The following is a 70,569-nucleotide window of genomic DNA, read 5'->3' on the forward strand; positions in this document are numbered from 1 at the left end:
CCACCCAGACAGCCCTCAGACTTTGCCCAGAACGTCCTGGAATTATGTGTGCGTGCGTGCGTGTGTGTGTGTGTGTGTGTGCACGTGCTTGCACACAAGGATGCTAAGTTATGAGAAATTTGGAAGAGAGGACTCCTGAAGTTGGATTAAGTTTAACTTTTGCTCTGCACGATAGCCTGGTGGGAACATTGAGGGATGGATTATGATTGCCCCCTTGTGGAGAGAATGCTGCATGGCACCTGAGTGCCTCCGACTACAGATTCTTCCTTAAGGGGATGAAATTTGTCACATTTCTTTAAAGTCACACCTTTAAAACTGGACTAAGCCTTTTAGACACTGTACCAGGATACAAGGTCACAGGCCTGTTGATATTGAGATGTAAACCCAGAATATTCTCGCATTACACAGAAACACCATTGCAACACCAGCTACACTCCACATCCTACAGAAAAGCATTACCCATTTTGTGGCCAAGTTCCCGATGAGAGGCTGGACCTCTTCATCACATTGACTTACACCGTTGCCTTTCCAGACTGGGCAGAGGGGCTGACTCCGCAGTGTGTGCCAAACAGCCAGTGTCTGATGATCCCATTTTCCTGCTTATCACCTGAGCCGTGTCAGTATCACTTTCGGGTTTGTTGGTTGGTTAGTTGTTTCAATATGCCCTGTTTTCTACTTCTGTTGGGAAATATTTGGAGTTGAAATAAACCAGTGGGAGCTTGGGAGCCAGTTTGGTGGTTGACAAACTAACAGTGATAGAAAACAAATGACAGGTTTTCTGTGAGCATATGTCACAGCAGCTCGGGCCCACAAGGAGATAGAGGGGTACGTTTCAGGACATCATTCCAAGGGTTTCTGTTCAAGTGTGTTTAACGAGGAAGGGGAGGTTGTTCTCCCATAATGCCAGTGGCATTTCTGGTGCAACCCGGGTGTTTTTCTACGCCTCTTCCTATGCTGCCTCCCCACCCCCCCACTGTGCTCCGCCCCTTCCAAATGCCATGTCACAACAGCACTTGGATGTGTTTTTCTCAACTGTCATCAGCTCCAGCTGGCAGGACCAACTTCTTGAAACACAGGAAGCATCCAGCGGAAAATATTTTAATAAAACAGACTCCTCATAAAATATTGTTCGGGGGAGGGGGGAAGAAACCGACTCCACCAATCTGTCGGCATTGTATTGGGAGATGTGAGAAGCCAGGCCGGCAGCAGGGGCCCGGTCCTAATGGGCCTTTGTTGGGTGGTGGTTCCGTGTTGGGCACACAGACTCGGTGCCTGGCCCTTTAATCTGGCCTGGGTTTTCTTGAATCACAGATCTTCATCTCCACTGGGAATATCAAAGTGCTTGGGAAACTTAGAGGACCAGGGCCGCAGAAGGGGATGCAGGATCTTTGAAGTGGAGGGAAGAGATCCATTCCTCCTGACTTATTGCCCCAACTCTCACTTCCAATTGCACATTAAATAATCCCAGCACTTTGGGAGGCCAAAACGGGCGGATCACCTGAGGTCAGGGGTTCGAGACCAGCCTGGGCAACATGGTGAAACCCCGTCTCTACTAAAAGTACAAAAATTAGCCGAGTGTGGTGGTGCACCCCTGTAATTCCAGCTACTCGGGAGGCTGAGGCACAAGAATCACTTGAACTGAGGAGGCGGAGGCTGCTGTGAACTGAGATCACACCACAGCACTCCAGCCTGTGCAACAGAGACTCTGTCTCAAAAATAAAAGAACCAGCTCTATGGACAGCAAGATGGCGCTGATTGAGAGCAAGATTGTCTCCTGGAATAGCTGACTCTCTGGCCAGTCCATCCGTGAAGTTCATTTCTTCCTTCTCAGCGGATGTCCATCCCTCCGTCGTTCCATCTGTCCATTCATGCATTCATTCATTCAGCAAGTAACTTTGAAAACCTACTAGGCACAAGCACGTAATTTTTTTTTTAAAGGAGGCCTTAAAAGGGAGTTCCCATGCTGACCCTTGGTTGACTTGCATTTTCCCAAAATGAAATTTTCCTGTGTCAAATTTTCTTTCTGAATCAACGGTAGGTTTCCTAGCCCCTTAAAACTGGCCGTTGACAATTGGAAGAAGACTTCAAAAAGATTTCCGGGGGAAACATTCCCTCTACTTTTCAGGTGACATTACTTGGTTAATATTCAGTTACTAAATCTCTTCAAGAAGTACTGGCTACTTCCATTACTATTCAGAGCACAGCTAGCTGATGGGATGCCCGGGGCTTCCCTGGGGCAGGGATCAGGGTAGGAGGGATCCTGCAGGAGAGGCTGTGGGTTAGACACCAGTCAGCAGGGGGTACAGTGGAGCACCCATTGATTTCTAGGCCCTCTTGGGCTAGCATCGTTTCTTCCAGAGTGGGAGCTCAGGCTCAGAACGTGGATTTGACCAGTCTTCCCAAGGTCACCCAGTTGAAAAGTGACCAGGCCAGCATTCACAGTTCTTGATTTCATTCTCTCCATGACACTCTTGATGCTGTCCTTAGAACGGGGCCCTTGAGGGTCCGTCTTTAGGCTGGCTTTGCCCAGAGAGAGCTCCACATCCTAAAATGAGATGGCCTGTCTAGCAGGCCACCCTTCCTCTCTGGTTCCCTGAAGGCTGGAGTTCAGTCTGAACTGGATCTGTTCAGTCTTCTTACCACCAAAGAAACCATGTGCGCTCGTGCCTGACTGTTTTCTTCTTGGGGAAGGAAAGAAATGACATTTACCAAACATCCCTTAAGATTGTCAAAGGTATTAGCTGGGCATGATGCCATGTGCCTGTGGTCCCAGCTAGTTGGGAGGCTGAGGCATGAGAGTCGCTTGACCCCTGGGGAGTTGAAGGTTGCAGGGAGCTGAGATCATGACACTGCAGTCCAGCCTGGGCCTCAGAGTGAGACCCTATCTCAAAAAATAAAATAAAAAAGATTGTCAGAGGTAGGTGGTAGCTTTCCCATTGAACAGACAGAAAAATTGAGGCTCAGAGAGACTTTCAGTAACTTGCCCAAGGTTTCTCGGGGCTAGAAAATGGTAGGATCGGATGTCTGATGACGGAGGCCTGGTCCATTCTTCTCTACTATCCAGGCTTTCTGTTAAGACCTAATTATTCTCATGTGCTTCTCTGACTAGTGGGGATGATGGCTGTGGCAGTGAGGTTCACAGCTTCCCTCCTATTAAAAGTGGGCCATGGCCAGGTGCGGTGGCTCACGCCTGTAATCCCAGCACCTTGGGAAGCTGAGGAGGGTGGATCACTTGAGGTCAGGAGTTCAAGACCAGCCTGGCCAATATGGTGAAACTCCATCTCTACTAAAAATACAAACAATTAGCTGGGTGTGGTGACACATGCTTGTAATCCCAGTTACTAGGGAGGCTGAGGCAGGAGAATCACTTGAACCCAGGAGGTGGAGCTTGCAGTGAGCCGAGATCACACCGCTGCACTCCAGCCTGAGTAACAGGACAAGACTCTGTCTCAAAAAAAAAAAAAAAAAAAAGAGAAATAAAACAGGCTGTGGTGGTTTCTGCGGGCTGTGCACGGCTGCCAGGCCCCAAGTTATTTTCCTTTTGGCCTGCCAGATATAGGGGAATTGCCCGTCCAACTAGGTGCTTGGAAAGAGCCAATGGCAGGCTCTGAAAGGCAGCGTTGTGGTCTGAGCTGCCGGGCCCCTCAGGGTGGCACACTGTATGCAGACTAAGGCCAAGGCAGGGAGTGACACATTGATCCTGGGAAGCATCTCTCTGCCGGGCAGCTTGTCATTTGTTCCCTGCTGGGAGGCGGCAGTACGGGCTGGGGCACTGGCCCTCACAGAGTTGCTGAGAGTATGGAGGGAGATAATTATAGGCGTCTGCCACCTGTTTAATCTTCACAGCCCAGATATAGGGCTGTCTTCTGAGTCTTAAGGGTTAAGGGGCTTGCAGCTGGTTGTGGATCCGACGTGCCCCTCCTGACCACCTGCAGGCAGAGCCAAGTTCTTTCCACTGCACACCTTGTCTCCTAGTGGGTGAGACACTGAACACCCTCCAGTCACGTGAGGGTCTTGACTGGCTACATCCTAGTTATTTGAAGTTCCACTGTACTAAGTAAGAAGGATCCAGACTCAGCCACCAGGGCCCAGGGCTGTTGCCCAGCTCACCTCTCTGGCCAAATCTATGCAAAATTTGCTCTTTTCAGGTAATTTCTGGTTTGTGAAAATTACCTGGTAGCCTAATAGACAATCTGGAATGTTAGGGGAAAGAGGCAAATTCATTCTGAATCCCATTACTTTCATTCCACTACTTATTAGCATTCCTGGAGATCCCTGCCCAGTCTTTATCCTGCATGTCTTTTACAGAGCTGCAACTTCCTTGCAATATGCCAGCATGTGGACTTGTTCGTTGTATCTCTGTGACCTCTGTTGTCTGTGACTGCAGAGGATCTCATTGTGTGTATGCTCGTGGTCTGCATAACTATTGCCCTCATACTGGATCTTTACATCCTTTCCAGGTTTTCATTAATATGAAAAAATGCGAGGGTAAATATCCTTATTCTAGGCTGGGCACGGTGCCTCATGCTTGTATCCCAGCACTTTGGGAGGCCGAGGTGGGTGGATCACTTGAGGTCAGGAGTTCGAGACCAGCCTGGCCAACATGGTGAAACTCCGTCTCTACTTAAAATACAAAAATTAGCCGGGCGTGGTTGCACACAGTTGTAATCTCAGCTACTCGGGAACCTGAGGCAGGGTAATCACTTGAACCCAGGAGGCAGAGGTTGCAGTGACAGAGATCATGCCACTGCCCTCCAGCCTGGGCAACAGAGTGAGACTCTTAAAAAAAAGAAAAAAGAAATGGAATTATTGACAACTCCCATTAACTGGGAATGTGCTAAGCACTTTATGTACACCATTTCATTTAATCCTCACAAGAAATATGTAGGGGGAGCTCTTATGAGATCTATTTTATAGAAATAGCTGAGACTTCAAGAGATCGTCACTGCCCTTGGTCACACAGCTAGTTAGTAGCAGACCTGAGCCTCAAACATGCCTCTTTAATACCAAAAGCCTTTACCCTTAACTAGTCATTAGAAGATTTCTGCTTCATATTGCCGGACAACTTTCTGAAGAATTGTACCCCCTTATACCCTCACCAGAGTGGGCTCCTGGACGTCTGGTTCTGATGGACCCAGAGAAACATGTGACTAGCATTCAAACATGTGTCCGAATCCTTCTGGACAAGGAAAACTCCTGCAGGCCATGCTAGCTAGGTAGACAGTCTGTACCCCAAATGCCCAGCCCCTCCTGCCTAGGAATTGGAGTGTCTGATCCTCTGAATTGCACCGCGTGACCCCAGCACCAAAGCCCCAGAAGATTAAAATAAGATCAGAAGAAGCTGCCAGAAGCATTTAGTGAGAAAACCCCGCCTGAAGTCCAGGTCTCAGAATGATTTGCAAGGGACTCTTTGGACACTCGCACACATGCTCTGGCAAAAGCTGGCGTGCTGCTTGTGCACGTTCAACAGCCTCGCCCTCCTCGGGCCTGGGCTCAGCTCAGCCTCGGCAGTTCAGGTGCTCCCAGCTGTGGATCACGAAAGGGTAGAGCAGTTTCCGCCCTGCACAGCCCCACAGCTGCCCTGGGGGCGTGGGCCCATCATTTGGATGGCGGCCTGGTGCATGGGCAGAATTCTGGCATCCAACAGGCCTGAGTCAGCCTTCTGGCCCACCAGGCACCAGCCTGGAGGCTCTGGGCATGTCTCCTGGCCCTCCTTTCTTAACATGGTGCCTATTAACATCTCCAGGAGTGTGGCTGGGGAAAAAGCCCACAGGAGGCACTGGCATCCTGAGTGAGCAGGGCGTGTGGCCTCCCTTCTGGCCTTACCTCTTGAGGTGGCCGCCACAGCCTCAGCACTCTGACACTCCCAACACCTCCCCCACGAACCGCCCACTCTCCTCCCTCCCATGCCCACAATCCCCTGCGCGTCTCCGGATCTGGCAGTGACCTGCCATGTTGTAGTTTTCTCTTTGTCTCTCACACACACACAGACACACCAGTAGTCTGTGAGCTCCTCCTCAGCTTTGACTCTCCAACTCCTGGACCACAGCCGAGCCCAGACCTTTGCTCGGAGATGTTTCCTGGGTGAATGAAGAAAGGAATCTGTGGGCCGGGCGCGGTGGCTCAAGCCTGTAATCCCAGCACTTTGGGAGGCCGAGACGGGCAGATCACGAGGTCAGGAGATCGAGACCATCCTGGCTAACACGGTGAAACCCCGTCTCTACTGAAAAAATACAAAAATTAGCCGGGCGCGGTGGCAGGCGCCTGTAGTCCCAGCTACTCAGGAGGCTGAGGCAGGAGAATGGCGTGAACCCGGGAGGCGGAGCTTGCAGTGAGCTGAGATCCGGCCACTGCACTCCAGCCTGGGGGACAGAGCGAGACTCCGTCTCAAAAAAAAAAAAAAAAAAGAAAGGAATCTGTGAAGGCAGAGTGTGGCTTGCTGTCAGGTGCCTGGGAGGCCAGGGAGGGGCGTCCAGTGACAACCACAGACAGGTGAAGAGCACCTACTGTGTGCCAGGTGTGATTAGGACGTGCGTATGAAGCTGCCAGTGCATCCCCGGCCCTCTAAGAGCCAAGAACTCTGCTCAGCCCCAGGAGCAAGTCTCCAAGATGCCAGCTGGGCCCTCAGCCCCAGGGGGTAGGGGCAGCTGTCTGGGCTCTACCCCCTGGCAGGGTGCCAGGGCCCACTCCCAGAGCAGCCAGCCGTTCAAACACATGAGCAGAAGGTCACAGACCCAATTAGCAGGGCTAGAGGCCTCTCACTCTCTCTCTCTCTCTCTCTCTCTCTCTCTCTCTCTCTGTCACACACACACACACACAGACAGACACACACACACACAGTGGATTCTGCGCTCTGGAGACAAAACCAAGCCTGAAGCCAGCCGTGGAGCCTGAACCTAGACTGGAAAAGCAGGAAGTGCCAAGGACGCCTCACCTCTGCCCGCCCAGCATCCCCACAAAGATCTGCAGCAGCCCAGGAAGACACGGGACCCGTTTGTCTGTCACCGCTTCTGCCTGGCAACTCGGAGGAAAGGACTTTTCTCAGGAACTGTCACCACGGAGAGTTAATTCCAGCTGGAAACCAAGCCTTGGGGATGCTTTAGGAACAGGGGCCTCATCCTCAAGACATGACTGATTTCAGTCACCCCTGAAAGGCTTTGCCATCCCACCCGAGCCCTCTGCCTCTTCCAGATGCCACATCGCCATTTCTCAAGTGCCTGTTTTGTGCCCAGCAATTTCACAAGTGTCGTCTTGGCTAAACTCCCTGCTCCCCAAAAAATCTTCAGAGCCGGGGCATTCAGCCATGAGGGAGCCACTGCTGTAGCCAGTGGAGTGACGTGCCCTCCATCCAGGATGTGCACCCGGGCAGCCAGGTCCCACGGCCACTGCTTTCTTGCCCCCACCCCATGTTCCCAGAACTCAGTCTCCAGATCTGGGCTCCAGGACGCAGAGGCTGTCCTCGGGGTGAGGGGCCGGTGCTCTGCACAGTGCCTCTTCCCTGCAGAGGAAAGTGCCCCCAAGGCATCCCCAGCTCCGTCTTGCCTCCACCACAGAGCCTGAAGCCCACGTCCCGTGCTCGGGCCACTGCCTATGTGAGTGTCCAGCCAGTGGCCGTGGAAGGGCTTCTCGGGGCATGGGTATGGACATGTGAAATTTGCATTCATGATTTTTGTTGCAAGAAGGAAGGAGTGAACCTACAGACTGAGAAGTAATTAAATAAATGCCTGAATAAAGGCTGGAGAAGCCAAGGGCATAACCCAAGAGAGGGGGATGGGCAGCCAGGCATGCTTCCTGCTTGACTGCTGCCACCCCAAGGCCTTGCCCCACCCCTAAACTTACACATAACCTCTCATCCTTGCACTGGCTCCAGGCCCTCCACGACCTGGTCCCTGCCAACCTCCAGCCTCTTCTCTTGAACTCCCCACCCTGATACCAAGTTCCCTGTGCCTGCCCCTTTCGGAGATGCGTCCAGGTCATCATGATACCTCTCCCATACTCAGGATTAAAAGTCCAGCTCCGGCCAGGCACTTTGGGAGGCTGAGGCGGATGGATTGCCTGAGTTCAGGAGTTCAAGACCAGCCTAGGCAACATGGTGAAACCCCATCTCTACTAAAATAAAATTAAAAAAATTAGCCAGGCATGGTAGCACATGCCTATAGTCCCAGCTACTCTGGAAGCTGAGGCAGGAGAATCGCTTGAACACGTGAGGCGGAAGTTGCAGTGAGCCAAGATTGTGCCACTGTCCTCCAGCCTGGGCGACAGAGTGAGACTCCATCTCAAAAAAAAAAAAAAAAAGGTCCGGCTCCCACATCACCTCCCAAATGGAGCCTTGTCCAAGACCCTTTGAGCCAGGCACACCGCCACCACTGTCCTCCAGCAAAACAAGTCCCCAGTGGGGCAGGAAGGACCTGGTGTCGCACACCCATCTCCCCTACCTCCCCTAAACCAGTTCACTAGACAGGCAGAACAGGGAGAGCACCCTAGTGATCGTGACTTGTTGCAACAACAATTCTTCTTATCGTTGTTGTTTTTAAGTAGATATTCACCTGCAACTGAATATACAGGTTCCTATGTACAGTAGCTTCCTCTGTCTCCAGCTCTTCCTCCCGAAGAACAGTCCTAGCCCTTATCCTGGGTCTCTCAGAGAACAGCTCCAGTCCAATTCCAGTTTCCTCTATGGGGCATGTGCCACTGTGTACCCCCAGAGACCCCGCAGTCTTGGTTCAGAGCCACCTTCTTTTTTTTTTTTTTTTTTTTTAAGATGAGGTCTAGCTGTGTTGCCCAGGCTGACCTGGAACTCCTGGGCTGAAGCGATCCTCCCACCTCAGACTCTTGAGTAGCTGGAACTTCAGAGATTCCTGTGCTGTGGAATCTCTGGCAGGAGACGGTGGTTCCCAAATGATTCTGGTATGCTGAGATACAGCCAGCTGAGGACCACTAACCTTGCCTGGAAAGTTCTGGGAAGGCAGGGACTGCCTTACTCATCCTGGAACACCTAGGAAAGACCCCGCACAGGATACAGATGCCCAGAATCTACTTGTTGGCAGGTGAACGTGGCATGTGGACAGTAGTGGATTATTCACTGTGTGCTCAGCACCATGCAAAGCCCTTTACAAATACAGTGGAGTATTCACTGTGCTCAGCGCCATGCAAAGCCCTTTACAAATACTTGCATTTAAGTTTTCCCATAAGACTCTGAGGAGGGCTACAGAATCTCCATTTTACAGATAAGAAAATAAGGTTGCATGGGCCGGGCGCGGTGGCTCAAGCCTGTAATCACAGCACTTTGGGAGGCCGAGACGGGCGGATCACGAGGTCAAGAGATCGAGACCATCCTGGCTAACATGGTGAAACCCCATCTCTACTAAAAAATACAAAAAACTAGCCAGGCAAGGTGGCAGGCGCCTGTAGTCCCAGCTACTCGGGAGGCTGAGGCAGGAGAATGGCGTGAACCCGGGAGGCGGAGCTTGCAGTGAGCTGAGATCCGGCCACTGCACTCCAGCCTGGGCGACAGAGCGAGACTCCGTCTCAAAAAAATAAAAAATAAAAAAAATAAGGTTGCCAAGATGTGGAACAAGCCCAAAGGTCCATCAATCAGCAAATGGATAAAGAAACTGTGGTATATCTATGATGGAATACTACTCAGTCATGAAAAGGAATGATTGAATGGCATTCACAGCAACCTGGATGGGATTGGAGACTCTTCTTCTCAGTGAAGTAACTCAGGAATGGAAAACCAAACATCATATGTTCTCATAAGTGGAAGCTAAGCTATGAGGATGCAAAGGCATAAAAATGATGCAGTGGACTCTGGGGCCTCGGTGGAGAAAGGCTGGGAAGGGGGTGAGGGATAAAAGATTACAAATTGGGTTCAGTGTATACTGCTCAGGTGATGGGTGCACCAAAATCTCATAAATCATAGCTAAAGAAATTACGCATGTATCCAAATACCACCTGTTCCCCAAAAACCTATGGAAATAGAAAATTAAACAACAAGAAAGTTAGCTTCAGGGAAGTGAAGTGACTTTTCCAAGGTAGCCTGGCTAGGAAGGGGAGGGTAGTGGACAGTTAGACTGGCACCCACCAGACAGGCAGGACCCGGCCTCACCCTGGGACCTGTCCCTGCTCGTCAGCATCTGCCCACTGGAGCCACGTGACAGAGGGACACAGCGTAGCCAAGACATTTACAAAATGAAGATCCTTTGTGCCTGAGTGAAGTGATCCTTTCAAAAATGATCGCCAGCTCCCCTTCACCACCTCCGGAGACCAAGTCCTGGCTGATTTTTCCCCGTCTTTATCTCAAGTACATTTAAATGTCAATTAAATTTGAAATATCTACATTTGTCAGCATTTCATTTTGGGCCAGCGTGACGTGCTGCTGATTTGTCCACGCGATGTGACACATGAAAAAAACTCCCGAGATGCAGATCTTCCTCATTAAAAAATAAGCCGGTGTGATCCCGGTGCGGCAGAGAGCATGGAGCACGTCCCCGCTTCCTGACGCCGTGTCTCTGACATGGTATTTAAAAAGGAACAGCCTCGCCTGTCACCACTGTCACACACGCGCGCTAACCAGCGACACGTTAAACCAAACATTAGAAGGGGTTCGGGAAGTCATCTGCATGGGAACTCCGCGCGGAGACGAGGTGGGCAGAGGCGGGAGCAGCCGTGGGGGACGATGGTGTCTGATCCGTGACGGATGGCCAGCCTTTCTTCCACGCCAAGACTCTGGCAGCCCTCGCTGGGCAGCCAAGTTTGCCGCAACCTGCCTTTTCACAGATAGCTCTTTGTGTGTAATAAAATCCAGGCAAGTGGTGGGTGGCAGACTGCAGGGGAGTAGCTGAATTGGGTTAATGAGGGAAAAGGTGCTTTTTTTTTTTTTTTTTCCATATTCTGCCTTAAGCTAATAAAAAATGTAAGCCTGGACGTTTTCGATGGTTCATCCTTTATCTCTGACAAATATATGACTGTATGTTTCATGGGAGAACATGGGCAGCTGAATTTAAGTAAGTTTATTTTGAAACCTCACCTTTCATTAAAAGTAGAAGAGGAAACACCCTATCTCTTATTTCGTTGTTTCCGACCCAGGAAACTGAAGAGGTGAGATCCCATAGTGGTTGAAAGTCGGCGAATCCACATTCAGTTCCCAGCTCTACCTTTAGCTGCTGTGTGACCCCGGGCAAGTGACTCCCCCTCTCTGAGCCTTGGCTACTTTGTCTGCAAAATGGGGTTGCAATAAAGAATTCATGAGAAATTGTATGGACAGCATTTTGCCCAAGGCTTGTAAGTATTGCTGGTGTTATCGCCATCCATGTGGCCTGGACTTTACAAAGCTCTGATCTGAGCACATCAGATGACAAATTTCTCACCTGGGTGTGCCCTGCCACTCTCAAGAGATGGGTGGTATATTCTGGAGGCAGCTGGGTCTCCTGTGGAAACCATTGCCCAACCAGCCTGGCCCGGTCAGTACATCCAACTGGAGAAGGAAGGTGGCCTGTGAACTGGAAACTGCGGTTCCTTCTCTTCCCCCGCCTGCCACAGTCACGCCAGTGTGGGAGCCCCCAGCCCCCTCCACCATCACAGCAGCGTGGGCGGCACTGGATTGTGACACTGGCCTGAACAGTGGCAGCCCGATCTACCGAAGCCAGGGCGCGGCCCAGCACGGAGGCTCCTCGCTCCTAGGTGAAGCCGGAAATTCCTCACAGGTTGAGTGGCGTTGCGCCAACATGTCAAGCTGTGATCTGTGCCCTCTTGTCAGAGCCAGAGGTGGGGGCCTGTGCTTAGATGGATGTCAGAAAGGCAACCAAGGTGGACACGAGGGCAAGTGGAGAGCCTCCCTCCATTTGGCCCGAGCGGGGGCTGGTGTCCCCTCGTGTGCGTCTAACCCGAGCCCCGCTCACGGGAGAGTGAGGACCCTGGGAGTGGACTGTCCGGGCTGCAGTCCCCGTTCTCCACTTCTTGGCCACATGGTCACCTCTTCACCAGTGATGCCCCAGTGCACAGCTAGCCTGGGTCTGCTCACAGGAAGCAGGCTGAGAGTGCCTGTTGCTTGGGTACACAGATGGACAGATGGATGGGTACACTCATGAAGGCCTCATCCTCTAGAAAATCAGTATGGTGACACCTTCTTGTTAGGCTCTTGTGAGGGGTGGAAATGGCCTCTATAAAGGACAGTGCCTGCTTGTTGATATCGTTTTAAACACTTTCTGCCTGCCCCTACCTCCCTGGCACCCTCACCTTCAAACATCGTCCCATTCTTCATGTCTTAGCATCTCAGAACAGTCTGGGGAAAGGGGACAGTATGGTGCAGCTCCAGGAAGATGGTAAAGTGGGGGTTCCCCCAGCAGGCTGGCTTTCATTCATTCACGAACTTCCACGGCATTCATGCTGTACCCCAGGTGGGGAGAAAGAGAACAAGCCAGGCCCTGCCCTTGAGGAGCTCGACTCAGAAACAGTGGCAAGAGGCTAAATGGTGTCTAAGAAGTGCTAAGACGCACAGCCAGAGAGCTCTCCTAGACTCCAGTGGGCTTCATAGCAGTCGCATTAAGCTGAGTCTTCAAGACCGAAGAGCAGTCAGTGCTCCAAGCAAAGGTGACAGGGACGGGGGATATCCAGGGCCGGTGTGGTCAGAGATGGTAAGCATGGCCGAAGTGCAGGGGAGGCCAGGAGAGGGCCGCAGAGGTAGGCAGATCTGACACACAGCGTGGAGACTGCCCTGCTTGGAGCTCAGGCCTGGCATGGCTGCTCAGCAGTGCATCCCACGAGCTCCCCAGAGTGCGGCGGAAGCCCACAGCCTGCCCTCCCGCCCCTCGCCTGCTCAGGAGAGCAGTCAGTGCTACAGAGCGAGAGTGGGCTCCCCCTAACTTTGAAACAACTTTGAAATAACATGTCTGAACATATTATTCCTAACCCTTTGCTCCACAGATTTATTTACTCACCATACCACCAACTGCAGCGAGATCACAGTTCAGAACGGCAGATTCGTAGGTTTTAGCAGGAGAGTGACAAGTGTGGGTTTGTGATTGAAAGAGACTCTGGTGGCTGTATGGAGGGTAGCCTTTCTGCTCTGTCTTCTTTGCTGTGGAAGTGGCAGGAGCCAGGCGCCCTGGCCCCAAGATTCCTGCAAGTCAGGTCTTCCTGGCCTCTCCACTGAGGCAGGAAAATGCCCCCTGGACCAGAGCCCTCTCTAGTCCAGGAAGGGCTGAGTTGTGTCTTGCCCCTGACAGCCAGCAAGGCAGCCTGGGAGCAGGGAAGAGCCCAGCGCTGCGACTCGCCGCCTCCTGTTGTGTAACCCTGGGCTACTGGCTTCCCCTCCTGAGCCTCAACCTCCACTGCAGTTCGAGGACAAAAGTCTGCCTGGCCAGCCTCTGGGAGGAAGTGAGGGTTCTGATGTGAAAGTGCTGGGATGGGCACCAGCCCTGGCGGATTGCAGCAAAGTGCAGGCACAGGCCACTCGCCCCGTCCCCCTGTGCAGCCACTGTCTCTGACTCACCCTCCAGCTGTGGTTCTCGTGCCCTTTTTTTGGACACATTGCCCTCTCCTGAAATAAAACCTCAAAAGAATTCCAGCATACAGAGCAGAGAAGGGAGATGGCTTTGGCTGAGGGGTTGAGGGGAGAGGAGGTGCCCATGTCAGCCTCCAGACCCCATATTCTCCCCAAACTTCACTTGCCTCAGAGCAAGCCAGCCCACAGAACGGGGCAGGGGTGCGGAACACCCCGGGGTCTGCTCACACCGGGCAGGCTCAAAATGCCTCTTGGTGGAACGCACAGAGACACCTACTCCCCAGCGCAAGGGCCGGGATTTGAACCCAGGTCTGCTAGTCCAGCTCGCCCCTGCTGAGCACACGGCCTCCGGTGGGCCCTGGTCAGTATATAATTCATGGGAGCGGGGCGTGGAGTTTCTCCAGGCTGTGTATGTGTTGGTGTTTATAGAGGTAGAGCTCACAGGTGGCTGACAAGGGAGATGCATTTTTTATAACAATGAATATTTAATTTCCACATCACAGATGAAAAAGACTCTCTGAAGAGGCATCTGACGGAAACTCCAGAGAGCAGCCGCTAATCAGAAAAGGGCCTTCTCGCGAGAGCTCTTCCGCACGGCTCACTTTTTTCTTTAACTTTTTTATTTTTTATTTCTTCCTGATTATTGGAGTAGATATGCTCATTGTAGAAAATGTATAAGACACAGAAAAATGGCCGGGCGCGGTGGCTCAAGCCTGTAATCCCAGCACTTTGGGAGGCCGAGACGGGCGGATCACAAGGTCAGGAGATCGAGACCATCCTGGCTAACACGGTGAAACCCCGTCTCTACTAAAAAATACAAAAAACTAGCCGGGCGAGGCGGCGGGCGCCTGTAGTCCCAGCTACTCGGGAGGCTGAGGCAGGAGAATGGCGTGAACCCGGGAGGCGGAGCTTGCAGTGAGCTGAGATCCGGCCACTGCACTCCAGCCTGGGCGACAGAGCGAGACTCCGTCTCAAAAAAAAAAAAAAAAAAAAAGACACAGAAAAATAAAAAGAAGCAGGGGGGAAAGAAATCACCTGTGATTCCACTGGCCGTTATTGACATTTAGCCACGTGCCTTTCCAGTCTTTTTTCTATGAATTTTTCCATAAGCAGATGACAGTGAATGCGGTGTGATTGCAGTTCTGCATCCTGATCTTTAAATGTGTCTTCATAAACATTGCGTTTCGTGGAAGGACAAGATTCAGCCACTGAGCCAGCTGGTTGTTGCTGACAATGTAGGTTGTTCCATGTTTTAATATTATAAACACCAGCGATGACCATCTTCAGGTGTGATTCTTTGCCAACTTTGAGGGTTAACCAAATGGAAGTGGGATTACTAGGTCCTATGTGATGGGTCATGAGTTGAAGGCTCTGGATACATGGCAAATTTAGTTTCTTTTCTATCTGGAACGAGCTTCCTCTCCTGGGAGCTGCCACCCCAGGCTGGCACAGGGAGCCAGGCATGGAGCCCAGAGGCCTGCTTCTCGCCTGCACATGAAGTTCTGAGGGCGCCCCTAACTGCCTGTTCTCTTCTCTTTTGTCTTCCTCTGCCCCAGCCTGGTAAAGCCCTTACGACACTACGCGGTCTTCCTCTCCGAAGACTCCTCTGATGATGAATGCCAGCGGGAAGAGGGCCCGAGCTCTGGCTTCACCGAGAGCTTTTTCTTCTCTGCTCCCTTTGAATGGTCTCTTCTTCCTTCTTCCATTTCCCTGAGCTCGGCTGGGTGACTCTGCGGGGCTGCATGGGGAAAGCGGGGGGCTGGTGATGCTTGCCTTTGTGTTGGGGGGGAGGGTGTCTGGAGCTGCTGCCTGCCGGTGCCCCAGTGCCAACATGCCGGGTGGACGCCACCTCCGTGTGCCACCTCTCAGGGCATCCGTTCTGCTAGCTCCACAGGGGCTGTGACAATTGAGTAAGGTGACAGGGTGATATGCGAGTGTTGGTCCCTTAGAGATGAAAATGTGTTTGATTGCTGATGGAACTGGTGACTACAATTAGCCTGGTTGTTGATCTCCAAGTCCTTCTTTATCTCAGCGTGTCTTGGAAAGCCATGGAGATGGGAGTCAGAGTTTAAGTTGACAAAAAAAACGTTCCTCATATGAAATGTTTGTATTGAATGCCAGCCTATCCAAGTGTTCTAATCTGCCTGACTTTTTAAAGATAAATTTAATAATTATTATTTATAGCCTAAGCCTCATACCAATTACAAGTAGTGATTTTAAAAAGTTTCACCCACCATCCAGCCACCCCTAAAATTAAGCTGCTGTCACCCTCCTTTTTTTACCCATTCTTGCTCCTCTACCCACAAGTGTTTCAGAGCTGGGATCGAGCAGAGACCGACAAAAGCTGTTTGCCCTTGTTAACACGGTTCTGTGTTTTTAATGGGAGCCTTTAAGGGAATGGAAAGTACCCTTTGCTGGATGCCCACGGTGACCACAGCAACCTTCCAGGGAGCATGTTAATCGTTTTAGTCATTGCACAGAAGAGGAGATGCCTTTCCCTCCCTCTCCCTCATGTCCCCTGCACCCTCTCCCTGTTCCCAAACCCCAGCATCCGGTCCCCCCTCCATGGGGTGGCCCGTGGGTTCCTCTAAGGACCTTATAAACCCCAGGCTGCTCGGCCCCCCGTCACCAACCCCACAGGGTCAGAGGGTCCTGACCCTTTCCTGCCACCAGGTCACTGGGGACCCAGACAAGTCACTCCCCTCCCAGTGTCCTCACTTAGAAAGTAGTGGCCTTGCCAAGCACAGTGGCTCACACCTGTAATCCCAGCACTTTGGGAGGCCCAGGCAGGTGGATCACTTGAGGCCAGGAGTTCGAGACCAGCCTGGCCAACATGGGGAAACCCCATCTCTACTTAAAAAAATACAAATATTAGCTGGTGTGGTGGCACGCACCTGTAATCCCAGCTATTCAGGAGACTGAGGCAAGAGAATCACTTGAACCCAGGAGGCGAAGGTTGCAGTGAGCCGAGATCACGCTGCTGTACTCCAACCTGGGTGGCAGAATGAGACTCTGCCTTAAAAAAAAAAAAAAAAAAAAAAAAAAAGTAGTGGCCTAAGCTGGTGTCATCCAAGCATCACACATCACTTTTGCTGTATATCAAATCTTTGTTTCAATTTTTTTCAAAAGATTTTAAAATTAGCCTTCTCCTAAGCAATAATATCTACGATTTTGTAGGCTTAATGTATTAGTTATTATTTCTGTTGCTAATTAGAACAAAAATAGAACCTTTAGCATAAGACGTGTTCATCTATGTGTCAACTTAAAACACCTTTTGGGAAAAGGCACCCTGCTGCCAGCCAGGAGCGCACCAAGTCAAGTCCAAGACCCAGCTCCATCATATCCTCTCTGAACTAACTGATGCCTTAATTATTTAAATAATGGCAAGGGCTCGCTTCCTTAGCCCATGACCTCAGAGGTCAGTACAGGCCTTTGTGTGTGTGTTTGAAAAGAAACTGGCCCATCCTAACTCAAAATGGGTTCAAAATGGGTTCCTTAAGTTCCAGAAGCACACTGACTTTAACCCTTTCATTGTGCTCATCTTGATTAAAGGGTCTCTAATTCCTTGGTCAGGGTGAGTGAGGGACGTTTGAAGCCTCTCAAGCTTGGCTTCCATTTCCACCCCTCGGGAGTGCTGTGTGACATAGGTGAGTTATTAACATCTCTGAGCTTCATTCCTCATCCATAAAGTGGGGGTGTAAGTCCGACTTCCTGGCCCGCTAGCATTGCTTCAGCGAGAGAGTACATGATGGAGTCCCTGTCCATCACTGATATTGTTTGATGAGCCCTCCCATATGTCCCCCACCCTGCAGTCTTCACTGTGAGCCTACCCTTGACCGCCAGGTGGTGCCCTTCCCCCACTTTACCAGTGCCACAGGCACGATCTCTGCCTGACCTAGGGCCACCACCAGCCCCAGACTTGGGGTTAGAAGAGGCGAGCTGTGGCCAGGCGCGGTGGCTCACACCTGCAATCTCAACACTGGGAGGCTGAGGCAGGCGGATCACGAGGTCAGGAGTTCGAGACCAGTCTGGCCAACATAGTGAAACCCCATCTCTACTAAAAATACAAAAAATTAGCCGGGCGTGGTGGCGGGCGCCTGTAATTCCAGCTACTCGGGAGGCTAAGCCAGGAGAATTGCTTGAACCTGGGAGGCGGAGGTTGCAGTGAGCCGAGATCGCGCCATTGCACTCCAGCCTGGGAGACAAGAGTGAAACTCCCATCTCAAAAATAAAATAAAAAATAAAAAAATTAAAAAGGTGAGATGCAGTTCCCACTGGGGCTCCACTAGAGGTCAGGGTTGACCCAGGCACTGCCTCTCCATCTACCCAGTGGTGCCCTGGGACTCAGGTCCATGGGAAGTGGAACCCTTTGTTACCTATACTTGTATCAGCTGCAAAGTAGTGGTGTGGGGTTTGTTTGTGGTTTGTTTGTGGTTTGTTTTGTTTTGTTTTGCTTGTTTCGAGACAGGGTCTTGCTCTGTCACCCAGGCTGGAGTGCAGTGTTGTGATCTTGGCTCACTGCAACCTCCATCTCCCAGGTTCAAGCAATTCCCACGCCTCAGCCACCCGAGTAGCTGAGACTACAGACATGCACCACCACACCCCGCAAAATTTTGGAATTTTAGTAGGGACAGGGTTTCACCATGTTGGCCAGGCTGGTTTCGAACTCCTGACCTCAAGTGATCCGCCCACCTCGGCCTCCCAAAGTGCTGGGATTACAGGCGTGAGCCACCACGCCCAGCCAATGGCTGCAAGGTTTTGATGTGTAAAAGTATAGAAAGCTGTTAGCAGAAGAGCCCGTGTGACAGCCATGCTCACTGGTGGGCGCTGGATGCTGTAACTAACCTCTGCATGTCTGCTGTGTGCCGGGCACCGCATTTGCTCATGTAACCACCACCACCACCACCTGAGCGCCTGAGGCTCAGAGAGTTTAGTGACCTGCCAAAGGTCCCACGGCAAGAAATAGCATGACCAGAGCTGGAACCAAGCTTAGCAGGGCAAGCTTAGGCCCAGACAGTTCCCCATGAGCTGTTCACAGAACCTGACTGTGGCTGTGCCTAGGCTACCAAACAGCAGAGCAGGGCGGGAGTAAGAGGAGCACGACTGCTGGCCTGTGAGCCCCCTTCCAGTCCTGTCTATTCCTCATACCTTGTCTGAATGGCTCACAAGCCCACTAGCTAGTTTTATGAAAGGACCTGTAGTTTGGGAGGGGCACTAAATGGGTCCCCTCCGTGCACGTGAGAGCCAAAGCGACTTGCCCCTGTTCACACCCCCAGGCCCATCGGTGTGCCCAGCTTGCACCCTCGCAGCCTCCCAGACTCCTGCCCTCACGGAGACCCTGGGACATGCTCCTGTCGCGAAGGCTCCTGCGTGTACCCCTCAAGCCCTCAATGTGCTTGGGCTGGAGGCCGCTTGCTCCTCCCCTGAAGGCCTGGGTGGGAGATTCCAGCCTGCTCTGTCTCCCCGCAGGCCACAGCCATATCGGACACTCAAGGAGTCAGACAGTGCGGAAGGCGACGAGGCAGAGAGTCCAGAGCAGCAAGTGCGGAAACCCGCAGGCCCCGTCCCGGCTCCCACTGACCGGGCTGCCAGCATCGACCTTCTGGAAGACGCCTTCAACAACCTGGACATGGAGGCCGCATTGCAGCCCCTGGGCCAGGCCAAGAGCTTGGAGGACCTTCGTGCCCCCAAAGACCTGAGGGAGCAGCCAGGGACCTTTGACTATCAGGTATGGCATAGGCAAGGGAGGGACAAGGCAAGGACAGGCCCGCACTGTCCGCAGACCCCCATGTGACAGTGGAAGAGACTAACAGAGAAACAGTGACTTTCCAAGGCCCTCAGCCAACACTTAGGGTCAGTGTGACTGTAAACCCCTCCCAGGGTGCCGGGGCCCACACCACCCTAACAGTGGGGTTCACAGAGCTCCAGTCATTCATGAGTGTTCCCTGCTGGGAACAAGGACCTGGGCCAGGAGAAGGGGACTGGTGCCCGGGCCATGTGGCTTACAAGTGGCAGAGCCAGGACTCCAACTTGGCCTCCTCCTTTCTCCCCAGCCAAGGTGCCTTCTACCAGGCCCTGAGTCTCACTCACCCTCCCAGGCTTACAGGTGATTGCAGGTGCCTGCAATCTAAAAAGTAAAAAGGACCAGCCAGTAGCTGGAGTCACTTTCCTAAAACTCCTTGGCAACCACCACTGGTGTAAAGGGACGAGAGCTTTCTCTTGAGTTCCCGGAGCACAGGCTTGGAGTCCCAGCACACCGGGGTCCTCTGCTGGTAACCTGGGGGAGTCCCCAGCTGTTCCAAGTCTGAGGAGCTAATCAGCCACACACCTAGGCCCAACATGCATTCAGCACACAGGAGTGGTGTGGGAATGGGCACACATATGTCCCAACTCAGCCTGTGGTCACTGCCGCCCTCCTTCCCTCCCAACAGAGGCTGGACCTGGGCGGGAGTGAGAGGAGCCGCGGGGTGACAGTGGCCTTGAAGCTTACCCACCCATACAACAAGCTCTGGAGCCTGGGCCAGGACGACATGGCCATCCCCAGCAAGCCCCCAGCTGCCTCCCCTGAGAAGCCCTCGGCCCTGCTCGGGAATTCCCTGGCCCTGCCTCGAAGGCCCCAGAACCGGGACAGCATCCTGAACCCCAGTGACAAGGAGGAGGTGCCCACCCCTACTCTGGGCAGCATCACCATCCCCCGGCCCCAAGGCAGGAAGACCCCAGAGCTGGGCATCGTGCCTCCACCACCCATTCCCCGCCCAGCCAAGCTCCAGGCTGCCGGCGCCGCACTTGGTGACGTCTCAGAGCGGCTGCAGGTGGATCGGGACAGGCGAGCTGCCCTGAGTCCAGGGCTCCTCCCTGGTGGTGTCCCCCAAGGCCCCACTGAACTGCTTCAGCCACTCAGCCCCAGCCCCGGGGCTGCAGGCATGAGCAGTGATGCCCTGCTCGCCCTCCTGGACCCGCTCAGCACAGCCTGGTCAGGCAGCACCCTCCCGCCACGCCATGCTGCCCCGAATGTAGCCACCCCATTCACCCCCCAATTCAGCTTCCCCCCTGCGGGGACACCTGCCCCATTCCCACAGCCACCACTCAACCCCTTTGTCCCATCCATGCCAGCAGCCCCACCAACCCTGTCCCTGGTCTCCACACCAGCAGGGCCTTTTGGGGTCCCTCCAGCTTCCCTGGGGCCGGCTTTTGCATCCGGCCTCCTGCTGTCCAGCGCTGGCTTCTGTGCCCCTCACAGGTCTCAGCCCAACCTCTCTGCCCTCTCCATGCCCAACCTCTTTGGCCAGATGCCCATGGGCACCCACACGAGCCCCCTACAGCCGCTGGGTCCCCCAGCAGTTGCCCCATCCAGGATCCGAACGTTGCCCCTGGCCCGCTCAAGTGCCAGGGCTGCTGAGGCCAAGCAGGGGCTGGCCCTGAGGCCTGCAGACCCCCCACTTCTGCCTCCCAGGCCCCCCCAAGGCCTGGAGCCAACACTGCGGCCCTCTGCTCCTCAACAGGCCAGAGACCCCTTTGAGGATTTGTTACAGAAAACCAAGCAAGACGTGAGCCCAAGTCCGGTCCTGGCCCCGGCCCCGGCCCCGGCCCCGGCCCCAGACTCGGTGGAGCAGCTCAGGAAGCAGTGGGAGACCTTCGAGTGAGCCAGGCCCTGAGGGCAGGGGATGCATCGAGGCCTGAGGGTCCGTCCACTGCTGCGGTTCCGAGGGTCCCCTGCCACGCTCTCTGCCCAGGTTCTGCTGGTGGGAAGGGATGGGACCCCTCTCTGCTGCCCCCTTCTCCCCTCCACACTGCCCATCTCTGAGGTCTGGCCCTGCGGAATGGCACCAGTTCCAGTCTGGGAATCAACCCAGTTCCTGAGTGCCCGTCCCACCCCGCGGTTGCCCGTCCTCGGCACCCTTGATTGGGTTTTGCACTAAAGAGGTCAACTGGGCCAATGATTGTCCCAGACCAGGTCCTACCCACCTTCCCCCTGGAAGTGTCCCGAGAGGCTCCGAAGGCCTATCCTCTGAGCCCAGCTCTCCTGTTCCACCACAGCCAGGCCCTGCACGCCCACCTCCTCGGACACAAGTGGCAGGGTTACCCTCCAGTGTGAGCTCCTCTGCACGAGACACAGGCGGCTTGGGGTTGAAGTTAGGACTCCTCCTGGGCTGGAGGATTTACCTGGTGGGGCACTTCCAGACTGTTTCTAGCAATATACACACACGTTCTTTCCTGTGTCTTCACCCCAAAACTTCAGTTGATTCTGACCTGGGAGGGTCTGGGGACCAGGGGGTCTGGACTGCCTTGTGATGCCCAGCCCCAGCCACCCTGCACGGGGACTGCGAGCACCAGCAACATTGATTTCTAGAGGGAAAATAGAAACCCATCCGAGTGTTTTGGGGGGAGCCCCCACCCCCTCATTCCAACTCTCTGGCACTCTGATACCTCCAGGTTCTCCTCTCACTGTCAAAGCTGGGTCTCAGCCTCTTGGCATCTGGAGCTTTGTGGGCAAGCTGCGACCCAGATTTCAAGTCGAAGGTCGAGCGGAATGCCTCAGACTGATGCGGAGGCAGCTGGCCTTCCTGGGTTGGAACGAGGCAGTGGCCCTGAGCCCCTGCTCCAGAGCCGGGTAGAAAGAACAAACTTGGTCTCTGCCTCAGAGAAGCAGGAGAAGGGCTAGAAGCCAGTCCCTCCCCACCTGCCCAGAGCGCCAGGCCAGCACAGAAATTCCTGAGGCCACCGTCACCAAAGCTAGAGTGAATGTTTTATTGTTTATCTTTTTCCTTTTTACCTTATTGATTTGATGAGTCTTGAAATTGATTCATTTCCATAAACCAAGTTAAAGTATGCCCCGACCATTTAAGAAAACAGCCATCTGAGACACGCAGGAAATTGTGAGCGTTTCGACCCGAGCTCTCATTTCCTATTCGGGATGGGTCAGACACACAGTCTACCCAGGGGTGTCTGAGGGGGACAAGGAGGGGGGGGGTCTCTGGAGATCTGTCACCCAGGGAGCCCCCTCTGTGTCTAAGAGACCACCACTGCTCCACATGGTCAGGGAGGCTTGGTGGCCGTCCTGGCACATGGCTTTTCCTGGGCCAACTGTGACCTGTCTGGCTCAGGAATGGGCTCTGGCTGCTTGGGGAGCCGTGTCACTCCTGGGCCATGGGGGCACCTCCCGGGCACTTAGGTGTTTCACAGAGATTCCAGTTTCACTCCCTGGGCAGATCCCCAGGCCCCATCCGGGATAGGGCAGAGGCGGCGCTGGCAGCCCCAGGGAAGGAGGGTGTGTACCCCAAGGCGCCCTGGCTGTGCTGGGGGACTGGGGTGAGCGCTCCATGTTCACATGAGCACTGCTGCCTCTTCACTTGTGGGACTGACTTTGCAAACCCAAGGATGAACTTTGTGTGCATTCAATAAAATCATCTTGGGGAAGAGGCTGGCATCCCCGTGTCCTTGAAGCTTTTGGGGTGGGGGAGGCCCCACGTGGGCCTGAAGCCATCCTCACCACCAGTTCCTGTAGAGGCGGGGACCAGGCGTGGAGCAGTTAGGGAAGGAGTCAATTCCCCGCACCCGCCCAAGCTGGTGGCCACTCAGGGCTCTAAGCCAGCTCATGCTCTGCCCCTCATAGACCAGGCACGGGGTTGGGCTGGCAACAGGCCTGCTCAGCCCTGCTGGGGCCATGGGGCAGACTGCAGGCCACCAACAATGTTGAGGGCACCCAGGAGCCAGGAAAGAGTTCAAGGGGACACCTGGCAAGTCGCCCCCACAGGTCTCTCATTAGCAAGAACAGAGCCTGGGCATCTGCCTCTGTTGGACGCTGGTATTTGGAGGGGTTGGAAATGCAGACCAATCGACCACCCATAGTGTGAAACATGTCCAGTCACACCACCCACCCCCTCCAACTCGCCCAGCATCTGACCATGCTCTCCCCTGCAGGACTGACAGGCCTGAACGACAGGCACCCAGGCCAGGCACAGTGGCTCATACCTGTAATCCCAACACTTTGGGAGGCTGGGGCAGGTAGATCACGAGGTCGGGAGTTCAAGACCAGCGTGGTCAAGATGGTGAAACCCCTTCTCTACTAAAAGCGGGCACCTGTAATCCCAGCTACTCCAGAGGCTGAGGCAGGAAATTGCTTGAACCCAGGAGGCGGAGGTTGCAGTGAGCCGAGATCGCGCCACTGCACTCCAGCCTGGGTGACAGAGTGAGACTCCATCTCAAAAACACAAACAAAAAGCCAGCCACCTGAAGCAATAGGAGCCAGGAAGAGAGGGCACAGCCAGCTTTCATCTACATGTTGGGGTCCCACATAAAATATCCTAGGAGTCACAGCTGACACAGGTTTTCCAAATCCCTAACTCAGTAAACTGACCCTGGAACCGGCTAAGGCAAGGGAACCGGATGCCTCCTCCCCCTGTTCCCAAGGGTTGTAGAGAAAGTTCAGCGAAAAGTGGTTCCACCTCCTCCAGGATAAGGACCAGGCAAGCCCCTGAGCCTGGCGTTCAGGGCCCTCTCTATCCCAGCCTCTGCTGACTTCCCAGTCCCATGTCCCAGTCCCCCAAGTTGTCACGTGGTTCCACCTTGGATTGGACACCCGTGCCTCTGGGACTCGCCGAAACCGAAAGGAAAAGCTGACTGTCGACCCAAAAGTGTAAACGGATCTCCTGGCCTGAGAAGCAGGAAGGACGAAAGGGCACATCTCCAGGTCCATGAAGCTGGAAGGAGGCCAGGCCCTTAGGCAAGTGCCCTTCAGGGATCGGAGGTCACAGTGTGATGGGCATCGCCGGGGAAGGGGCTGGGAGCAAGCAGCAGAGTCTCCCCTGAGTCTGCCTCTGCAGGCCCAGCCCTGACACAGAGGCAGCGCCAGTGTTCACTGAGCTCCTCCGCTCAGCAGACAACCCACAGGGCTTCCTTCGAGTCCTCTCGCCGAATCTGTGTAGAGGCAACCAGTCATCAGGGGAAGGAGCTCACTCGCCAGGCTGCTAGGGAGGACCGGAGCTGGAGACGCAGAGGTGGTTGGGTGAGCTGGGGGCGTTTGGGGCAGGAGAAGGGTTGCTCTGTCATCCTTATCCCAGAAGGACATGCAGACGATCCTTCCCATCAGACGGGAGTTGACGACGTCCAGATTCTCTCCCCACTGTCATCCTCTCCGATCCTCACAACAGCCCTGTGAGGTAGGCGGGGGGTGCCTTCCCCCTTTGACAAATGACCACAGCAGGGTGGGAAGCTCAAGGCAGCCCCTCCTCTGCTCCCTTGGGCTGCTCTGGCTGAGGGGGCGGGTGGGTCTGTGGTTCCCTCGAATGACTGGCTCTGGCTTCTGGCAGACAGACCTGCCTGAAGGGACGTTTGTTCTAGGAGCCAGAGCCCACTCGGCCTCTGCCAGTGGCCTCCCGACTTCCCAGCTGCCTCCGCGGCAGGAGCAGCCCCCAGAGGCGGGGAAGGAGGCAGGAGCCCTGGCCTTGGTGCCTGGGCAACCCCGGCCTGGCCTCCTGGAGAACATGCAGCCTTAGACCGCCCCTGCCCCAGGACTGTAATGGTTGACCCTGTGGAGCAGCCACCGCCTCCTGAGATCAGCCACACCCATCACAGTCATAGACACACAGCAAACGCAGCAGACACGCCCTGCAGCCCTGTCAGGACACACACTAGCATCTGTAGACTAACACGGGCCCAGGTACACACCCAGACACACTCCTCCAGATACACACACTGTGTGCACCCACATGTGCCCTCCCACGCACAGCCGTACACCTGCTGAGGCACAACCCCGAGGGTGGGATGAAGTCCGCAGCCTCTCTAGGCCTCTGTTTCCCTGAGTTGCTCCCCTCAATCCTCCATCCACGATGGGGCAGAGGCAGAGGCTGCCAGCCAAGGGGACACTTCCATAGCAATGTCCCGAGCCGTGGCAGCAGCTTCCTTGGGTCTCCAGGTAGAAACCATTCAGGACCTCCAGGTGCTGGTGCCGGCAGCCAGGCTGGCCTAGATGAGTCTCTCCTCCGGTGGCACCTTGAGGACACTGTCCATCTCCAGCCGGGCCCCAGCCACCTCCTGCTGGCTTGGGCTGTAGGTGCCCTCGGACTGGCGGCGCTTTCGGGCTGCCAGGATCCCTGAAAGGAGGCCCAGGAGGAGGAGGAGGAGGCAGGCACAGGCTGCAGGCACGGCCACCTCCAGCAGCGGGAATGGCAGCGGCAGGGGCACGCCCTTCTGCAAGAGACACAACACCGAGGCCTAAGACCACAGAGAAGGGGAGGACCCTGGGCCCTCAGCAGCACAAGGACCTGCTCAGAGAAAATCAGAGCTGGGAGCAGGCTGCCCTGGGAGCGGTGAAGACCCAGCCCCAGGGGTGTACAGGCAAGTGCCAGGAAACCACCTGTCAGAGCCACTGGCTCGGGGAGTCCTGTACAACAAAGGAGTTCTGGCTAGAAGGACAGAGACGGACACCCGGCAGGAGCTAAGCAGGGTGCGTGGGTTTCACAAAAGCCTACAAGGGTGAGATGAGGCAGAGCGGGAGCAGGGGAGACTGAGCGGCCCCCTGCCACAACAGCCAGGTCAGAATCCACTGGGGCCTGCCTGCCGGGGCGGGGTGGCACAGGGAGCAGGGGATTGTTCTGACAGCTTGTCCCTGCAAGCCCTGGCCCAGGCTTCAGGGGGCCCAGCAAACCTCCTTGCTGTCTCCAGTCACAGGCTCCCAGGATGCCCCAGCAAAGCCTCTACATGCCTGGGACTCTGAAGTCCCAGCATGCGAGGATTCCAGAGGCACGGGCTCTGGGACTCACCAGCCTCCCTCTGTACCTCCAGGCTTCTCAGCCCGCTGTGACCTGGGCCCTAAAACTAGAGAGGAAAGTCCCTCTGTCCTGAGAGGGCCCTGCCAGCCTCCACCCCTGAACATTTTAGGGGAGGAGCTGTAAAGCCATTTCCTTCCCCTGCCCTGGGAGGTGGCTGGGTGGGGAAGCCAGAGGCTGTAAAAGTTCAACTTGAAAGGAAACATTCCCCATAAGCAGAGGGGATTTGTGGTTTATGGCCCAGGCTGCCAGAGGCCTGTGGAGATCAAGGCTGCTCCCCAGACTACCCTTTCCAAGCCTCTCCTCGCCAGCACCCACCTTCCCCCCACCACCCCCGCCCCGAGGAAGGGGTGTGTCAGGGAGGGTCACAGCTCCAGCCCCTGCCGCCTTCGCCTTCCACTTCATCTGTCCAGGCTCCTCCCGGGCTGAGCCCCCTGGGGTTGGGGCCACCCTGCACAGTGGCCGAGCCTGCCCCAGTGCAGACTCCGAGGCCACCCCCACCTTGCCCCGGGTCTTCCAACTCAGTCTCCTGGATTCACCAGCCTAAATCCCAGAACACCAACATCCTCTTGGCCCTGAGTCCTGGTTGGATTGGCAGAGACCATCTGTCCTCACTGCCACTGCCCTGGGCACTCTGGGGAAGCCCCTGACCCAGCCAGGAGCTTTGTGCTCTTGTCAATAGATGGTGGCAGCCCCCAAAGCTCTCCCTGGCGTGGAAATACCTCCTGTGTGGGGGGTGTGGAAAGGACCTGAGGCTCCTCTCACTGCCCCACCCCATGACAGAGTGGCCCAGGAACAGCCCCACGGTGCTCTGCTCTCCCCAGCAGCATCAGCTCACCAAGGGCCCAGCAGGCCACGTCCACAGCCCCTCACCCCGGCAACACTCACCACCACTTCACAGAACTGGCCGGAGAATCTGGCATTGCAGATACATTCAGATACCCCTCCAGCTGCCCGGCAGGTGCCCCCATTCAAGCAGGGGTTGGTTTCACAGGGGAGGGCGGGGACCTGACACCTGGAGAAGGAGGGGGGCTGAGGAAGCGGCTCCCCCATGGCTGCCTCTTGTGCTCCCAGCTGCTCTGCTGCCCACCCCCTCCTTCAGCAAGCATCAGAGCTTATCCGTTCACTGCCCCCATGCGCTGCTCCTGCCCAGCTGGGCCCTGCCAGGTGACCACCCGAGCAGCTATGACTGAGAAGGACTCTCCTCCCATTAGGGGGACTGGGGAGCCTGTGTGAAGGCAGGTGCCCCGGGAACTGACGCCACTGTCTGCAGGGCCCAGAATCTGCAATTTTATGGTCTCCCACAAGCGGGCTGAGGCTGTTCCCATGACTGCTACCAGGTCTGTATCACAGAGGATGGTCTTGGAAGACATGGAAGGAAACTCAAGTGACAATGGTGACCGTGATACCAGGGAGGGGTGAGAAAGTGGGCAAGGACCCCCACCCCACCCTGGCTGGAGGAATAGCCCTTCACACTCGTTGGACCCCCTCACAGTTCCCAGGCCCCCAGACCCACCTCTGGCCAGCAAGACCCTCCAGGCAGCTGCAGTTGGCAGCGGGAGAGCCACCCTCACACGGGCTGCCATCGAGGCAGGTGACATTCAGGATGCACTCCTTGGATGGGACAGGCAGCCTGGGGAGAGAGCAGAGGCTGGAGTGGGTGCAGGACGCCTGGGACCTGCCCTCCCCAGTGCTGTGACCGTGGGCCACCTGAGCCTGTGTTCTCATGTATGGAATTCAGGGCCCTCCTCTATCGGTCATGGGATTGCGGTCCCTGGTGGGAGGGAAGGGTCACTTACTTTCCAGAACCTCAGAGAACTCTGAGGACAACAAAAAGTAAGGATTCTGAACAAAAGCAGCTCCTAAACGCAACGCCTGGACATTCCTTGAGGGGAGAGGGAGGGATCAGGCCACAGCCAGATCCCCCTTCCACACCCTAGGCTCCAGGGAGAGCCACCGGGAGATGAGAAAGGGAAGCCCAAAGCCTGATCCCCTCCCTCCACCCCGACCAGTGACCAACAGGGATGAACCTCGGTGTAAGCGGCAGGCGCTCCCAGCCCCAGACATCACTGCTGTTTATCTGAAATTCCAAGCTAACTGGGTGTGTTTTGATCTGTGTTTTATTAGGAAATTTATCAAATTAAACTGTCCTCCTCATGTCACAGATAAGGACATGAGGATCAGGGAAGGGAAGCGACTCATCCACAGACCTGGCAGATTTCTCTGCCCTACCAGTCCCAGGGGGCATTTGCAGCCCACCCCTGCCCTGGTCACCACCCCCTCCCGGGCCCGCGCCCCTGCCCAGCCGTCCCACCTGCAGCGCGGGCCTCCGAAGCCGGGCGGGCAGTGACACTCGAAGCGGCCGTCCGGGTGCGTGTGACAGCGGCCACGGGCGCAGGGCGCGGAGTGACAGGGGTTGACGTGGGCCTCGCAGCGCAGGCCCTCCCAGCCCGGGCCGCAGGCGCAGGCGAAGGCGTCGAAGAGGTCGCGACAGTCACCGCCGTGCAGACAGGGCGAGGGCGCACACACGGGCGTGCCGCGGCAGCCGAGGATGGGGGCCGGCGTCCCAGGCCAGGCAGCGAAGTGCTCTCGGGCTCCAGGGGCCACGCCGGGTCGGGGCCGCGCCAAGGGCAGGGGCAGGCCGCCCAGCGCCACGCGGCCCAGGCAGCCGGTGAAGTTCTCGGCCAGCAGGATGTGCGCGGCACCTGGGCCCTGCAGGAAGCCCAGGTCACCGGCCAGGCCGCGCAGCGCCACCGGGGTGGCTGCACCGTCCAACCACAGCAGCCAGCGCGAGGGAGTGGCCGCCGGGCGCTCCATGGCCAGGCGCACTCGGTGCCAGGCACCATCGGCCACGCGCGGCCCAGGCATGGGCAGCACAGCACCGGAGAGGCCGTGGCCTCCGCGCACGCCCCCCGCCAGTGAGCCATTGCGCACCGCTAGCCACACGCCTGCCAGGGCGCCTGCCGTGGCACGCAGCAGCCAGGCCTCGGAGTCGCGCGTGCGGAAAGCCAGCGACAGGCTGCCGAGCGAGCGCCCCGACGATGCGTTGTGCCCGCTGAACGCGACGGGGGGACCCTCGCGGAACGTGGCCTCCGCCACACCTGCGGAGAGAAGGAGCCTCAGGGAATGGCCCGCGGAGCCTTCTCCAGAAATGCCACCTCCCCACTTCCCCCAGCGAGTGGCAGACAAGCCACTTACTGGGGGCGGGGCACACGCACCCACCTATCATCTAATCCTGGAAACTGCAGCCGCCCCCGACCACCCTCACTTTTACCCACAATGTATTTCCTACCCACGGAGGAGCAGTTCTGGGCCACTGCTGGGGGCAGGGGGGGGGGCGGTGTGTTGGGGGAGGTGTGTGATGCCTAGGCGACCCTCCAGGTCACAGGCCGGCCAACAGCAACTCCTGGCAGAATCTGGCCCCTTCCCTCCTCTGTGAAGCTGTGCCACCTTAACCGCCAAGGCTTGCCTTTCACTGCGGCCAGTCATCTTTGTAAAATGCAGGAGAGGTCATGCCCCTCTCCTGCTTAAAACCCTCCGGAGGCTCCACACTGTCCTTGGGATAGAGTCAGAACGGCCTGACTGAGTGTCCTCAAAGCCCCTACCAACTTTCCCACCCTGTTCCTGCTGGCCCCTTGCACTTCCACTGTCCTTGCAGACCTCAGGGACTTTGCACACGCTATGCCTTTCCATAAAATGTCCTTTCCCCTGTGGCTCTCAGAGTCTGGCCTTGAAGCCCGGTACAGGCTCACCTTCTCCAGAAACTCTGTCCCTCTACATGCGGTGGCCCTGCCACACTGCCCTGGGGCTTGGCATGCCTGGTCCACCAGTATCCTACAAGCCCTGAGAGTGCAGATGGGATCTAACCAGCTTGGGTGTCCAGCACCCAGCACGGGAGCTGCGCAGGACACACACTCACACACAAAGCCATCAGGGACCTCCTCACACGTGGCAGGTGGGAGACAGGGCTGGCCGGGACACCACAGCTGCTGGGCACACGTAGGCCCTGTGAAATTGGCAGGGCAGGTACAGTGGAAGTCATTCCAGGTGACGAGGCAAGTCCCACCATTGAAACAGGGGTCAGGCTGTGGGAGAGGCAGGGCAGGGGTTGGCTCAGGACTGCAGTTAGCATCACCCACCATAACCAGCATTGCAGTGCTTCTTCACTGAGCACCTACTAACAGACCCAGTATCTCCTCACAAACGAGTGGAGAGGAAGTCGCTAGCACCCCCATTTTACAGAGGAGAAAACTGAGGCTCAGTAAGGCAAAGCCACTTGCCTGAGTCACCCAGCCAATAAAGAGAGGAACCAGAGTTCATGCCCAAGCTGTTACAAATCCAGGGCTGGTGGAATTCTGTTCATGATCAAAAGGGTGTCCTGTTCCCCAAGTAGCTCCTGCAGAAAGGCTCGGGCAGCCTCTATCTCAGTCAGTGTGTCTCTCGCAGACCAGGACTGGCTGGGGGAGGCACGGGGACTGCTAGAGGGTAGGAGCAGCTGGGCTGAAGAGGCAGTGAATGCAAATCTGCCCTGCCACCCTCCCGTAGTGGGACCCCGGGCAGGTCACTTCACCTCCTCAGCCTCAGTTTCCTCATCAGCAAAAGGACACACTAAGCCCCAGTGATGTAGGACAGATCCTAGAACAAGGATCCCCACCCTCACCCCCTGGACACTTACACTGCACATGTCTTCGGAGACACAGCCTGCGGTGAGGTTCCAGGACTGCCTGCCGCCAAGCTCGCTCGGCTGGCTTGAGTTATCCAGTGGCAGAGGAAAGAAGGGGAGGTGGCGGCCATCGAGTCGCAGGTCCTGGAGGCAGCCTCGGAAGGGCCCACCCCAGGGCTGGCTGTCAGCAGCAAGGAGCCTCCCACCCACGTGCATGTGCTGCCCCAGGTCCTGCAGCTGCTCAGGCCCGAAGCTGAGCGTCACCAGGTGACGCAGCCCATCATCCCAGCGCCCAGGGAGCACTACAGCAGGACCGCCCGGCGCCTCAGCCCGGATCCGACCCTCGCTCAGGAATACTGTCAGACCAGCTGCGGAGTCATTGGCAAACTGGAGCAACAGGCCAGCGGGCTCCCGAGTACGGAGAAGGAAAGACACTGTGAGGTTGGGGCCTGGCAGCTCTTGAAGCAGAAAGGAGGCAGAACTTGGGGCGCCTCCCAAGCCAAAGGTGGCAGCAGGAATCTCTGCAGGGAGAGAAGGTGCCAGGTGTGAGGCCTGCAGGCTGAGGGAGCCAGATCTCAGGTGCTGCCTTCCCACCTGGCTTATTCCTCACCATCAGCACACGTGGGACCCCTGTGGGGTCGAGGACAGTTGCAACGGAAATGAGTCCACAGATCCACGCAGGACCCTCCATGGACACAAGGCAGAGGCTGGCACTGCTCTCGGCGCTCGCAGCCCAGGAGGACGTTGTCGCCGAGATCCTCAGGCAGCAGGAGGTGCCCATCCACACGCACGTCCTGGAGACAGCCTGCAAAGGTCGCGTCCCCCAGCTGGGCGGAGGAGATCCCAGCAGGCAGTGGAGTTGCTGAAGCCGTGGGAGCCAGGGCCACAGGACCAGAGGCCACACAGAGCCGGGCAGGGCAGCCCTCATGCCAGAGCCGTAGCTCCAGGGTCGCTAGGTGGAGCACCACCTCCACCTGGTGCCAATGGCCATCGTTTAGGCCCAGGTCTGGCAGTCTCAGGACAAGCACAGTGGTGCCGTGGCTCCAGAGTGTGGCCTGAAGTGTGGCTGCCACCAATGCCAGCTCCAAGCTTTCCCTGGTGTCATTGCGAGTGGCCAAGGTCCCAGCAGGCAGCGTAGTGCGAAACCTCAGTGCCAGACCCAGGGGGCCACCAGCTGGCACTGATGCCTGAATGGGGCCCCCAGCCATCACAGAGAAGGTGGTATTCTGGCCACAGAAAGGTCCGTGGGTACCAGGTGGGCAGTGGCAGACATAACTGTGGACCCCAGACTCGAAGATAGGGATGCAGGTGGCAGCCAGTGGGCAGGTGTGGCCCTGGCAGCCAGTGAGCTGCACAGAACAGTCGCGCCCGCCCCACGTCTCTGGGCACCTGCAGATATAGCCTGCCACAGTGTCACTGCAGGTTCCGCCATGCAGGCAGGGATCTGACAGGCATTCATCCACATCTTCCTCACATGTCGGCCCTTTGGGAGAGACCAAGCCAAGGCTCAGTGATGTCTGGGGCCAGAACCACAGTATTGACCCAGAACTTACATGCCTCTTGTGATGGGGACCTCAGTACCTATCAACCAAACCAATTCCCAAAGGATTTCTCATGGTCCTCTCAAGTCCCCTGTAGGCCAGAAGTCAAGATGTCCCTTCCCTTCCCATATCTGGTGAGTCTCCAGGCCCTGTAGATCTAATCTCCTAAACAATCTCCAATGCCCCCTTTCTCCCACCCTCCATCTCCTGCCTTACCAGCTCTCTGGGCGACCATCCTGCATCCTCCAGTTCACCAGCCTTCAGAAGCCCTTTCCCATCCATCTCCACCAATAGCCAGAGGTCTATTTCTAAAGCATCACCTGGCCAGGTTCCTCTGCTGCTTCAGGTCTACCCGGACATTTAAGACGCCCTCATGGGATGGGTCCTACCAGGCTCTCAAGCCTCAATCCTGCTTCCCACAAACCTCGAACCTCCCATTCCTCCAAGCATTTCCTGGAAGGTCCCGACTCTGGGGCTTTGCTCATACTGTTCTACCTGTGGAATGCCTCATTCTCCCTTACCCTTCCTTTCAAACTCCTACTCATCCTGCAAAGCCCAAACTCAAAGAGCCCAGAGGCTTTCCCTAACTCCCAACCTCAAACTACTGTATCACTCTCCAGTCATAGGCACAGCTCTGCAGAACCCCGCATTAAACGTATTTGTTTACTCAGCTGAGATCTTCAGGGACCTGAGTATGTCCTTGGTGCCCAGCAAAGGGCCTGGCGTGGCTTTTACGGACAGAGTGATGAAATGGAGGAGCTAGTGGGGTAGTGCACGCACCTGAGGCACTCTGAGTGGCCCCCCCAGGCTCCAACCCCTCAGTCCCTCTGCCCCAGGGCCCTCACACTGGCTGTGAAGGGGCTGCCTCATCCTCTCTCCAGGGATCCCTTCAGGTGCTCAGGCCCCAGCTTGGGTCAAGAAGCCATAGTCCACTGTCGCTCAGAAAGAGCCACATCCCAGCTGGAGGAACCCAGGCCCAGAGAAGCCACAGGGTTTGAAGCCCAGCCCCGATCAGCTCACAAATTCCACAGCTTCCTCCTAGGAACCACCACCCACCAACCTCCTCCTGCCCAGGGCCCACATTCCTCCATACCTGTCAGGAGCCACAGGTGGCCCAGGAAGGTCCATAGAGCCCCCGGCTCCATTGCCATGCCCTCCAGACAGGTTGAGAGTAGTGGGCGGGCACTGAGGCTGGGGAAGTGGGGAGGGACAGAGCTCCCTGCCCGGCCCAGCTGCCTCCTTCACAGCCTGCTCAGGAATGCCAGGCACTGGCCTCCCCCATGCCCAGCACGGCCTAAAGGGAGGGAGGACAGGCAAAGAGCCCAGCCCTGCAGCTGAGGTCCCCCCTCTCTGGCTCTGACCTCAGAGGTCTGCCCTCCCTGTCACCCAACAGCTAAGCTCAACTGGGAGAGGAGCCGGGTTCCCGCTGATACTGGTAAACCTGGGGGATGACACTCCCTCATCCTCTCAGCTGTAAGATGGGGTTTTAAACCCCTGCCTCACGGGGCTGTGTCAAGGAAAAAACGAGATGCAGAGCAAATGCTTCCCAGAGGCCAGACGTGCTGTGTGGGCCCACTGTGTGCCAGGCACCCAGGAGGCCATGGCTCCTGGGTGGAGGCAGTGGATGGGCCTTCAGGGCCCCCAGGAGTGTTGGCCATCCAGCGCTGGGGGACACTGAGTCCCACCATCCATCCAGGGCTGGGGGACACTGGGTCCCACCATCTTCAGGTGACGGAGGGAGGGGGAGATGTGATCACCATCTCTTTCCCCTGGTAGAGGAGGCTGTGCCCAGGAACCTGCCAGGGAGAGGAGGCAGTGTGCCCTAGCAGGAATGCGGGCGGGCGTGAGGGAGGTGTCGCAGGCATTCCAGAGGGGGCAGGGACATTCAATGTTGGAGGTGGAGTTCCCTGGGCTCACCGGTGTCCTATGTCTGTGCATCTGCATGCACCCAAGGCAGGGGGAGACTTTCTGAACCCCCAATTCCTGCCTGACAGGCCCCAGCTCCCCAAAGGTCAGAGTCATCTTTCTACAGATGCTGCCCCCTAAATCTCTGCAATAGCCCCTATGTCCTTCTCTGTCCTGGCTGAACCGCCTCCGTCTTTCCTGAAGACCGTCCTTCCACATGTTCTCCCAGACAACCTCAGCCCACTATGGCCCCAGCTGCCGGGGCTACACACCTAAGGCCCAGTCTCACCTCCAAAGCGAGTCCTAGTTCAGCCACCCTCAGCGGTCACCTGGGCCCTCATACCCACCTCCTCCCTGATCTCCTTAACCCCATCAATCCACACATCCAGACAGAAGGGACCTTCTCACCCAAGGACCACCAATTCTGATGGTGCCAGGGCCCACCCCACCCCAGACACCTGCGTAGCCATCTGGGCAGTGACACTGGAAGCCATTGGGCAGGTCCTGGCAGCGGCCTCCGTTGAGGCATGGCCGTGAGGCACACTCGTCCACCTCCACACCGCAGTCGGCTCCTGCAAGAGGCCCAGCTGTGGGTCCCACCTGCACCCTCAGAGCCAGGCAGGGGCTGAGAGGGTCTATTCTATAGCTAGGGAGACTGAGTCCAAGAGAGGGCAGTCGCGGGTGTGGGGTGGGGTAGGGGTGGGGCACAAGATCCCTCCCTGGGCATCTGGACACGGGCTGACCACTTCCCCAACAGGGGCTCACCCTCAAAGCCAGGAGGGCAGTGGCACACGAAGCCCGCAGCGTGGCGGAAGCTGAAGGTACCAGGTAAGGTGGCCTGGACGCCCCCGTAGAGGGTCGGGTCAGAGAGCTGCAGGCATCGGCCCCCGTGCTGGCAGGGGCTCGATGCACACTCGTCCTCGTCCACCTCACACAGCTCGCCGCTGTAGCCTGGGGACACACACATGCAGACATCAGGTCTCACAGGGTTGCCGGGCAGCACCTCTTCAGCAAGGGACCGCAGCTCGGAATAAGCCACGAATGGCGAGGGACGCACTGAGGGCAGCAGGGATGACCATGGCAGCCTTCAGCAGCAGCGGCCTATTGCTGCTGTTACTGGTCTTACTACTATTTTTCCTTTTTTTTTTGAGACAGAGTCTTGCTCTGTTGCCCCAGCTGCAGTGCAGTGGCATGAGCTCAGCTCACTTCCACCTCTCGGGTTCAAGCGATTCTCCTGCCTCAGCTTGCAGAGTAGCCGGCACTACAGGCACACTCCACCATGCTCAGCTAATTTTTGTTTTTTTAGTAGAGACGGAGTTTCACAATGTTGGCCAGGCTGGTCTCGAACTCCTGACTTCGTGATCCGCCCGCCTCAGCCTCCCAAAGTGCTGGGATTACAAGCGTGAGCCACCGCGCCCGGCCTAGTCTTACTACTATTACTAGCGTTAATTACCGAGCCCTTTGCAGCTGTCAGGCCCCTCCCAAGGGTTTCCCAGGCGTCGCACCTTCACTCTCCCCGCAGCAACCCCAGGAGCAGGCGCTACGATCAGCCCTATTTTGTAGATCAGGAAACTGAGGCTCCGACAGGTTGCAGTCACACACACACTCTGGTCCCGAGGACCCAGTAGGCACTCGCGCACAGTCACACATCTGCCCCGCCTCCCCAGGCCGCACGCGCGCACACCTACCCCTCCACCCCAGGCCACGCACGCATACACAGTACCTATCCGGCTACCCCAGGCCGCGCACCTGCATGCACACACCTGGCCAACAGAGGCAGCGGAAGCTCCCGAGACCCTCGAGACAGGACGCGTTGTGCGCACAGGGCGCCGATGCGCACTCCAGCACCTCCTGCTCGCAGCGCGTGCCCTCGTAGCCGGTGCCCGCGCAGTCGCACCGGAACCTGGGGAGGGTGCGCGGGCGGAGCTGAGCGCGTGCCCGCCCCTTCTGCCCCGCGCCTGGGCCTCCCCGCACTGGGGCACCCGGCGCCCCAACCCCCTGCCCCGCCGCTCGCTCACCCATTGACCAGGTCGTGGCACGTGCCCCCATGCGCACATGGCTGGCTCTGGCACTCGTCAAGGTCCAGCTGGCAACGGGTGCCCCCGTAGCCCGGCGCGCACACACAGCGGAAGGAGCCCACGCCGTCCAGGCACGAGCCCCCGTGCACACAGGGCGCCGAGGCGCACTCGTCTACTTCCGTCTCGCAGGTCACGCCTGGACAGGGCAGGGGACACAGGGCGCAGGATGAACACCCAGAGCAGGGAGGAAGAGGCCGAGCCAGGCCTGCTGCAGAGTTAGAGATTCGTGGGTTCATTTATTCAGAGCCGGGTGGTGGTGGTGGGGCGGGGTCGGGGGGTCACGCCAGCAAAGGCAGGGAGATAAACGAGACAGACAACCTTGCCCTCATGGGGCTCACAGCAGCCTAGGCCAGTACATGGTGGGGGTGGGTGGGATTTGGCCAGTAGTTACCTAAATGAGCTGGGTTTTGATGTTGCCAAGTTCAACAAGGAAAGGGGTTGGGTCTTGGGAAAGCAATAGCCGGGGTCTGCTCTGTTCAGGGAAGGCTTCCTAGAAGAATAGGCTTTTGAAGGATTCAGATAGAGGACTGTGGGCAGCAGTTGGATTCCAAAGAGACTGCAGCAGGAGGCAAGTTCTGCTCCCGGCCAGGGCCATGATGCCCTAGGTGGGGTGCTTGGAGGGTTGGAAGCAAGGGAGAGGGTGGAGGAGGTGAGTCGGGTGGGAGGTGTTAGTGCCTTGAGGACCAGGTAACCTCCGGGTCCATCCTGGAAGTTTCAGACAGGTAAGTGACTTGGTCCCACGTACATTTTAGGTTTTTTGTTTGTTTGTTTGTGTTTGTTTTTTTTAGACAGAGTCTCGCTCTGTTACCCAGGCTGGAGTGCAGTGGTGCAATCTCAGCCCACTGCAATCTCTGCTTCCGGGGTCCAAGCGATTCTCATGCCTCAGCCTGCAGAGTAGCTGGGATTACAGGTGCATGCCACCTCACCCAGCTAATTTTTGTATTTTTTGGTAGAGAAGGGGTTTCACCATGTTGCCCAGGCTGGTCTCTAACTCCTGGCCTCAAGTGATCTCCCCACCTCGGCCTCCCGAAGTGCTGGGATTACAAGCATGAGCCACCGCACCTGGCCCTACCTATTTTTTAGAAGGTCCACTTTGGTGGCTTTCAGACCCCAGAGAGGCAGGAGATGCTTGAGTAGGGTAATCACTCCTCCTGGTGTCCCTGCACTGTCCTGGTTTTAGAACTGAAAGTACCAAGTACTAGGAACCCTCACAGTCCTGGGCAAATCAAGACAGTTGCATGGCTCTCCCATGGTGAGGGTGAAGAGGAAGGGAGATGGAGAGTCCCGGGTTTCAGATACACTGCCTGAGATCATCTTGGACTCACGTGTCACTGTAGATTCCAGTGAGCCCTGCCCCCTAAGTGGGTTTGGTGAAGGGGGGGGCCAGAGGCCCAGCTGACTCCAGCTGGAACCCTCCCCCTTCTCAGTTCATTGAGCACAAAATATGGCCCCACCTTCCCGTGACCCTTCTCTCATCCCTCCCCATCCCCACTCCCACCCTCTGTGCCAGGGGGAGCCAGGCCTCGTCTGGAAATCCCAAACTCCCCCACCCGGCTTGGAATGGAAAGAGGAGAGTATGAGTCACGGCAGATGCTGCCCCCACTCACATCCACAGCTTACCCAGGAAGAGTCACCCGAAGTGCGCGAGCACTACACATCCGGGTGCACAACCCATTGCCCGCGCAACCCACTGCCCGCGCAACCCACTGCCCGCGCAACCCACTGCTCACACACGCACTCAGACTGCAGAGACACCCCCAGGTACTGGCAGAGCTTTACGGATGCAAAACAGATCTTGGAACTAGGAGACACACAGACGGATGTGACCTGCACTGGCATGTACACTAATACACCCAGACACCGAGACACTGGAACGATGAGAAAGATGCATGGAACCAGCTTCCCAAATCTCTCTTCATCAGCTGCCATCGCTTCGCTATAGGCCCCCTGCCCTGCAACTCAGTCCCCCAATCTGTACCCCTTGCTCTGAAGTAACTTCAAACTGCCCCCTGCCCTCAGAGTACAATCGTCTGAATTCAGGATTGAAGTAGAATCCAGAGCATCTACACTGCAGACTCTAGACTGCCCTGGACTTAGCCTCGCTCCCAGACCTGTCCCCAGCTACGCCCTCCTTCCCGACTTCAGGCCTCTCTAGGAAGCTGCTCCAGGATGCCCTCAGCTCAGACCATGGATGGGCCTGGGACGGGCCACACTCTGGAGAAGGTACCCTCAATGCCAGTCACTTTTCTGAGCACTTACGTATATATTATCCCACTCCAGACAGCGGCGAGCCCTGGGGTACGTCAACATTACAGTTTGAACGAGACCATGTATGTCTCTATGCTAGAACTCTGGGGGAGACCCAGAGGCCAGGGATCCACATTGCATTCCGGACCACATCAGGAGTGTTCAAATGAGCTAATGGTGCTTGTCATGTAGACGGTGTCTACATGACCGCTTGGCACAGGCCTGAAGTAAGTGCTAGAAAGACTATCTGGGCATCCTCACTAAAGTCACGCCAGGCATGTCCACACTGCCAGAGATGTCTGAGGGGTATCTCCACCCCCAGAGCCAAACTGAACTCGAGGCTGGACTGAAATCACATTTATCGAGTGCCTGAGATGTGCCACACACCATGCCAGCACCCGCACATACATACTCTCACCCAGAGTTGCCAGGTAAGCCCGCAAAGCATTAGTTCTGTAGTCAGACCAAGTGGGTATACCCTAGAGCTGCCCGGATACCTGGGGGCGTCCGTCCCTACACGAAAGTCAAAGCTGAAGCCACAATGCTTGCACTCTGAGCAGCTGATGGGATCCGTATCATAGACCTCCTCCCAGGGCGGCCCAGGCTGTTACCTGCATAGCCAAGGGGGCAATGGCACTCGTAGCGATCGGCCAGGTTGCGGCAGGTGGCCCCATGGTGGCACGGCCGGGATGCACACTCATCGATGTCCAGCTCGCAGCGTGGGCCCTGGAAACCCGGCACGCAGTAGCAGCGGAAGCCGTCGGGATCCAGACCCTGGGGCACACACAGAGCGCCGTGGTGGCATGGCTGGGTGGCACAGCCCCGGGGCTCTGTGGGCCCGCAGGTATAGCCACCACTCTTGGTAGCCTGGCACTCGGTCCCTGGAGCACACGGGTCTGAGGCACAGGCACTGGGGGGCTCTGAAGGCACCGTCCCTGTAGAAAGAAGAAACTGGCTGGGCAGGGTGGGCAGAGGTTACAAGGACAATCTCCTCCCCACCCTCTCAGGCCCACCCCAGACCCCGAAAGCAACATGGGTCTCTCCATGCACAGGATGGATGGAGGGTCAGGAATCTGCAAGCCAGGTCCCAGTAAGCTGCACACATCTACACCCAGAACTGGCAACGGTTTTAGGAGAGTCTATATAACAGAGAAATAGGACCAAGGATGCCTGGCTCCTGGGCAGGATTAGTGAGCAGAGGCTCCCTGACGCTGTGAGCTTCCCTCCACTGTCTTGTCCCTGCAGGCCCCCTTTGAGGTAGGGTCTGCCATGCCCATTGCACCCGACAGCAAAAGGAGGCCCAGGAAAGTAAGTGAAGGCTTGCTGAGTCTGCTCGGCCCTGTCCACTTCACACAGCAAGTTAGTGTTCGCTGGGACAGGCTTCAAGGTCTATCCGGGTTATTTCAGCTCCGCCTAGGGAGGGGTCTGCCTCCTGCAGGCCCCCTCCATCTGAGGAGGTCCAAGAGGGCGAGGCTCCTCCCACTGCCCCCTCCACCTCTTCTGCCAGGGGTCTGGTAACTCCATCCCTGGGTGAAACTGGAGATGGGCCCGACCTCAACCTCGGGAGGATGGGTGGACAACTTCAAAGGCAGGGATCGTGTGCTCCGCTGGTCTCATTCCTACCCCTTCTCCACCTCACTACCCCCCACACCCTGCACCAGCCACTGGCCTGGGAACTTCTAGAGGGTCCCTGGCCCTCATTTCATCCCCCATCAGCAAACACCTAAGTGGCCAGCCTGGCCGAGGTCGTGTGGTACAGAGCAGGTACTGAGATGGCTCACGGGACACCTGCCCCAGGGCCACCGTGATGCTTCCAGCACTGGAGCTCTCTCTAACAGAGGGTCACCAACTGGCTTGGAAGCCACGCCCAGAGATCCTCATCCCCCCCTTCCTTTCTTCCTGCCTTCCTGAGAGCCTTGTCACCCCAATGGCCAGGCGAGGACTTGGGCTTTGAAGTGAAACAGCCCTGGGTTCAATTTCAGCTCAGAAAGTTACTATGAGACCCTGGGTAAGTCATTTCTCCCACGGAGACTCCGTTTCTCAGTCTGAAAGCTGGATAATAGAACCCCCTCATCAAATGCTGAGCTATTCAACCCCTCCGCACCGAAGTCAAGGGCTGCTTTTGGTAGGAACTCGGTAAGGATGGGGGAGGGGAGCCTCCAGAAGACACAGCCCCCATTCCTTCCCCCACCCCCACCTGCAGCTCCCAGAGGTGCCCCTCCCCCACCCAGGTTGTCATCTAGACACTAACCAGACCCCAGAATGGCTCAGACCCTGCACCCTTCCCTCCCCCACTCTGGTGAAGCCCCCCAGATAAGGCTGGCAGCCTCTCAGGCGTCATCCGCATTCCAGGCAGGGCTGTCCTGTGGCCTGACCCGCATCCTTCCAGCTCCCTCAGGAAAGGGCACAGGTTTGGGGCACGGGGCAGTCCTGGTTTGTATCTGGGGTACAAAAAGTGCCCATCTCGTGGAGGTGTTGAAAGGACTCACCAAGGTGATGTGGGGCACAGCCCTGAGACTAGGTGTGGCCAGCACTGCTCAGGAGAGTGCAGCACTCATAACCCATGGTAAAGGACCCCGGCTGCCGGCGCCTGTGCCAACAGGCCCCTCACTTAATCCCCCCACAGAGCACTGTCCCTCACCTGTGCAGTACAAGGGACCCGCTCCCCCCATCCCCCTCCGCCTGCTCGCTGCCATCCAACCTGAAGCTTTGTCTCCTATCTCAGAGCAGTTGGGACCGTGCCGGGGAGGCAGCACCAGGGAAAGGATCCTGGGGGGCAGGGGAGGTGCCTTGTCACAAGGGATCTTCCCAGGACCATGGGAGCAGATGGGCTTTTGCAACCCCATGGCAGGAAGGAGTTTCTCCAGTCAGAGCCAGGAGGAGAGGGAAGGGAAGGAGCTGCCCGTCCTGGGAGGCATGCAGTAGTGCCACAGTCCTGCCTGGGAGGGACAGCCATCTTTCTTGTGTCATCTCGGTTGATCTTGGCATTTACCCTCCGAGGTGGACAGTATGATGATCCCCGTTTTACAGCTCAGGAAAGGGAGACTCGAAGCAGCCTCACCGTCCACGGCCCGAGTGAGGCTGGAATCCAAACCCAGGGCCTCACTCCAAGCTTCCCAGAATCACCGGGGTCCACATTAAGAATACAGATTCCTGGAGCCCACTCCAGACCCCACATTTAGAACTGGGCCCTGAGCCTGAGAATCTGCATTGCAACCTGCTCCCACGGGATTCCTTTCACTTTTAGGTGTGGGAACTGCTGACCTCAGGTTGTCTGTCTTCCAGGAGTGAGCCTAGGAGGCCACCATAACCCAGGCCAGACAGGAGAGGCAAGGAGGGGCGGGGTGTGGAGGGCAGCAGGGCGGAGGAGGGGCTGTCCCCGGGCCAGGCTGGAGGGGCGGGGCCTGTTGCCAGGGCAACGAGGGGCCTGTGCTTATCTTCACAAATCCCTCCTGACCTCAGGCTGCCTGGGCCGACCTGGCAGGGAGGGATTAACGGACACCCGCCCCTCCCCTTCGACCTGCTGCCCTGTCCTGGGGAGGGCAGGAGGACCCAGCTGTTTACTGAGTGCTTACTATGTGCTTGGGCCTGTGCGTCTATTATTACATTGTTATATTTGATTCAGACCAGAAAAGGTGGGTGCTATTAAGAAAATTTCTGTTTTTGTAACTCAAAGAGGTTGATACTTTTGCCCCAGGCTGAGGTGAAGAATCAGATCCACTCCTGATTTCCCAGAGGTCCACATCTCCCAATGCATGTGAAATTTCCACTTTGCAAATGCTAAATTGCCACCCACATATTGTCACTTTAATACATTTTAACTGCCTCACCCTGGAACAAAATCTCTAAAGGTTTTCACAGGAATACATCTTCCAATATCAGCCTGGGCAGAGTGGGCAATCTTCCCCGTCTATCCAAAACCCAGCTGTTAGCAATCCCACTGTGTCTCAGGCCTCACTCATTAGTAACACCTACTTTTCATGCACTTATAATAGGCCTGTTTATAACAGCCAACAACTGACGAGAAGTGTTTTACTGAAGCCAGGGGTAGCGGCTCACACCTGTAATCCCAGCACTTTGGGAAGCCTAGGTGGGAGGATCACTTCAGGCCAGGAGCTCAAGACCAGCCTGGCAAACATAGTGAGACTCTGTCTCTACAAAAACAAAACAAAACAAAAATGAGCCAACCATGGTGTGGGTCCCTGTCGTCCCAGCTGCTTGGGAGGCTGAAGTGGGAGGATGGCTTGAGCCAGGGATGTTGAGGCTATGATTTCATCACTGCACTGCAGCCAGGGCAGCAAGGTGAGACCCTTCCTCAGACAAAAAAAGAAAGAAAGAAAGAAAAACCACAAGCAAAAAAAGAAAGTGTTTTACTGGGGAAGCTTCCTGTCCCAACAAATCGAGAGACAGAATATTTCTAAGAAGCGACCTAAGACCTCCTAAGGTGTGGGAACTTCTAGCATAGGGGAAGAAATTGTTCATCTAATATCCCTGCGCCCCAAGGCTCTAGCCCCGCAAGGGTAGGGCTAGATAACCATGGAGGCTTACAGACACTCACTCAGTCATCAGGAAAGGGTGAAATACTATTTTGGGCAGAATAATTTGGAATACTCTTTTTCAAAACTGTTTACCTTCTGAGGTTAAAAGACATAATTCTGATAACAGTAATTGCAGCAATAGCTGTCAGGGACGGAGCACCTACCCCGTGCCTGGCACTGACGAACCCTTGAGTTTGGGCTCAGAGCACAGTTCCAATGAGTTACCTCCTGAAGTGAGGGGGAGACAGAGCAGGCGGGGTTCCCCACCTGCCACCCAAACAGGCCACTTCTAACAATTTTACTATTCACGGTTCGTGGGCTTCCATCTAAAATTTCCCTTGAAATTGTGGGTTCCATGCCAAAACCTGGGGTGGGGAACCACTCACTCCCTTCTCTTCGAATCCTTGTACTAGCGCTCCGAGTGAGCCAGTCCTCGTTTTGGGGAGACAGAGAAGAGAGGCGACTTTGCCTAGGCTAGTAGCACAGTGTACTGTGAAATCCCAGCACTGGCTCTGGGGCTGCCTGGCTCTGGGACTGGCCATCTCTGGGCCTTGTTTACCTCCTCTGTAAACTGGGGGTATCAGAGCCGACTTCATAGGCTGTTGGGAAAATTAAATTAGACCTTGTTAATAGCACAGTGCCTGCCATGGAGTGGCTGATCTTATTCATCAACAATTATTTACTTGAGGCAGACACCCACTGTCCAAAGGATCCTGACATTGGGTTGAATGTGTGTGTCTTTCTGCTCCATCTCTGCTTCTGTCCCGAAGGCTGGAGGAGGGGCCGGACTTGGGGCCTGGACTCACTGCCCCTTTGTCTGCTGGGCTCCCTGGGTGTTCGGGGAAGGGAGGGTGGATATGAGAGCCCAATGTGCCCCATTGTACTCCAAGATGCTTGGTCCTCTCCATGGCAACCAGCCGGGCCTTTGTGGCAAATTGGGACCAGGATGGAGGGGCCCAGCTCAGGGCCTGGCAGGGGTGGGGAGCAAAGCCAGGGGCCCATGGCCTTCAGAAGTCCCCATGCCCTCCAGGATGGAAACTGGTTTTCAAGTGACAAAATCCCCAGTCACTCCCCTTCCGGCAGGCAGGCTAGGGTACCAGTGTGCAGAAATGGTCATGCCTGCAGTGTCCCCCGCCAACTTTTAGGGATCCCCAGGGATGGGGCTCCCAGCACAGAAATGGCAGAGGAAGGGCTGCCCGCTCCTGGGTGCCCCAGCAGGCCTGATGGGGTGAGTGTACACACAGTGTCCAGACCACCCACAGCCTCCATCCACTGTGTGCCTGCAGGTCCTCTGTGAGTGCACAGAGTGTGAATATACATATGTCTACACATGCGTGTTGGGGTGTGCACGCTGGTGTGCAAGCACATGCCATGTGTGTGCACATGTGTGTAGGTGCATGTGCTAGTAGGTCCGCGTGTCTGTGGCACCTGTCCCTGTGGCGCTGTGTGCCCTTGGGCGTGCCACACAGGTGTGTGGAGTGTGGGTGTGTGAGCACAGGGCAGGGGACAGAGCCCGGATCCACAGACCGGGATCTCATGTGCTTTGTATGCAGAGAACAGAGAGGAGCAGCCACCACCCCCCACCATGCCCCGCCCCCTACAGAGTCCAAGTCACCTGCCAGCAAAGCCCAGCTCATAAGTCCCCGTCCCTCTCTGAGCCTTGGTTTCCTTCACTATAAAATGGGGTCCACATCCTCCCTAGGGCCCCATAGAGAGGCTAGGAAATGAAAGCTTTGTGAGTGCGGGAAACATGAGGGTCCCCAGGTGGGACTGGGAGAGGCTTGGCCCCCACACCCTGCAGCCTGTGGAGCTCTGGGGCAGGGAGGGCTCCCCCAGCCTCAGGAGAGCCCAGGCCCTCCTTGGCTGCCTCCCCAGCCTGTGGTGGTGGGGGCAGGGGACTTCCCATGCCCGGCCCCTGTAACTATAGTAACTAACACCAAGCGTTCCCTTGGACCCCCCAGGAGGAATTCCAGCCTCCGAGACCTTGGACAAAAGCAAAAAGGGCTTGGCGAACGGGGTCTGGCTTCAGGGAGCCCTTTCAGATTGGCCTTGGGATGCTGGGAAGGGGGCGGCAGGAGACACACACGTTCCCAAATCCCCAGACACCGCGCAGGGACCCACAGCATCCCCAGCAGCCCCCAGCTCGCAGGCAGGGCTACCGCACAAATGCAGGGGCGCGGGCAGGGCTACCGCACAAACGGAGGAGTGCGGGCAGGCACCCAGCTCCCTAGCTCTGCCTCCCGCTTCTCCACCCAGTCCCCTGAGTTGGGGTCTGCGGTGCCCATCCCACACCCCTCATGTTGAGAGCAAAGACCCAGTTCAACCCTGGACAACTTACACCCCACAGCGCGTGCTGGGACACAGCTCACCACACCCAACTCCTCCGACACAACTCACGGCTCACCCCAGACAGCTCATCCACCTCCCAACTCTAACACACCCACAACCTGTGCCCCACAACCCAGCATGCGACTCAGAACAGGCTCCGGGGTGAGGCTCACGCCACCTGCAACTCCCCAAACTCAGCCCCTAGAAATCCAGAAGTTTCTCAGCCCCAACCCCCAGCCCTTTACAGGATGCAACAGAGCACCTCCCAAAACACGCACCCCATCCCTCACTCGCATCGGCTCTCTCAAATCACGCCCAGCCCCCAATGACCCAACCCCGAAACTTACAACCCCCAACATGAAACAGCCCCCCAAGTCTCAGAACACACTCACCTCCGTGGAGCCCCACAGAGTCTGGGGGCCCACAGCTGCGCACTCCTGTGCACCCCACAGCTCAGGCCTGCACCCACGCGGACCAGCCCACCCGCCGCCCCAGCAGCCAAGGCTTGGGGTATCTGCCCTAGGGGACAGATCCTCTCCCAGGCCCCTCCAGACATGGGCCCCAACTCACCAGCCAGGAGGGAAAGGGCAGGGGCCCAGAGCAGGAGCAGCAGCAGCAGCAGGACATAGGCCAGGGGCTGGGGGTCCCGGGTCCCAGGCCTGGCCAGCGCCATGGCAGCCCGCTCTGCTCGGCTGCTGTGGGAACCGGAGGGCGGCCTGGCTGGCTCCGCACCCCCCTCGTCCCTCCAACCAGCACTAATGCTGTGGACAGAGGCCCAGCCCCTCCCTCCCCTCCCCTCCCCGCCGCCGCCTCCTCCTCCTCCCACCCAGGCCTCCTGGGCTGCTCCACCTCGTGGACGTCCCCAGACATCAGCCCCAAGTCCTCAAGCCCCCCAGCCTGTGGTGCCGACCTGGTCTTGGCACCCACCCGTTTCTCCCTCTTGAACCCCTGCCGCACTCTCCTCCCACCTTTCGGGTCAGCCTCCTTGGAGAAATTTCTGTTCTGAGGGGCTGCTCAGAACTCTCTTCTCACCAGGTAACGCCAGCTACTCCCAAGTCCTTAGTTATCCCCTCTCCTGGATCTCCCCTCCCCACCTCTCCAGCCCAGGCCTCTCTGCCAAGCCCAGGCCTGTGAGTCTCCCTGCGAGACCGACTGACCCTGTGTCTACTGGGAAGCTGCAGCCCCTCCCACCCAGCTCATTCCCCTACCTGCTGCTCCCCAGTGCTCCCACAGGAGCCAAGGTACCTACCTGCAGCCCAACGCCCCCTCCCCACTGCCCCCTCCCACTCCCCACACCCAGTCAGCCTCCAGCTCCTGGCCATGCCACCTTCTCAGTGTCTCCTGCTGTCCCCACCCCGTCCCACCCTGCCACACACAGCTCCTCCCACCATCGGCCTCAGGATCAGACCTAGGCACCCCAGCCCTGCACCACGGCAGCCCCTGCCTCGCTCCACCCTCTCCACCCCTCACCAGCCGAACTGAACCTTTCCCAGCTTCCTTCCACTTGGCCTTGATCTCTGGCTCTGCCGTTTGCAACTCCAGAGACCTCACTGCAATCCAAAGCAGCCCATTCTACTGAACGGCAGCTCTAACCAAGCAAGCATTGCTCTCCCCTGCCGGGAAGTCCTTCTTGTTGTCTAACCTTATAGTCTCCTGCTGCACTCGATGTTTGCTTGCTCTCCAGCTGGCCTCTTGTTGGGGTGGACAGGAGGAGCTCTTCAAGGAAACCTGGTTCAGGAATCCAGGTCATCTCAGAGACACTACAACATAAAACAACATTACTTTCTGCCACTGCCCTCAGCGCCAGTGGGGAGAGAATCCTCTTGCTGAAGGGACTTTCCTGAAATGAGCCACCGGCCCCTGCCAATGCATGCCTGTTTGTCCCTATTCAGTAACCGTGGATACAGCCCACGCAGGCCCTGGGCTCTGGGATGTGTCTCTGACATGGGAGGACACAGCCTGGAAAGACAGCAGGAGCCATTGAGGGAGGTCCAGACGAGCTAGAGGGATGGACAAGGGTCCCCTGCAGTGCACAGGAGGGAGCGGTGGGCACCATGCAGGGCCTGGTTGACCCTCTAGCCCGGGGCAAGTGCCGCAGCCCTGGGTGCCCACGAACCCTAGACGGGAACACAAGCAGCCCTGGGCAGACCCCTTATCCACTGCCCCTACCCCATCCCCACCCTTGAGGCCGGTTCTCTGGGACAGGGATTGCCTCTTGGTTTCTGGGACCCTAACCTCTCAGTCCATCTTTAATCCCCTGCCTCCCCAGTACAACAGGATCTCCCCTCCCTAGGTGGGAGAAGCCCCTCTCCATGCCACAGGAAAAGCAGAGACCTTACAGCTCAAGAGATCTGGGTTCGACCAGATCAGCCACTGATTAGTCAGTGACCTCAGCACGTGACTTCCTTCTCTGGGCCTCAGTCTCCTCACCTGTAAAACCATGAGGCATTAGTGAGCCGAGGCAACAGTGCCAGCCCTCTTTATCCAGCTTCTCGGTGATCCCCCTGAGACCCAGGCAATCCCAGTGGGGGGTTGGAGGGAGCATGGCAAGTCAACCACAGCCCTCTGGTTCTCTGGATGCACAGACACAAACTCCCACACGTTCACAGAGCAGGGAGGTCACCAGGCGCAGGTCCAGGCTCCTCTGCAGCCTGGCCCCCAGCACTGTCCTGCAGCTGCCATGCTCCACCTTGTGGCCAGACCTGGAAATGTCCTGCGAGGTCCGGAGGGCGTGGAGTGTGGGCGGCGGTCCCCGACAGCACCAGGTGCGGGAGTCCCATGTGACAGGGAGGAAGCCAGGGAGTCGCTGGGCAGCAGGCAGGATGGAGTTCAGACAGGGGCACACCTCCAGATCTGGCGCAGTAGGAGTGGACCAGCCCCTCTGAGACGGTCCCCCAGGTGCATCCACTTCCACCGTGCTCCCCACCTGGGAAGGGAATCAATATAACCTCAGTTTACCCCCTCCCCCCACCAGCAGCACTGTAAGGTCAGCATTGGCCCCATTCTATGGATGAGGAAACCGAGGCACAGAGAGGTGAGGTCAGCCCAGCACCAGTGCCTGGCAGGATTCGAGTCGGGTCTGCCCGACTCCAACCTTTCCACTGGTGACCCTGTGACTGCAGGTTACTAACTGCCCCTCCGCTAGCCTGGCTATGACTTGCTGCCACCTCCCTGGCTGAGGGGACGCTATCCTGGGCCGGGATACCCGCCGACTCTCAAGCTGATGGGCAGATGCGACAGCAAAGCTCGGTGGTTGGGAGCCCCAACTTTGGCATCAGGCAGACCTGCGTTTGAATCCAGTTCCTGCTCTCTGCCCTTAAGTGAGTTTTTGTTGGTCTGTTTCTTTTCCGAGTCTCAGTTCTCCCATCTGTAAATGGGATCATCACAGCATCTGCCTGAGAACATTGCAAGGGCTGGGCAGCTGCTGCCAGAGGATAGTGCTAGCAGAGGATAGCTGCTGCTCGAGGGAGGATAGTGACCCTCCCCACCAAGGAGCCCACCAGAAGGAACCCCTTCAGACCCTTCCAGGTGACTCCTGCTCTGGATTCATCCCTCAGGGTCCCGCATCTCCCTTCTCAGGGTCTCACTGGTTGTTCTGTTTGTCCCTACTCCCCACCCAGAACCACCCTTGCCTTGCTGGCACCTGTGGGCTGTGTCACGCTGGCTCCCTTCCATCTGCCTTCTGGAAAGGTGGGCCAGTGGGAGGCACAGGCCGGAGATGCCAGGGAGAGAGGAGAGGCAGTACTAGGCACTGCCTGTATTAGGCACTGGGGTGAGAGTGACTGCAGCTCCAGCTGAGGTCCCTTCAGCTCTCACAGCCCAGGTGCCCCCTGCTCCCTCTGTGGCTGAGTCTGAGGCCACCATCAGCCCTGACCTCATTGGGTCTCTCTCAGGCCTTCTCCATTGTCACCCATGCCCTCCCTTCTTGGAACTCTGTCCCTGTGGCCTCCCCAACCCCTGCTACCCTGGTCTCTCTACCTCGTTAACTGTTCCTCACTCCTCCTCCCAGAATGCTGGGACCCGCCCGGGTCTGTCCCCAGCCCCCTGGCCCCCTCACTCCACATTCCTCCCTGGGCAAGAGTGTCCATGCCCCAGCTTCAGTGACCAGACTTCCACTCCCTCCCAGCCCAGCTCTCACGGGCTCTCCACCAGTGGTGCTTAACCTTGTCTCAACATATGTATGCTTATAACTTCCAAAAGAAAAACCATCCCAGTGCCCTAACTATCAGAGGCAGGCACTATAGGCCAGTGGTGAGGTGCACAGATGCTGATTCAAATCCTGGCTTCTCCACTTCCCAGCAGCACTGCAAAGTCAGCATTGACCCCATTCTATGGATAAGGAAACTGAGGCACACAGAGGTGAGGTTGGCCCAGCACCAGTGCCTGGCAGGATTCGAGTTGGGTCTGACTGACTCCAGCCTTGGGTAAGTCACCTCTCTGTGCCTCAGTTAGCTCACTCGTAAAAAAGAGACAGCAACTACACCTTACTGCATAGACTTGTCTTGAGGGTTAAATGATAATTACACATCAAGCATTTAGAAAAGTGTCTGGCAGTGTCAAGAGTTAAATGAATGTTGATTAAATTAATACATAAAGAGCCAGGTGCAGTGTCTCATGCCTGTAATCCCAGCACTTTGGGAGCCGAGATGGGTGGATCACCTGAGGTCAGGAGTTCGAGACTAGCCTGGCCAACATGGCAAAACCCTGTCTCTGCTAAAAATACAAAAATTGTCCAGGCATGGTGGCACATGCCTGTAATCCCAGCTACTCAGGGGGTTGAGGCAGGAGAATCACTTGAACCCAAGAGGCGGAGGTTGCAGTGAGCTGAGATCATACCACTGCACTCCAGCCTGGGAGACAGAGTGAGACTCCATCTCAAAAAAAAAAAAAAAAAAAGGCACATAATGAAGGTAATTTAAAGTGAACCATCATTTCAAATTGTAAATACTCCTGTTGAGTATGCTATGCTAGCAGACACAATAAAACAATGAGGAGTGTGCACCTACACAGAACTCCACTGAATGTGACAGCCACAGATGCAGACCAATGTGGAGAAGGTCCTGTTGGCCGCTCAAATCCCACGAGAACATCTGCCATGAAGTATGTAGTTTTTCAAACTGGTGGCAAATCTGGGTAAGGCTCCAAACAAGATAAGGCGCAACCATCCTACAACGTGCATGGAAGGCGTAGTTCTGGCAAATCCAGTCTTTGCTAAAAACCGCGCAAAGATGCTCTCCGTTTCTAGGCAAGCCAGACACGTGCTCTAATCTTGGACTATTACAGACAGGTGGTTTCCCTCTGCACGTGTGCCTGGCAGGAAATGCAAGAGTCAAATAGCACGTGGGCCAACCCTTCATGATGGGGACTATCCCTAACATCACAGGGCGTTTGGCATCCCAGGCCCCATCCACTAACTTCCAGTAGTGCCCCCCGGTCATCGTCACTGAAAGCACCTCCACAAGTGCCCAAAGCAATGCCCAGGAGGCCCCTGGGTTTCACCCCAACTGCCAGAGGGATTTTTTTCAAACCTCAAATGGTGTCTCTTGCCTGGTGACCCCCAGTTGCACGAAGGCCAAGTCTAAATTCCTGAGGCTCACGCCCAGAGCCCTTCGTAAGTCAGTCCCTGGCACAAACACAGATTGGTATCCTCAGCCCTCAGCTCCTACGCCCACCTCTCTACCGTTCAGCAGCTCTCCCTCTGCCCCTACTAAAACACACACACACACACACACACCTGGGCCAGTGGCCAAGTTTTGCCGACAAGTCTTTGATGCCAGGGTCTGCTCCCTGGAATGCCCGCCCTGCCCCCACCTGACTGAATGCCTCTTGACACCGCCCTGATCCTTTCCGACTCCAGGTCTGGCATCATCTCCTCAGAGAAGACTTCTCTGCTCCTCACCCCACCCCCAGGCTTGGTCGGGGACTCTCCTAGGCTCCCACAGACCCCTGGGCTTCCCTTAAGGCCCCCAGCACTGACCCTACCCTGTTCTAGTCACCAGTGCAGACATCTGCACCCATCCTAAGGCAGGCATGTGGTAGGTGATGAATACACAGATGAGAATCGCTCAGTCCTCACCATTGGGGAGCTCATGTCTAGAGGAACAGACTCAAGGGCAAGACAGAGAGGGGCTGGATCCGAGCCCAGTGAGACCCCCAAGAGAAGGCCAGCTGCAAAAGAGCAGCTCCCCAGGGGAGGTACCACTGTGGAGTGAGAATAGGAGTTTCCAAGTGGAGAAGAGGCAGAAGGCGTACCTGGCTGAAAACCAAGCACGGGCCAAGGTCAGGTGTGAGAGAAGGCATTGTACCTTCAGGAACTGCGGACAGGTCATTATTACCCAGGGTCGGGATGCAAAAGAGCAATGATTAGAAATGAGGCTGGTGGGCTGGCAGAGGACAGATGGCACAGTCCTTGTAAGGTGCTAAGGATTTGGATTTGTGTCGTGGGGCACTGGGAAACCATAGAAGAGGTGAAAGAAGGGGAACGACGTGGCCACGTGTGCATGTGGCAGAGTTCCCTCTGGGAAGAGTGTGAAAGCTGCACTGAAGGAGTGCATGCATGGAAATCACCCAGGGAAAGGCCACGAAGCCTGAATCAGGATGGGGTTGGGTGGAGTGGCAGAGAGCAGGAGTGGGTATTTGGGCATCAGGAATAGAATTTGGTGTCCGCTGGGGTTGAAAAAAGGGAAACAGCCCTAGTATACAACCGGGATCTCAGCGTGGTGAACCCCCAGGAGTGAGGGTAGAGACTGGGGCTGGCAAGACAGCTTGGGGAGGGTGGCCAGGATAAACCCAGTCCTCCCCTGGATGAAAGCTAGGCTGCAGGCCCCTCTTCAGACACTAGAGGGAGCTCCAGGATAGGCCCAGGCTCCCCTCACCAACCAGCTTAGCTTCCACTAGCTCCGGGAGGGGATAGAACCCAGCTCACCATTCAGATGTAGGTCCTGGGGGTCCTATCGCAGCCCGGCCCACTGGCCTCACTGTCTCTGGGCCACCTCCTCCTTCAGCCACCGAAATGGCAGTGGAGAGGAGTCTTTCTGAGGTGGGAGCAGGCGGGGGCAGACTTTAGGAACTGCAGACAAGAAGTACAGACGGCCTGTGCCCTTCTAACCCTGTTCCCCCCACCTGCCCCTACGGGAGAAGGGGAGTGGCTCACCCAAGGTCACATGGCAGAGCACCCCAGGTGGGATAGAATGGACTCAGAGCACAAGCAGCCCTTCCAAACCCCTTCCTGAGCCTTCCTACAAAAAAACGAGGTAAGGGGGAATTCCCGTGAGCCACCCCCACGTAATCCTGGGACACCTTTCCCCCGCAGGAATGTTCTGGGGTTGGGATTAACAGCAGCTTCGTGGGTGGAGCCAGAGCATGAATGGCTACCACATTTTTAAAAATTTATTTTTCTTTTCTTTAGAAACAGGGTCTCTGCTGCCACCCAAGCTGGATTGCAGTGGCACGATCTTGGCTCACTGCAGGTTCAACTCCCAGGCTCAAGAGATCCTCCTGCCTCAGCCTCCCAGATAGGTGGGACTACAGGTGTGTGCCACCATGCCCAGCTAATTTTTTAATTTTTTTTTTTTAGAGATGGGGTCTTGCTATATTGTCCAGGCCAGTCTCAAACCTCTGGATTCAAGTGATCCTCACACTTTGGCCTCCCAAAGTGTTGGAATTACAGGAATGAGCTGCCACGCTCAGACTGGCTGCCATATTTCAATGGTGTTCTGTACTTTCTGGAGAGGCACCTATTTTGCTGTGAGGCTGAGGTCCAAGGGAACAGGACCTTCTGGGGTCACTCAGAGAATTGTGTCTGCAGAGCTAAGGCTCAAACTAAGCCCTCTCACTCCTAGCCCAGAACTCTCCCCAGCAATGATTTCATGGAAGGGGTTAAACTCACTCTGTGGCTGGAGTCAAAGCTAAATGTCTCAGGTCAGGACTCAGTCTGGGGCTGAAGTCAGGGCTTAGTCTGAGTCCAGGATCAGGGCTCAGTCAGCCCAGGGTCAGAGCTCAGGACAGTTTGAAGCAGGAGGCAGTCGCCTCACCCTGGGTTCGGGTCTTCCGGCCACTGGAGCTAAAGCTGGACAGGACGTCATCCATTCATTCATTTGTTGGCTCACCAAGTGCTTATGAAATACCTCCTGTGTGCTGGGCAACATGGTAGGTGTTGAGATTTCTAGGGAGAACCAGATTCCCCATCCTTGGGGAGCTCACCGTCAGACCTGATCCTCCTCAGAGCATCCAGAGGGGGAAGGATGGAGAGGAGTTAGCTAGAGGAAATGAGGGGAGAGACAGGAGTGGGGAGAGCAGCATTCCAGGCCAAGGGAGCATCCCTGGGCAAAGGTGTGGAGGCAGGGGAGGCTGGCAGGGACATGGATGGAAGGGGACAGAGGGCGGCGTGGCTGCGGTGCAGCGAGCAGGGAGGCAGCTGGAGACGAGGGGGCTACTGGGAGTCCACGGCCACCGGAGAGCAGGGAAACCTCGGAAGAACCCCCACAGGGCGGTGTGGGGGCAGCTTGGCATTTGGGAAGGATCGCCCCAGCTGCAGAGCAGGGAGTGGCAGGATGACAATTTTAGGGAAAGTGACTGGCATCTCTACTTGTCTAAATGGCACAATCTTTTAACATTTTACAAAAACAAGAAATGAATAACAAATGGAGACACCAACACAGGAAACCCTTTTCCTATTAAATCTGATGGAAAGAGCAAGCCCAAGCCCAAATCCTGTCAAAAGGGTTTGACAACCTGCAAGGAGACATGCCTGCGACACTGCCAGAGCTCCCTGGAAGCTGCCTCCTCCGTGGAGCTGAGCACCCCACATCGGAGGCCCCCTTGAACAACACGGTTCTCATTGCCCAGACAAGGAAACCGAGGCTTGATAGGGGCAGGGGCTGACACACGTCACATACCAAAATTGGAACAGATTCCTGATCTGCATGCTTGGACCTCTCTCTGTACATGCCACGCCTGTCCACACCCCCACACATCACACACACACACATCACAGCGCACACACACTACATACATAGAACCCCACACATCACACACACATATCACAACGCACACACACTACATACATACAACCCCACACATCACACACACACATCACAGCGCACACACACTACATACATACAACCCCACACATCACACACACACATCACAGCGCACACACACTACATACATACAACCCCACACATCACACACCACACACACAACACACAAACACCTGCTGATATCACACACACCCATGCACACGTCACACACCACACACCCACATCACAACACAAACACACCACACACACAACACACATAACACACACCTGCACATGTCACACACACCCACGCACACATGCATGACACACCACACACCATCAGAACACACACTACACATATACAACCCCGACACATCACACACCAAACACACATAACACACACCTGCACATATCACAAAACACACCCACACATTACACACCCACACACATCACAACATGCACTACACACATACAACCCCACACATCACACACCACACACACAACACACAATACACATAACATACACCTGCACATATCACACCCACACACACATCACACACCACACACCTACATCACAACGCACACTACACATATACAAGCCCCACACATCACACACCACACACACAACACACATCACACCTGCACTTATCACAACACACACCCACACATTACACACCCACATACATCACACCACACACACCACACACATACAAACCCTACACATCACACACCACACATACATCATACACACACTAACACATACAAAATACACTACACACCTGCACACATAACACATACACACATCACACAACACACTACACACATACAACCCCCACACATCACACAACACACATAACACATAACTGCACATATCACACACATTTCACACCCATATGCATCACAACACATACAACCCCCACACATCACACACACCAACATACACACACAACACACACCTGCAGACATCACACACCATACACCTGTACACATCACAACACACACACATCACACAACACACACACATCATATACACATACCCACACACACCACACACTCATACACCAACATATACATAATATGCAACACACACCCCCACACACATCAAACACACATACATCATACACCGCACACCTTACATACATAACACACACAACATACAAACCACACACCACACCCTCCACACACATCACACACACCACACACACAACATACACATAACACACATACTACACACACGCAACCCACACACATCACACACAATATACGCCTGCACACAACACACACAGGCCCATCACACACCAACACACACAATACCAACATACCACAAACACACAACCCACACATCACACCACACCATACACACACACCTAACACACAACATACACTACACACCTGCACACATCACAACCCCCAAACATCAGTGTACACATACATCACACACAATACCCACACATCACGCACCACATATACACACCACACACAACCCCCACACATCACACACCATATATCACATAAGCACACACATCACATGCCACACATATCACAGCACACATACACAACACACATATCACAACCCCTACACATCACACACCACATACACACCATACACACAGCACACCACACCATACAAACAACACGTATCACACATACACCCCCACAGACATCCTACATCATACACACATCACGTAGCACACACACACACCCCACATGCCGGAAATGCTCCCCAAATTCAGATATGCAAATATCTGTATACATACAAGATTCTACAAACACACACAGACTGGCTCACACAGATACACACTTGTATGGATAGACGTATGTGTACATCCACACAACCCCCCCAGAGCACCCAAATACACACATAGACATATTCACATTCACACACACACACGCAGTCACACACCTATCCCATCACTCCAAATCCATATACAGACACCCGCACAGAACATACCACCCACACAAACGCAAATATGTGCAGAGATACACAACACACCTACAAGATTCAAAAATATCCTCAGTACCCATCTACAAACACACCAGTCCCACATCCACAAACACACAGACCCTATGCAATCACAAACACCCAAATGCACGTGTACACAGCGTACCGCACAGCCTGGGAGGCCCGCCAGCAGCTGGTGGACGGGGCAGAGCTGCCGTGTCCCTGTGCTCACATCCAGGGAGAGGCCTGGAGACCCCGCCACCCTCTGCAAGGGTCTAGCAAAGTGCCACCTCCTGTGGGAGGCCAAGGACACCTGGCCCCTCAGAAGTGCCTGGGTCGATTCACAGCAAGTGCCAGGCAGCCTGGCTTAGGGGCCACACTGACTCACCCTGGACAGGAGTGTGTGAGCACGTGTTCCAGTGTGTGTTTTACTGCGGGGGTGTAGGGAGCTATGGCAGCAGCAGCATCAAGATGAAAAGAGACAGTGTACCTGCTATATCAGCCTGCCTGCCTCCCTCCCTCTCTCCCTTCCTTCCTCTGCTATTTAATAAGGACCTTCAGTGAATGGGGCAAAACCAAGACACAGGAGTGCAGGAGTGCAGTCTCAGTGTGAGCAGACACGCCTGGGGTTGAGCTGTTATAAGATATATTGTGATCATTGCTAGGAGACCTCAGGGAGACCTGGCTTCCATCTGGGGCTGTGGGACATTGACCAATCATGTCCTTCTCTGAGCCTCAGCTTCCTCAGCTGAGAGACAGACCACACATCCCTGACCACCTGTCGGGTTTGTTAATAGAATCAAATGTCATGATGAAAGTGGAAACGCTTTGGGGGGAAAGGGACATTTTTCTTAAAATAAGAACCAGGTGTGTGTTAACCTGTGCATCAGATCTGTGATATGGGAGGGTGGGTAACTGTGTGGGCCCTGGAGTCAGGGAGGCCTGGCTGGGTTCAGATCCCTGCTTTGCCAGGACTAGCTGTCTGAGCTCCAGTTTGAGATTCTATTTTCTCATCTCTAATATAGATGGGATAATAATAATATCCAATTTACATGAGTGCTATGAGATAACACATGTTAAGCTCTTAGAACAGGGCCTGCCGGCCAGGCATGGTGGCTCACGCCTATAATCCCAGCACTTTGGGAGCCTGAGGTGGGTAGATCACGAGGTCAGGAGATTGAGATCATCCTTGCTAACACAGTCTCTACTAAAAACACAAAAAATTAGCCAGGCGTGGTGGCGGGCGCCTGTACTCCCAGCTACTCGGGAGGCTGAGGCAGGAGAATGGCGTGAACCCAGGAGGCGGAGCTTGTAGTGAGCAGAGATCGCACCACTGCACTCCAGCCTGGGCGACAGAGTGAGACCCCATCAAAAAAAAAAAAAAAAAAAAAAAAAAAAGAACTGGGCCTGTCACAAAATACATGCTCAATTAAGCTCCTGTTCTATATAAACTCTCATGTATTCAAACAACAAACACTTACTGAGCACTCTCTATGAACCAGGCATGATTCTAAGTGCTCTCCAAATTCTAACTCATTCAATCCTTTGAACAACTCTATTATTATCGCCTTTCTGCAACCAAGAAAACTGAGGCACAGAGAGGTCCAGTCACTTATTCAAGGACACACAGCTGATAAAAGGCAGAACTGGACTGCAGCCCAGGTCTGTGGGACCCTCTGAATCTATGTATAAGACATGTACTTCCCTTTTATACTTCAAAATCCTCCTCCCCTCTCACCAGCACCTGTTAAATAAATCATCCAGTAACGGTTTCTAATTCCCAGACTTGGTTGCAAATGAATTATTCACATGGTAAGGCCTGCAAACTGCCGGCTGGGCCTCATTACCCAAGAAAGGCCGCCCGCCCGCAAGATGCCGCTCCCTTCCCTGGGCACGGGTCCTGGTGGGCTGGCCAGAGGCAGCCAGAGTTGGTGGGCCCTGCTCCGGGAACTTCGAGGAGCAGCTTTCTTTTCCTTCCCCCCGGCCCTTGCTTTCTAATAAGCTCACAGTCTGATGTTGCTGAGAGACCATAAGCTCTAGACTCAGCCAGTCCTGTGTTCCAATCCTGGCTCTGCCCTGAGCAGCTGTGTGACCTTACACAGGTGGCCAGCCCTCTCTGAACCTCTGTGGGAAGCTGAGCGACGGGCCCACACAATGGGGTACAGGACGCCACTTCACACTTCCTCTTTTTCCTCCATTTGCAGGCCGAGGCTTGTGCTGTCCCTCCAGGTCCTGTGCTAGATGCTGGGGACAAAGACCCTGTCCTGTGGGGACATCCAGTGTCTGACTGAAACACTGGTGTGAGTCTGAGCTTTGGGGTGGGTTGTGGGGACTACTCTCCGCTCCAGAGTCCCTCTTCAGGGCTGAGCTGTGGGGACTGCTGTTACCTCCCTGGGTTAAGCCCCCTGCCAGGGACAGCCCGTGGCCGGTGCCTCACCTATGTGTGACTGCAGAGGCACGGCTCCTTCTCAACTGGGAAACTCTAGGGGATCATCAGCTCCAGGGGTCCTCCTAGGGACCTCAGTTGCAGCCTCACGGTGGGTCAGTCTCCTGCCCAGTCAGCCTTGCTCCTTCCTTCCAGGTGGATCTCCCAAGGACATGCCCCCAAGAAACACACACGCAGTCCAGAATCTGTTTCCAGGAACTCAGGCTGAAATACTTGTCACAGACAATCCTGGCATTGAATGAGAACCAACCCAGGTCACCCGCAGACTCCTCATGCCCAGGCAGCCTGAACCTCAATATTGCTTCCAGACGGAGCCTAGTTTCCGCCCCAGTCTAAGCTCAGATCCTAGTCCCAGACTGAGCCCAGGCCTCCCGTGGAAAGCAGAGGGCCATCTGAGACAGAACAGAGAGAGGCCGCGTGGGAGGTAGAAGATTGGGGTGTGGCTTACACTGAGAACTGAGCCAGACTCACCCGGTCAGCCAGGAAGTCAGAGTCACGGAATCTCGATTCACAGAGAGGTATTAAAAACAAAACAAAACAAAACAAAAAACAAAATCTACCATGACTGACAAGAAAAATCCTAATAGCTGTGGGCACCAAGCCATGGGACCTACTTCCAGGTGCCTCTGCTTCCTCGGGACAACCCCATAGAGTTCTATTACCACCCATTTCATTTTATTTCAGTGCTTTATTATTGTGTTGTATTATATTGTATTTATTTTGAGGCAGGGTCTTGCTCTGCCACTGAGGCTGGAGTGCAGTGGTACAATCACAGCTCACTGCAACTTCTAACTCCCAGGCTCAAGTGATTCTCCCGCCTCAGCCTCCCAAGTATCTGGGACCACAGGCACATGCCACCACACATCATCAGTTTTATTATTTTTTTGTAGAGACACAGTCTCCCTATGTAGCCCAGGCTGTTCTCAAACTCCTGGGCTCAAGCGATCCTCCCACCTTGGCCTCCCAAAGTGCTAGGGTTACAGGCATAAGCCGCCACAGTCATCCTATATTATAGTGCATTTTATAGACGAAGAAGCCAAGGCTCAGAAGCATGCATGACTTGGCCTCTGGCCCACACTGTATTTCTACAGGATCTAGACTCAATCAGAGGCTCATCTCCCAAAGAGAGACCCATAAGGAGCGTCCAGGCCCCTCTGTCACCTGAACTAGCGAGTCACCAAGTTCCTAAGTCTTGCCCAGGGCAGCAGGGGTGTCAGGGGGAAGGACAGTGACTGGAGCATGAATCTGTGCAACTGATCCAGCCCCAACCTCTGGCAGGCCCTCATTCCCTTCTGGGTCTCCCAATTCATATCATTGGATGCTCACAGTCATCTCCTCAAGGTAGGCACTATTATGTAGACATGGCATAGGTGAGGAAACTGAGCCCCCCAAAACGGGATCCCACCTGTCTGGGCTCACAGAGCTGAAACTCACCTCTGGAATTTCTGGTCCTTGGTCTTCCCGCCTCTGCTGTTCTATATGGAAGAACAAAGGCCACTTCCCCATGTGCTCCGCACCACGGATTCTTCATGCATCCGTCCACCCACCCACACAGCAGCTGTGTGGCAAGCGTCTCCTATGCACCAGGACTGGGCTGGGTGCTGGGGACTGAGTGGGGAAACCAGAGGCAGAGCCTGGCCTCACAGAGTGTCCAGGCTGGCATGGGAGCCACGCAGTCAATAAATGTGCTCACAAAAAAATGAATGCATCTCCATGTGCTAAGCACTGGGGAGAAGCAGCCTGGGAGATCATGAGTGGTGTGACAAGGACTCTGTCTCTTGGGAGTGTTCTCTGTGCTCCAGGGAACTCGTGGGCAGAAAATCTGCAGAGATGGACCCTGTAGGCTTGGCCTCGGGGGAGAGAGGCTATGAGAAAGGGTGACTTATGCCCCAAAGGAGTCAGCTTGCTTGCAGAGGCTGCAGCCACCCCACTTGGCTCCTCCAAGGAGATGGGGTCCTGGGGGCTTGGCTGCAGCGGGAGATAAGTGAGGAGTTTATTGAAAATCTACCCCAGATTCGCTTTGTGAAGCATCCCAGCTGGGGCCTGAAGCCTCCAAGAACTATATTAGAGCTTTAGGAGAAATAACGAGAAAGATTATTTCAGGAAGAGGGAACGGCATGAGCATACGGCTGGAGGTGGAAAACAGTAGGCAGACCCAGGAAGGTGGAGCAAAGAGAGAAAAAGGAGGAGAAACTGGGTCCCGGCCCTCAGGGATTTCATGGCACCCTGGGGAGGCTCGGTTCCCAGCGTGCACCAGTAACAATAATAGCTGCCCTGTTGCAAGTTGACCCTGTGCCCAGAAAGGGCCATGCATGATCTCACTGCATCCTCTCTAGGTCCAGGAAGATGGTTACTGCCAGGTCCCACTTTGCAGATGAAAAACCAAGGTCAGAGGGGTTAAATCTGCCACCTGAGAGTGCAGTATTAGTAAGTAAAGGGTCAGCCTACAATTCCATGGTGCCGGGCTTCACAGCCCCTGCCCTTAACACTCCCCTATGTGCCCACAAAACAGTTGGAGGAAAGCTGGAGGTGATGGGCAAGGCCCATGCCTGCTCCACCCATGGTCTTGTCTGTCTCTCCTACTGAGCTGAGAGCTCATTTACCTCCGTCACCGCAGAGCCCCGCATGACACTAGGCACGGAACTGGTGCTTAGGAAATATCGTGAATAACTCATCATCATAAGAACATTTACAATGTGCTCACCATGGGCGGTGTAACCATAACCCTGTGAAATCTATATGGTCATTATTCCCATTTCACAGATGGGGTAACAGAGTCACAGCAAGTAGTGAAGTCGTGATTCACCAGACAGCAAGTAAATAAATTAACAAGCTAATTAACGAGTGAGCGTAATGATGAATTAATGAATGAGAGTAGAGGTGAGTAAATAAGTGAGAGGTTGAGGCCGGGCAAAGTGGCTCATGCCTGTAATCCTAGCACTTTGGGAGACCAAGGCAGGTGGATCACCTGAGGTCAGGAGTTTGAGACCAGCCTGACCAACATGGTGAAACCCAGTCTCTACTAAACACAAAAAATCAGCCAGGCATGGTGCCTGTGATCTCAGCTACTTGGGAGGCTGAGGCAGGAGAATCGCCTGAACCTGGGAGGCGGAGGTTGCAGTGAGCCAAGATTGCACCACTGCACTCCAGCGTGGGCAACAAGAGTGAAAACTCCGTCTCAAATAATAATAATAATAATAATAATAATAATAATAATAAATGAGAGGGTGAAGATGAGGTGTAGGTCTTGGCAGGGTGAAGAAGAGGTGGAGGCCCTTCTGTCCATCCCCACCTTGTTCCCCTCCAGCCCCCAGGGGAAGGCCCCTTTTAGTTTCCTCTCAGGGTGCCTGACACTCTTTGCCAGACTGTTGCCTAGCAACAGTGCTCTCTACGGCCAGCTCCACCCATTTCAGATGCCAAGGCTAGGGGTACACAGCCAGCTCCCAGGGCCCGGCCCCCGACAGGCAGGGAGTGGGGGGCCCTGGGCTCCCAAGTTGGGAGAAGGAGGTCAGAGAGCAGAGGGGAGCCTGGGTGGGCTGTGAGACTGGAGGCAGTGACCCGCAAGGAAAGGGAGGGTGTCCTGGGCACCAAGCCATGGGATCTAGTTCAGGGTCCCTCTGCTTCCTCAGAACACCCTGTGGGGTTGCATGATCACTCACGTGACAGATTCTGAAGGCAACTCTGCCTTGTGTAGGGGAGGGAGGCCATGCCAGGCTGCGCGTAGCAATAACCACGGAGCCTTGAGTCTGAAGTCTGAGTTTGAGTAGAGCTGGGATGAGTCACTTCCCTTCCCGAATCCACTTCCACACCGGTAGAATAGAGACATGGTACCCACTTCCCGGGGAACTGGGTGAGGATAGAGCAGGAACATGGAAAGGCTTGGTATTGGGAGGGTACGGATTATTTTTATAAGCAAGGAGTGTGAAATCTATTTTTAGAGGAGAAAGAATTTCAGTACAGAGAACTCTCCTAGTCCCCTCCCAGAGAGGATGGGCTGAGGTGCGGGGGAGCGGTAGGCCTGGAGGACTCCCTGAAGAGGTGGCCTGGGGATTCCTGGCGGAGGGAACGGCCTGTGCAAAGGCCTGGAGACATGCGACTGAAGCGCGCCTAGTAATAGCTGCTGTGAATTTATGGGCCTTTACACTGAATCCTCGCGGCAGCTCCAGGACGCTGGAGTTAGTGCTCCCGTCTCACAGGAAAGGAAACGTTGGCTCAGAAAGGTAAAGAAACTGGCTTGAGGTCACGCAGCTGGTGAGTAACAGAGCTACGTCCAGTTCGCTTTCCCCTGGTTATGCACTCAGAGAAGAAAGTGGCTCAGATGCGGGGAGTGAAGAGAGCCAGTGGCGAGAAACGCAGCTACGAAGCGCAGTGTCATTCCTGCATGTAATCCTTCTCCGGAGGGCCTGGACCCACGGCGAAAGAGCCCGGGCTGTGGGCAGAGGGTAACAGGGAGCCAATGATGGCTCCTGAGCTGAGAGATAAGTGACCCAGGCCGTCCCTCGGTGCTGTCCTGGGCCATCTGGCTCCACCTCCTACACTCTCCACTCTCTGCATCCATCCACCTCACCCTCCACCCCCGCTGCTTCTCAACCACACTGAGAAACCATGTGTGACGGTGGAAAATGTAAAAATATATATGCAACCGAAAAACAACATCGGGCTGACAGCACACAGCTATAAATACTCTGACGGGTGCAGAAACGCTCCTCCGATCCTGCTTCCTGCCGCCTGAGGAGCGGGGGCCTGGTGTTTGACAGGTGGGGTGGGGGGACTCAGGAAGGGAAAAGGAAAAGGGACGACTATTTGTGGACCTACTCTGTGCCAAGCACTTCCCAAGCGTTACGTCACCGAGTCTTCGCAGAACCCTCGAGTGAATCACTACCGTTATCCCTGTTTTACAGACAAGGAAACCGAAGCACAGAGAGGCAGGCAGGTCACCTGGCTGAGGTCACACAGCCCCGCGGCGAGAGAGCAGTGAAGGTGGAGTTCCAGCAAGCTCCACCTGGTGAGAATTCGAGCCCTGCCATGGGCCACCTCTCTGGAGGAAGAGAAAGCCAGCTTCAGGCTCTACCTCTCTCAATCATTATGCAAGGCCAGAGAGCGCTGGAGGCTTCCAGGCACTCCTATGCTTACACACCTTCCATGGCTCCCAGCTGCCCTCCAGATAAAGAACAAACTTCTCAGTGTGGCCCCTGAAGTCCTGTGATCTGGCCTCTGTCCACCACCAGGGCCCACCTCGTGCCAGATCTCTGAGCCTCAGCCACGCTGACCTGCTTCTCTCAGGGCCTCTGCTGTTCCCTTGGTCCAGCATGCTGTTCCCCTCTAGTTGCTTCTCCTTACCCTGGGGGCCTCCACTCAAATGTCGACTCTTCCACTGGCCGGACATTGCCATTAACCTGCTCAAGTGCTTTCCCTGCAAAACTTAGCACAAGCCAGGCACAGTGGCTCATGCCTGTAATCCCAGCACTTTGGGAGGCCAAGGCAGCAGGACTGTTCAAGCCCAGGAGTTTGTTACCAGCCTGGGCAACAGAGTGAGATCCTGTCTCTATTTTTTAAAAAATTAGCCGGGCGTAGTGGAGCACACCTGTAGTGCCAGCTACTCAGGAGCTTAAGGCGTGGGGATGGCTTGAGCCCAGGAGTTCGAGGCTGCAGTGAGCTGTGATCGTATCACTGCACTCCCACCTGGGTGACAGAGCAAGACCCTGTCTCAAAAAAAAAAAAAAAAAAAAAAAAAAAAGACCCATAGTACAATTGTAATCATGTGGGTCACTGTGGGGTGGCGGGTCACAGCTGGTGAGTGGCAGAATCAAGACCAGGTCCAGGTGGTGCAGCCACAGAGCTGGTGCCTCCAAGTACTCGGCTGCTCACACAGGCCCAGAGAGGCCTCCTCACTGGCAAGAGGAAGAAGCCACCTCCTCTTGGAGGAATGAGCAGGGCTACAGTGGCACAATCACTGCTCACCGCAGTCTCGAACTCCCCAGCTCAAGCGATCCTTCCACCTTAGCCTCCCGAGTAGCTGGGACTAGTAGGTGTCGTGTGCCACCACGCCTAGCTAATTTTTTCTATTTCTTGTACAGATGGAGTCTTCCTATATAGCTCAGGCTGGTCTCAAACTCCTGGACTCAAGCAATCCTCCTGCCTCAGCCTTCCAAAGTGCTGGGATTACAGATATGAACCACCATCTCCTGTAACCACTGTTTAAGAAAGTAAAAAGATGCAGAAGAAGTTAATCTAATGTTTTGTTTAACCCAATATACTCCAAATATCATTCCTACATGTAATCAAGATAAAAAGTTATTAATGGCTGGGCGCCATGGCTCACACCTGTAATCCCAGCATTTTGAGAGGCCGAGGTAGGCAGATCACCTGAGGTCAGGAGTTCAAGACTAGCCTGACCAACATGGTGAAATCCCGTCTCTACTAAAAATACAAAAATTAGCCAGGCTTGGTGGCGCATGCCTGTAGTCCCAGCTACTCAGGAGGCTGAGACGGGAGAATTGCTTGATCCTGGGAGGCAGAGTCTGCGGTGAGCCAAGATTGCACTGTTGCACTCTAGCCTGGGTGACAGAGCAAGACTCTGTCTTTAAAAAAAAAATAAAATAAAATAAAATATTGAGATATCTTACTTTTTTCTTCCATACTAAGTCTTCAAAATTCAGTGTGTATTTCACACTCGTGTCACATCTCAGGTTGGGACAGCTGCTGTTCAAGTGCTCAACAGCCACATGTGGCCAGAGGCTACTGCATTGGGCAGCATAGTGCTAGACTAGAAACTCCATGAGGGCAGGGACCACAGTCATACCTACAATTATTAAATCTAGCATCTGACAGAGTGGACACTCAGGAAATGTTTGCTGACTAGCTGAATGAAAGGATGAACGAACAAATGAAGGAAGGAATGAACAAATGGTCTAAGGCCTCCTCAGATCTGAAGCCACACTCCTAGCACAGGCCATGGGAAGGGCATGGAGATGAATTCTAGCCCCACCTCTGCATCCACTTCTCTGAGTGACTGTGAGTACCTCCACTTTTGGGGCCTCAGTTTCTCCATCTGGTCAATGGCTAGGGAGCTGGACCCTTGTGATTTTTCTGGGCTCTCACTTCAGGACTTTACCCAGAAGATGGGAGTCGGGCCCTCGGCAAAGTTCCCTGCTCCATGCCATCCCATCACCCTACTCTCCCTCCACCTGTGCATAAGACAGGAGGTCTCAGGAAAGGCCTCCAGGTGGCCTTCTCTACAGAGTGGAGCCACACCCCAGAAGGGAAAGCTGAGGCAAGGCTCCCAACACACAGTGACCTTGGCACAGACAGCAAGGCCAGGGTGGGGGTGCTCAGGCTTGGCCTCGTCCTGCCACCGTCATCACCCCCACACCTCATGTTTGTTCAGAGTTGAGAAGAGAGCAGGGCAGGGCTTATCCTTTCAGTTCTGCAGAGAAGGAAAAAAAAAAGAGACCAAGAGACATGCCAAGACCAGTCTGAGGTCACACAGGGGGCAGGACAGAGCTGGCTGCGGCCCTAGGCCTCTGTTTTTCTTTTCTGAAAAATGGATACAAAATGTGCCGTCATCCTGTCAAACATCAGTGCCTCAAATCCAAGCTCCGCTCCTTAACCGCCCTGTGATCTTGGGCAAGGTTTACCTGACTGTGCCTCAACATCCTTATTTGTAAGTGGGTATCATAATAGTGGCAACCTTACAGGGTTGTTGAACCATTACCGTGTGAATGTATGTAAAGCGCTCCTAAGAATATCTAGGACACTGTGAGCGCCATATGAGTGATAGATATTATTATCAGCCTTTATCACAGAGCTGTACTGCAGTTTAAATAAAGGAAGAGGGGTGACCAGGGTTTGCAAACTCTCGAGACCCCTCTGGAGAGGTAAGCACCTTTTGGCCGCAAAGGATGTTGCAAACTATAAAATGCCCTGTGACTTGCAAAGCACTTTGTAAATGTTGCCGCAGTAAGGAGGCTATTGTAGGTTAGCCTTTTATAATCCAAAAAGCACTTCAAAATCATAAATCACTTTGGGGACCGAAGAGCTCTTTGTAGGGGCTTTCTAGGCTGTTGAGTGCTGTGCAAGTCAGAGACAAGTGGCCTTTCAGAGACATGAGCAAGAAGCCGGGGGGAGTGGGGACAGAAAGAAACCAGCCCCAGAGGATAAAAACAGCGGTCGTTTTCCTCTGCTCTCATCACCTCCCGTGCCAGCCAGTGCAGAGGAATCCCAGCAGATCTGCAGATTCCTGCGTTTCTGTGCTGAGGCCAGGGAGGCCTCCCTGCATCGCTGACTCAGCCAAATGGGAGGGTGTGAGTGAAGCAGGAATTGGCTCCGTCTTCCTTGCTCCTGTACCTCTTCTTTTTTTTCTTCCCTCTGCCACAAAGGCAATGAACCTGACACTATTTAAAGGTTTCCCTTTTTGGCCTCCCGATGACCTTGCCCTGAGGTCCAGACTTGGGCCTCCTCTGGAGACCCAGCCTGGGATGTCTGCCACCCCCATCATGGAAGGAGTAATAGGACTGTGAGGGCAGAGGGCAGGTGGGGAACAGGCAAAGACCCTGGGCTCCAAGCCCAGTTCTGCTATTTCTCATCTATGACCTTGGGCAAGTTCATTAACTTCTCTGAGCCTGAGTCCCTCAGCCATAACATGGGGTTGACAATGCTCATCTTGTGTGTCACTGTTAGGTGGCCTGGTGTGCACAAGTTCTGTCCCTTCCTCTAACCGCAGGCATGAGGGCCTTCTAATAAGGGAGAAATAGATACCAAGGCAGCTTCTACAGTGTAGGGGCTATGAGCATGACTTTTCAGATCATACAACTTGGGTTCAAATCCTGCCTCTGGCCAGGCACAGTGGCTCACGCCTATAATCTCAGCATTTGGGGAGGCTGATATGGGCAGATCAGATCACTTGAGCCCAGGAGTTCCAGACCAGCCTGGACAACATGAAAAAACCCAGTCTCTATAAAAAATTTAAAAATCAGTTGGGCATGGTGGCACACTCGTATAGTCCCAGCTACTCTGGAGGTGAAGGGTTAATGCCTGTAATTCCAGAGTAGCAGGGAGGATCGCTTGAGACCAGGAGACGAAGGTTGCCATGAGCCAAGATCACACCACTGCACTCCAGCCTGAGTGACAGAGTGAGACCCTGTCTCAAAACAAAAAACAAAACAAACAAACAAAAAACACTTCTGGCTGTGCAACATACCAGCTGCGTGTCTTTAGGCAGGTCATATTACCTCTCTGAGCCTCTATTTCCTCGACCCATGGAATAAGTATAATAGTCTCTATCTTGTAAAATGTTTACAAGGACTTGAGACATGATGCATATGGCGTGTGTGGCACAAAACCTGGCACACAAGTGTGGCTCAATGAATGGTCACGATGATTCCCTCCACCTCCCCAGGCTAGTTTGACAGTCTCATTGTATTCCATCATATCACACACATCTCCTTCGGGGGTTTCCTCACACTTGCAAGTAATAGATTAAAAGCTTCTGGGCCGGGCGCCGTGGCTCAAGCCTGTAATCCCAGCACTTTGGGAGGCCGAGACGGGCGGATCACAAGGTCAGGAGATCAAGACCATCCTGGCTAACACGGTGAAACCCCGTCTCTACTAAAAAATACAAAAAACTAGCCAGGTGAGGTGGCGGGCGCCTGTAGTCCCAGCTACTAGGGAGGCTGAGGCAGGAGAATGGCATAAACCTGGGAGGCGGAGCTTGCAGTGAGCTGAGATCCGGCCGCTGCACTCCAGCCCGGGTGACAGAGCGAGACTCCGTCTCAAAAAAGAAAGAAAGAAAAAAAAAAAAGCTTCTGGAGCCAGCCAGACCCTGTCACCCCTGCTATTTCTGCAAACCCCTCTGAGATCACTTTTCCACAGCCCCTTCTCCTCTACTCATCTCTCTATCTGCAAGATGTCGACCTCAATGTGAGACTCAACTCCTTGAGCCTGTCACAAATCAGGCATGAACAATGCACTCTCTGCTATAGATTTCATAAACAGGGTCTACACTGTAGCCTCTCTTCTCAGGAACTGTGGTGAACATAGTCATCTTCGTCCAGTTACAACCATGGGTCTGTAACACCCCTTGAGGGACGCAGCAATGTGCCCTGTTCACTGTTGCTTCCCCAACACCCAGGGCAATATCTGGCCCCCAAGAGGCAGATCTGAAACACGCAGTGAGTAAATAAATAAACGACAGGGAAAGGCGCTCTTGAGCTGGGGGAGAATCATGTGGTTGTCCAGTGCCCTCAGCTGTCAGGTCAGTTGTGTGGCAAGGGGCCTGATTTGGTCCCTACTTGCAGTCAGGAAGAGGCTGATACTGATGTGTGTCCATTTCAGGCCTCAGAAATAACCACCTGCCCGATACAGTCTTGGGCTTTTCTTTTTTTTTCTTTTTTTTTTTTTTTTTGAGACAGAGTCTCGCTCTGTCGCCCAGGCTGGAGTGCAGTGGCCAGATCTCAGCTCACTGCAAGCTCCGCCTCCCGGGTTCACGCCATTCTCCTGCCTCAGCCTCCCGAGTAGCTGGGACTACAGGCGCCCGCCACCTCACCCGGCTAGTTTTTTGTGTTTTTTTTTTAGTAGAGACAGGGTTTCACCGTGTTAGCCAGGATGGTCTCGATCTCCTGACCTCGTGATCCACCCGTCTCGGCCTCCCAAAGTGCTGGGATTACAGGCTTGAGCCACCGCGCCCGGCCTTGGCCTTTTCAAAAGTCATGTGCATATTAGCACTTGGGGATCCTTCTTCACCCACAGGTCTGATGCTTTCCCATCAGCAACTGTCACCAAGGGTGACTAAGACACAGGACAGTGGTTCCCCAAACCAGCTGCACATCAGAAGCCCCTGGGAAGCTTTGGAACACCAGAGCCACCTGGAGGTCAGGTTCCCCTGAGATCCTGATTCAAATGGTCTGGTGTGGGGCCTGATAGTTTTTTTTTATTTAAAAATCATAGCTGATTCAAAAATGTATCACTGAGGGCCAGGCATGGTGGCTCATGCCTATAATCCCAGCCCTTTGGGAGGCTGAGGCAGGAGGATCACCTGAGGTCAGGGATTTGAGACCAGCCTGGCCAACATGGTGAAACCCTGTCTCTACTGAAAACACAAAATTAGCTGGGCATGGTGGCATGTATCTGTAATCCCAGCACACAGGAGGCTGAGGCAGGAGAATTGCTTGAACCCAGAAGGCGGAGGTTGCAGTGAGCCGAGATTGTGCCATTGCACTCCAGCCTGGATGACAAAGCAAGATTCCGTCGCAAAAAAAAAAGAAAAAAAAAATCACTGAGGCAGAGAAAGGTACTTTTTTGTTTTGTTTTTTTAACAAATGGGTCTATAAATGCCTGCAGCTTTCCACCTGAAGCCCTCCATGAGTCAGGCAGTCTGTGGGCTGGGTGAGGGCCCGGCTGGATGCTAGAGAGGAAAGCATGTGGGTTTTGGAGCGACTATATACGTGGGTTTGAATTTTACAACATCCTAGCTCTGTGGCCTCGGGAAAGTCACTTCACCAATCTGAGCCTGGGCTTCCTCCTCCATCAATTAGCAGTCAGAATTCCTGCCTCACATGTTGGCTGGGAATAATCAATGAGAGAATGTCATATG

The 70,569-nt window shown here is 55.2% G+C and overlaps 2 protein-coding genes across 7 annotated transcripts in view; one reads left to right on the forward strand and one right to left on the reverse strand.

Moving 5' to 3' along the window:
- DENND1A (DENN domain containing 1A) overlaps positions 1-22,921 on the forward strand; it is a 544,396-nt gene extending 521,475 nt beyond the window's left edge. For 3 of the 6 annotated variants that reach the window (XM_025359634.1, XM_025359636.1, XM_025359635.1), the window contains one exon: positions 409-763. In XM_025359634.1, the coding sequence (XP_025215419.1) occupies positions 409-511 (103 nt within the window). In that variant the 3' untranslated portion in view covers positions 512-763. Of the gene's footprint in view, positions 1-408; positions 764-15,060; positions 15,190-18,973; positions 19,233-19,935 lie in introns of those variants that run through there. The other 3 variants (XM_025359631.1, XM_025359632.1, XM_025359633.1) reach the window with 2 other exon arrangements.
- An 848-nt stretch (positions 22,922-23,769) lies between these two features.
- Positions 23,770-46,325, reverse strand: CRB2 (crumbs 2, cell polarity complex component). Its single transcript, XM_025359630.1, has 13 exons — positions 46,142-46,325; positions 39,317-39,640; positions 36,399-36,594; positions 36,144-36,283; positions 35,146-35,331; positions 34,839-34,952; positions 31,545-32,417; positions 30,947-31,455; positions 30,191-30,356; positions 28,586-29,372; positions 27,788-27,904; positions 27,160-27,286; positions 23,770-25,693 (listed from the first exon to the last, which is right to left on the reverse strand). The coding sequence occupies exons 1-13, from the start codon at positions 46,242-46,244 to the stop codon at positions 25,469-25,471; spliced, it is 3,867 nt and encodes a 1,288-aa protein (XP_025215415.1). The 5' UTR covers positions 46,245-46,325; the 3' UTR covers positions 23,770-25,468.
- Between the last annotated feature and the right edge of the window lie 24,244 nt (positions 46,326-70,569).

This window comes from Theropithecus gelada, chromosome 15 (genome assembly GCF_003255815.1).
Source record: "Theropithecus gelada isolate Dixy chromosome 15, Tgel_1.0, whole genome shotgun sequence".
Classification (NCBI taxonomy): domain Eukaryota; kingdom Metazoa; phylum Chordata; class Mammalia; order Primates; family Cercopithecidae; genus Theropithecus; species Theropithecus gelada.

Excerpts from the sequence above, each read along its gene's own strand:
- CRB2 (XM_025359630.1), bottom strand. The coding sequence starts at position 46,244 with ATGGCGCTGGCCAGGCCTGGGACCCGGGACCCCCAGCCCCTGGCCTAT. Across the intron at positions 39,641-46,141 it reads TGCCCTTTCCCTCCTGGCTG|GGACGGTGCCTTCAGAGCCC; the intron begins GTGAGTTGGGGC and ends TTCTTTCTACAG. Across the intron at positions 36,595-39,316 it reads TTGCCCCCTTGGCTATGCAG|GCGTGACCTGCGAGACGGAA; the intron begins GTAACAGCCTGG and ends TGCCCTGTCCAG.